Source organism: Dermacentor silvarum, chromosome 2 (genome assembly GCF_013339745.2).
Source record: "Dermacentor silvarum isolate Dsil-2018 chromosome 2, BIME_Dsil_1.4, whole genome shotgun sequence".
NCBI lineage: Eukaryota > Metazoa > Arthropoda > Arachnida > Ixodida > Ixodidae > Dermacentor > Dermacentor silvarum.
This window is the reverse complement of record NC_051155.1, coordinates 188,544,066-188,616,154: the sequence shown is the minus strand read 5'-3', so window position 1 is coordinate 188,616,154 and position 72,089 is coordinate 188,544,066. Positions and strand designations below refer to the sequence as shown.

At 46.0% G+C, this 72,089-nt stretch overlaps 2 protein-coding genes across 4 annotated transcripts; one reads left to right on the top strand and one right to left on the bottom strand.

Moving 5' to 3' along the window:
• Positions 1 to 38,170: 38,170 nt before the first annotated feature.
• On the bottom strand, positions 38,171 to 43,575 carry LOC119442299 (sepiapterin reductase). The gene is made up of 3 exons (XM_037707118.2): positions 42,626 to 43,575; positions 41,113 to 41,259; positions 38,171 to 38,957 (listed from the first exon to the last, which is right to left on the bottom strand). The coding sequence occupies exons 1-3, from the start codon at positions 43,179 to 43,181 to the stop codon at positions 38,839 to 38,841; spliced, it is 822 nt and encodes a 273-aa protein (XP_037563046.1). The 5' UTR covers positions 43,182 to 43,575; the 3' UTR covers positions 38,171 to 38,838.
• Positions 43,576 to 44,208: 633 nt separating this feature from the next.
• On the top strand, positions 44,209 to 53,841 carry LOC119442298 (transcription initiation factor TFIID subunit 9B). Of its 3 annotated transcripts, none has more exons than XM_049662042.1 (7): positions 44,209 to 44,474; positions 44,567 to 44,703; positions 44,773 to 44,904; positions 48,973 to 49,036; positions 51,574 to 51,588; positions 51,767 to 51,925; positions 53,530 to 53,841. In XM_049662042.1, the coding sequence occupies exons 1-7, from the start codon at positions 44,357 to 44,359 to the stop codon at positions 53,817 to 53,819; spliced, it is 915 nt and encodes a 304-aa protein (XP_049517999.1). In that variant the 5' UTR covers positions 44,209 to 44,356; the 3' UTR covers positions 53,820 to 53,841. The 3 variants fall into 3 exon arrangements, with proteins under 3 accessions (XP_049517999.1, XP_049517998.1, XP_037563045.1); XM_049662041.1 differs by having other exon boundaries at positions 51,565 to 51,588; XM_037707117.2 differs by lacking the exon at positions 51,574 to 51,588 and having other exon boundaries at positions 44,210 to 44,474.
• The last annotated feature ends 18,248 nt before the right edge of the window (positions 53,842 to 72,089 follow it).

Genomic DNA, 72,089 nt, shown 5'->3' with positions numbered 1-72,089 from the left:
TCTGGCGGTCGTGTGGGCTATCCAGAAGTTCCGGCCATACTTGTACGGACGCGCCTTCCGAGTCGTCAGCGATCACCACTCTCTCTGTTGGCTGGCGAATCTCAAGGATCCTTCGGGACGTCTCGCAAGATGGAGCCTTCGGCTACAGGAATTTGACATGACAATTGTCTATAAGTCTGGTCAGAAACACACCGACGCCGATTGTCTCTCCCGCGCCCCCGTCGAACCCACACCAACAGATACTGACGAGAACTGCGGTTTTCTTTGTAGTCTTCCATCTCTAAACCTAGCTCAACAGCAACGCCAGGATTCAGAGCTGCAACCCCTGATTGAATACCTTGAACGACGCCGCCAACAACCCCCGCGACAGTTCGCGCGTGTCCTCTTTCTGCCTACGCAGCGACATCCTCTACAAGCGGAACTTTCATCCCACGGAAACCGTTTTTCTACTCATTGTTCCCGCTTCTCTCCGCGACGACATTTTACATGCATGCCACGACGAACCCACGTCCGGGCATCTTGGTTTCACGCGTACTCTGGCAAGGATCAAGAAGAAGTACTACTGGCGAAAACTCACAAAAAGCGTGAAGCAGTACGTCCGAACTTGTCGTGATTGCCAACGTCGCAAAGTTCCACCAATGAAACCAGGCGGTCTGCTTCAGCCTGTACGACCTCCTTGCTCACCTTTTGAACAGGTCGGGATGGATTTACTCGGCCCGTTTCCCAAGTCTTCAGCTGATAACCGCTGGATTGTTGTCGCCACCGATTACTTGACCAGATATTGCGAAACCCAAGCCGTTCAGCGAGCTACTGCTTCGGATGTGGCCAACTTCTTCGTCAAAAATATCGTCCTGCGACATGGTGCTCCAGCTGTCGTCATCACAGACCGTGGTACGGCCTTCACTGCGCAGTTGGTCAGAGATATCCTGCAGCTGAGTGGTACAACGCACCGTACGGCAACTGCGTATCACCCACGGACCAATGGGTTAACTGAGCGTCTCAACAAAACGATTGCAGATATGCTTTCCATGTATGTCACCACGGACCACAAGAATTGGGACGAACTGCTCCCGTATGTGACATTTGCGTATAACACTGCGCTTCAAGAAACCACCGGGTTTCCTCCTTTTCGTCTGGTCTACGGACGCGACGTCATCACTATGCTCGACGTGATGCTTCTACCAACTTCGTCTGATACGACCGCCCCAGATACAGACGCTTTTGTTCAGCGTGCCGAAGCAGCGCGGCAGCTTGCACGGCAACGAATTCTATCTCGGCAAAGTCAAGACGCTCGTCGATACAACATACGCCACCGAGTCGTAACATACAAGCCAGGAGATCTCGTGTGTATTTGGACCCCTATACGTCTACGAGGCCGCTCAGAAAAATTATTACGCCGTTACTTTGGGCCCTACATAGTTCTTCATCGCATAAGTCAAGTCAACTACGAAGTTGTTCCAGCAGAATCATCGCACCAATCGCTTAGACCACGCTCCTCCGACATTGTTCACGTCTCCAGGATGAAGCCCTACCACTCGCGCTGACGCCAGTTCACAAACTTTGTGGTGCGGTGCCTGTCCTCACGTCCGTTGTCTTTTTCATTTCTTTTATTTTCTCCCTGTGCTATTTAACCCGTCACCCACTTCCGTGGCTTCACTTTCACTGTTCTTTCGTGCAGTGGCATCGAGACGATGCCTTTTTTTTTTTTTTTCTTTTTTTTTTTTTTTTTTTGGAGGGAGGGGTAATGCCACGCGTTAGTAACGCTAGAGGACGAGGACGAAGAAGTGTTGTTGGCTGCTGCGGCCGAAACAGTAAACGGCCGGTCGCTCGGAACTGACTGCCTGCCTTTTCCTCTCGCGACAATATTGTTGTGCTCAGAAAAATCGTTTCTTGTATCTCACAGTCGGGTCGCCACAGTTTCGTAGGTGCTCTTGTCTCTTTCGATGAGCGAGAGACAAGACATCCGGATTTAGCGGTTTATGCTCGACTGTGGTCTTTCATTATACTTCACGACGTCACCGCGCCTGTCACGAACAGCTGTAACTGACCAAACAGGTATAAGGCAATTCTATAGTCCTTGTGCGGGATTTCTCGGAAGGGTGGACATTACTTGCAGAGTAACTCGACATGCGTAATTGAATAAATAAACATTTACAAGCTCTTAACTAATTAGTTTATGGCACATTGCAATTTACGAATTGTAGCGGGTGAGTTTGCAAGGTATAATATATCCACTTGGGAACGAATTCTGAGGATAGTATAGTTTCGAGGTACGCGCCGTCGAACTTGCGATGAAAATGTACTGTTGTTCCGCTTAAATTTTTAGCAAATCACCGTTTCATGCATTGAAGCAGAAAATTTGCCGAAACTTAACGTCAAAGTGTTTCGTCGCACACTTTGGGAATTAATGTATTGAAACTGGTGTCATCCTGAGAATTCGCACCAAGTGGATACGCCTTGCCATTGAGCTCACTGGATACAATTCGTAAATTGCAATCTGTGCCGTAAATTAAGTTAATAAATCTCGGTGAAATCTTGTTAATTAGACGATTATATATATATATATATATATATATATATATATATATATATTGATGCGACTTTCTTTTGAAGCGCAACTCAACCAGCATGCCGCGAAGAGCAGTGACACATTTTAAGCGCGCCTCAGAAATGTACACTGGAGGCTGCTCAATATGAGATCGCGAAACAGCACGAACAAGGTGGATGGAGCGTCGGTCACTAAATGTTAACATAAAACAACTCCACGCTAGCGATGCAGTAGCGCCGTCATCTGAACTTCTTGTTTTCCAGCTTTACGGCTGCGCGGCGGTGAAGGGGCACCGGTGCGGGTCGAATTAACCGAAGCGGCATGCTTTCGTGTTCGAAATTAATCAGTACTTCTTCCATAACAATGTATGTTTTTTTTCTGAGACTTTTCAATGAGTTCGAATTAAACGAAAAGTCAAATTAATGCATATGAAAATAACGAGAGGCAACCATATATAGTCTGCGTACTGCAGCCCGGAAAATACGGCACTTTCAGCCTACTGCGAGCGCGCATTTGATGAGGACCATTTAATTATGGCTCCATTTATCCCGCATAAAGCACACGAGCCCTTTACAGCTCACGAACCAACTGTTTCTACCAGGGGAAAGAAGTCTGAATTCACTTTCGTTGCATGCGAACTGTTGATTTTTTTTTTCTTTGTAATTATTGGTCTGCGCATGGCTATTGACTACGAAATGAGCGATCACCAGACTTCATTGCCTCGAGCGAGTAGCGTCGTGCTTTGTATCAAGGCACATGCGCGGCTGCATGTACAAAATATTTTTATTCCAACAACACGTAACCCGTGTTCCGTTTTGCACGCACACAACCTTGCACTCGTCCGCTACAGTTTACGACCTCCAAAATACGAGTATGCATGCATAGGAGCCACCCCTTCGTGTGAGGTATACAAAACCCAGCACAAATTGACAACGACAAAGCTACAGGCACCCGATTGGGTACCTAGCTGCCTTGGGCTATGTACAGGGTGTTCAAAATTCAGCTTTACGGAATTTTTAAACATTGCCTGTGGCAGGTAGCATGATTCTTATCGTTGAGCTGGGTTATTCGATGAGGCAGACATTAGTAGCATGAGAAATCGAAGTACATATTCAACTAACAAAAATTCACTAATTAAATTCTTAGTTAATTACTTTACGACACATATTGCAATTTACGAATTGTAGCCGGTGAGCTTGTCAGGCGTATCCATTCGGAATGAATTTCCAGAATGACACCAGCTTCATCAAACTCGCCGTAAAAATGCACTGTTGTTCCGCTTACTTTTTTACCAAAATGCTGTTCTATACAGTGAAGCACAAAAGTAACTGGAAGGCCCATGTATTTCGCCCCAAACTTCGGGAAATACTATCTCGAAACTGGTGTCATTCTGTAAATTCATTTCAAGTGGATGCGTCTTGCAAACTCACCGGCTACAATTCCCAAATTGCAAACTAAGAAGTTCATTAGTTAATTTTTGTTAATTAGATGAATATTTGTTTCGATTTCTCGTGCTACTAATGTCCGCCTATTCGAATAACCCAGCTCAACGATAAGAATTATGCTACCTGGCACAGGCGATTTCTTAAAATTTCGTAAAGCTTATAATTTTGAACACTCGGTATGTTGGAAGACGTCGTCAGTTTGAAACGCTTTTAATGCGTGCGTGATGGTGGCGGGTGTTACTCTTGTTAATATTGCTTAGCAGGCAATAAGGAAATGCTGTCGCAATAAACGAGCTGTTGACCAGGGGGAGTGAGCCCGTGACAGCTTTCGCTGTAACATTGCAGTTTCTACCCGCAATGCTATAAGCAATTACATGATAGATGGAGAAATATAATGCTCAATAGATCATTCACTTTTTCACGCTGTGTCGCTTGGACGTAAACATTCGCAGATGCACGTGAGCAATCTCTTTCCAGAAGAAAAAGAAGAACAAAAACTGCTGAGTCCTCTTTCTTTTGTGGAAGTTGCGCTCCGGTGGTGATCGAAGTGGACGATCGACACGGCCTATTTCTTCCTCCAACGTCCGCGCTCGGTTGTCTAGTGGACTTCGTGTATGCTGCCGGCTTACCTACCCTATACTGTATTCCCTCCAACTGTTTCCGTAGGCCTTGCAACTACTTCCTATAAGAATTCAATTATTAAAAATTCCACGTACAGATGCAACGCAGTGTTGGAATCTAAATGACGCGAAGATTGTTCCGAGTTAACGAGGTATGCAACTCTATAGCGGATATGACACGTGGACGGCCTCGTGTTCTGTGTATAGCTGTCCATATAGTCTGTGACACGAGGACGAAGGCAACGCGTGATGCATGGCTCTATTTCCTTATTAAAATTGTACGACCCGCTACCCCGCGGTTCACCCGTGTAGGGTAGCAAATGGGTTCTTCTTCTTCTGGTTAGGCTCCCTGCCTTTCTTTCATTTCTCTCTCTCCCTCTTCTCTTGTCGAGGAAAGAATGTTGACGCGAGGTGGATGACTAGAGAACACTATAAACGAAATTTTTTTCCTGAATTTACTCAGGAACCTGCTGGTAAATGCTGCCATCCTCATTTCCGTAATGATAAAACTGGAAAACCTGGTAAAACGGACAAATCCGTTATCACGTGTGGCATCCGTATTGAGCAACGCTTACTTTTTTTCTTAATTTACAGGACAGACCAATAAAAGAGAAGTACGACCTGTATATCTATATAAATACATCTAAGGCGTCTATGCTTCCTTATGTCACAACGGCCGGCACATAGCTAGCTATTACGGTGGATTGGCCAAGAATGGGCACACACTCTGTGGCATACCCAGTTGCGTACATACCCAATGGCGCAAGAGTGGGTAAGGTCATATTAAATTCAAAGAAGTTTTTTTTTTTGAAAATCACCCGCTATTCCACTAAGAGATCTGTGCTCACTGGCTCTGTACGTTGTCGGTCAACATGCAGTACCGGTTTGCTTGAGGTTGCATCCGGCGCTCGTATATACAACGTTTGCGTATATAACCGCAATTTTGTTCGTCGAGGTACTGACCGACAGACCAACCGAAAAGGGCGCGAAAGTGAAACCATGGCGGGCTCGACAACGGAATTTAAGGCGTCACTTAAAAAAATCATCGTCCCTTCCACTCCGTGAAGATGGTCGAACAGCGAAGCTGTGTTAGTTACACCTCGTGTTACGCCATGCAAGTCAAACTTCGCAAGCAGTCTGTATTCTAAATCTTTTGTTTCACCATTCTTTCACCTCATTTTCGCTTTCGCGTGCTTCGCGTGGTGACCCATGCTTTAGGAGTGCTTTTTTTTGCATCTCAAAGTTTAAACTCGGCATCTCTGGCCCGCAGCTCGAGATCGGCCCTACGACGACGATCCCGTTCACGAGCCAACTCTCGCTGACGCTCGCGGTAGGCAGCTTCTTCCTCAGGAATACGCTCTACTCGTGGTTTTCCCAACCACTAATCCAAAGCTCCGCATATACAACCAATGCAAACGCGAACTCCTCTCACATCCCTCTCCTCCGTTGACCTACTTTTTTCCTACACCGCCAGCGGTTGAACGCGCCTCACGCTCTCCCCCTCCAACGCGGGTATTGGACGGTGCGAATTACGTCAACCCCCCTCCCCGTTCTCCTTTTCACCTGCACCTTCTCACAGCATTCTCATAAGGGGAAAGGGGTGCACTCCAACCCCTTTCCCCCTGTTGAGCTCTTCCTCTCCTGTCCCGCTAGGTCAAGTGGCCCATCTTTAGCGAAGTCCGACAACGATGGCGCAGGGTCTGCATAAACAGCTTCGCTGTAAAACCTTGGAGGACGCTTAAGCTTCGCCTTTAAGAGTGGAACACGATAGCATTCAAAGATTCCTGACTGCTTCTCCCGTTTCTCGGCTACTGCAGCTTATGTAACCGTAATCTTTACCGGGAAGCGCTGGCGGCGAACGATATATGTACGAAAGCGAGCTTTCTGGTAGAAACGCGGCCTCTTGCGTGGGCCAATCCCGGAGGTAGGTGCACAACCGCGCGCAAAAAAAAATTACATCATTTTCAGGTTTCTGCTATTGTTTCGCACTTCTAATATTTAAGTCTGAGAAGATTTAACATAAAAGTCATGCGTTGTCGGTTTTTGTTTCATGACATTTGTTTGTGGGCTGTCATTCTCAAAATTACGAGGAATAACCTTGTCAAGAATGTAAGACAATTAGGTGTGAGCAACTTTAGTGATATAAAGGTGTGGCAATATAACCCGCATGTACCGCATGTCATATAGCAAGGCGTGGTATAAACATATGCCTAAATATATACGGAAATTTCGGCTCACAGACAACTCCGCCGACGCCGGCACCGGATTTTCTGCGACACGGGACCCTTAACGCTGTCGCGTTAAAACATGAGGTGATATTGCAGCGCTGTCGCATTTTAAAGTGAAGCTTTCTTTGCCTACTTTCCGGAGTTTGTCGTGGCTGCCTGCAGGCGGTTGGGTCGGTCGCTATCTCGCCGGATATATTTGTAGATATAAGTACAAAGGTTATGTGAAAGTAGCTGCGAAGTGGCTTATATAACCCTTGTAGGCTGACCAAGTATTTCCCACCCTGATTCTGCGTAACCAAAAAGTAACTTTCTGCATAAAATCTGAACATAGAATGTCGGCTCACATGTTAGCACATATGAAAACGATAGAAAGAAACGCATAGTAATAGGTATAAAGCGCTTGGAAAAGACGAGGACGAAGGAGGGAGACACAGCACGAGTCTTGGCCTATCCCCCTTAGTGGGTGCGAGCCATGACAGAGGATCATCATCATCATCATCATCATCATCATCATCATCATCATCATCATCCTCGATACAGAGCTGATCTGGCACCCTCACCGAATTTCGTTTTGTGGGCAAGACGAGAATCGATCGTTTTTTTTTTTTTTTTTTTCGTTGCTTGTCAGAGATTTTTAATTAACTTGCGAAAAAGAACCTTAGGAAACTCCGTTCCGCCTTCTCATATCGGATTTAAGTGTTCCAAATTTACTATCCTTGGGTCTCTCAACTATATAAAGCACAGCAACGGGAAGCTTCGCGCTGCCATATTCGGGATTTTCTTGTAGGGTCAATGAGATAGGGTCTGACTGTCATCAACGATGGGTCTCCCACCTACGTCCGCGGCACTTCCTACGGCAGTTGCTTTGACCTCACTATTGTATCTCAGAGCATCCTGCCCTCTGTCAGCTGGTGCTCGGACGTAGAAATGTATGGGAGCGATCGTACCGGGTGGCCAAAATTAAGCTTTACGTAATTTTTAAAAATCGCCTGTGCCAGGTAGCACAATTCTTATCGTTGAGCTCGGGTTATTCGAAGAGGCGGACATTAGTAGCACGAGAAATCAAAACACATATTCAACTAATTAACAAAAATTCACTAATGAACTTCTTAGTTAATTACTTTACGACACATTTTGCAATTTAGGAATTGTAGCCGGTGAGTTTGCAAGACGCATCCACTTGAAATGAATTTCCAGAATGACACCAGTTTCGAGATAGTATTTCCCGAAGTTTGGGGCGAAATACATGGGCGTTCCAGTTACTTTTGTGCTTCACTGTATAAAACAGCATTTTGGTAAAAAAGTAAGCGGAACAACAGTGCATTTTTACGGCGAGTTTGATGGCGCATATCTCCAAACTGGGGTCATTCTGGAAATTCATTCCAACTGGATACGCCCGACAAGCTCACCGGCTATAATTCGTAAATTGCGATATGTGTCGTAAAGTAATTAACTAAGAAATTAATTAGTGAATGTTTGTTAATTAGTTGAATATGTGTTTCGATTTCTCGTGCTACTGATGTCTTCCTCATCGAATAACCCAGCTCAATGGTAAGAATAATGCTACCTGCCGCAGGCGATTTCCAAAATTTCCGTAAAACTTAAAAATGAACACCCTGTATACCAACATATATGTGCAGATGAAGTGGTTTCTGCAATCAACTGCGCCTGCTGTACGCTGCACTGATTGGTCCACATTTTCTACATGTGTTGAAAAGTATTATGGAGACAACACTTCACCATCTGATATAGAATAAATTATTGTATCGTCAGTGCAGAAGATAAAGTTTATCAGTGCACCTACATCCAGAACGATAATTGATATTGAGTATGAACGGCTCCGCGCAATCCGTCGTCGAGTGGAAAGCAAGTGTAGGCGAACTAAACCTTTATTAGACCTTATCTCATGTCGACGAGCTCAACGAAAAATACGGCGTCACCTTCATAAAGTGGAAAAGCAACGGTGGAGGACCTTCTGTTCATCGCTGGTTCCTCGAAAGCCACTTTCTAGGATCTGGCAGGTAGTGCGAAGTCTTCGTGCCCCTGCTCAGCAAAAACATCCTTTCTGTGCTCCAACACTTCACCAATCTCTGAAGGAAGTGCAGGTCGCCGAAGACTTTTGTAAGAAATTCACTAGTACAGATATTTCAACATGTCTTACATTGGATCGACCCGCACCACCTCCTAAAGATGCTCGCCTTGACCTTCCTTTCACGATTCCGGAATTGGACGCTGCACTTGTGGCTTCGAGACGATCCTCTGCACCTGGACCTGACGGTATTTCATATACTGCTATGTGCCACCTTGACGTGGAAGGTCGGAAAGTCCTGCTGTCGTACTATAACGCCACGTGGTTGTCCAGTACAGTCCCGTAAGCAGTGGAAAACCAGCCGTTTGGTGGCCCTTTTAAAGCCAGGAAAAGCGCCTGACGAACTTCCATCTTATTGGCCAATAGCTTTAGCTATCTGTGTCGATAAGGTGATGGAACGGATGGTGCTCACTAGATTAGAATGGTTCATGGAAAAGAATGAGCTTTATCCTGAAATGATGACCGGATTTAGGCGTGGACGGTCTGCTATAGATGGGGTCATTGATATCGTGTCCATGATCGAACACGAAAAAAGGATGCGCCGACTTGTAGGAGCAGTTTTCTTAGACATAAAAGGTGCCTATGACAATGTACTGCACGAAGCCATTCATGATGCCTTCAGTAATTTGGGCATCGGCGGCCAACTGTACATGTGATGTGGATTGTAAATTACCTAGATGGTCGCACAGTCTTCATGTCCACGAATGATGGATAAACGAGAAGACACGTTGTGGTCTGTGGAGTGCCTCAAGGAGTAGTCCTCAGCCCGACTCTTTTCAATGTTGCCCTTATTGGCCTTGCGGAAATAATTCCTGATACAGTACGCATCAGTACCTACGCCGACGACATCTGCATATGGGCGTCCGCAGTCACGCGACCGCAAATTCGTGCAAGATTGCAGCGAGATGTTTCTTCAGCGTCTCAGTACCTGCAGAGCCAAGGACTGCAACTGGCCACAAATAGGTGCACTGAGATAAGTGCACTGCATTCACAGGGAAGCTTATGTGTCGGTATCCGATTAAATTATCAATAGCAATGTCATCCCATATGTGACCCATCGCAGATACCTCGGCGTTGTCATTGACCGCGGTGTTTCATGGTTGAAGGATGTGGCAATGTTAAAGGGACACTAAAGAGAAACAGGAAGTTCAGCTCGAATAAAAGAGGGGCCTTCAGGAATGCGTGCAGTTTTTGTTGGGTGCAAAAATATGAGTTATTAGCGGAGAAATTCGTAAACAAAGACCAAGTAACTCTTCCTCAATTTCTCTCACCCCAGATTTGGCGCTGAAGCAGTGTCGTCACAGATTACATTGCTCTCAGCGAATCAGAATGCGCCATGATACGTCACCGCTTGCGTAAACGGCCGAGGCGCTGGCTGCATCATGGCTGCATGGCCGCTGCGTTTGCGTTCGCCGCGATGGATACCGTTGCTGCCGCTGAACTTTGCAACGAAGAGCTCGCCAGGGAAGCAGGACTGCATTTCAGCGATATTCAGTAAAACGGAGCGCGAAATGATCCTCCGTGCTGGAGCGGTAGGTGTTTCCGCGTGGGATGGCGGTGAGCCGCCGGCCACGCCGGCGGAAAGCAGAGCTTCGTTTTCATCGACTGAAGGCGTGTGTCCGGTCCGCCAGGAGACGATGTTCCCGACAGAACAAGCGTAGAAAGTTGCGCACGTACTCGGTATGGTTTTTTTTTTCGTGGCTTTATTTAATGACATTCAGCACTCACCGAGCCGCCGGTTTGCTGCTGCAGGGGCACCTGTAGGGGGTTTGATGAAGGCCGCATTGAGGGAACAGCTGCTCGAGAAAGGACTGGCCTCTGGGGCACGCCAACATACTTTCCGAGAGCAGCATTATACACATAATCCGAGGGCGAGAAATGCAGAGAGCACACCATTGATTTCTCTGGCTCTTTTGCCGTTTTATCATCGGCAGAGCACTGAGCCATTGCGAACGCCGGGGAGCCGGGGCTCAACGTGCGGCACCACATTGAAAGGACACAATCGAGTCAATACTGCCCCTAAGCAAGCGCCTTGGGCCATTTATACAGCCCTCACATACACAAGGTATTTTCTGGCTGTTTCCCGCGAAGTGAACGTTTTTTCGAGCCACGCAACACGCAACCAAACACTGTTGAGCGGAACAGGCGCGCGCGATTATGCATGGACCAAAAACGAAACTACGAAGCTATCACGAATTTATGTATCGCCATGCCATTTTTTTCTTATTTAATTTTGCGCTAAACTTGTACTTCCTCGCTTGAAACGGTTTAAAAAGTTGGCAAATGCTGTTTATGTAATTTTAATGTGTATTCCATTTTGCGTTTTAATAACAGCAATAAATCGCTCTCGACCAATCGCGACCGGCCTGCGTTTGTAATCTCCGACATCACTAACATGTAGTGCGGGAAATTCGAAGGTGCGTCAGCACCTATCCTTCAGTTTTTCGCTATTTTCTCGCTTATTAAACATCTGTTCGCCGTAAGAATGGTATGACTGTGATTGCGATAGGATAATCTACCGTTAAAGCTCAACTTCCGGTTTCTCTTTAGTGCCCCTTTAAAGAATAATTCGTCGGCCCTTCCACTCCCTGAAGATGGTTAACCAGCGAAGCTGAAACGTGCGGCCCCGGTGTTTATCATTGGGTTAATCCCGACAGCTCATTAAAGTATTTCTAAATTATGAGGTTACACACACGTTCGGTTGCGACGGAGAGAACGACGTCACTGACAATATAACCGCAGTCCGCCGCCGTCGTTTGCGTTCGATGTCTCGAGTTTGCTCGGCGGCGTGGTTAGCAGCATTCTCCCGCCATTGCCGCTTGCGATTATTCGAAATTAAATTGCTTCAAAATTTAAACTGTCCGTTATGTAAGACAATGAATGGCTCATACCCCTTAAAGAAATTCTACGCTTGAATGATGAGCGGCAACGGAGCCAGCTGTGGAAGAAGCGTTAGTGTTGTCAGTGGTGTTAGTGGTGCCACCGTGGATTAAATTTAACAAAACACAGCACACTACCAAAACATGTCTAGGCGTTCCACGTTGCACCTCAACTTATGATACAGATGAGGAAGCTTGCGTCACCCCTTTGCCTGTCTATCTATGATGCGAACCTCTTCGAGTTTTCCTGCAGCTGCTGTGCCGTCACCGACGCCATCCCCTTATCGACAATTCCCGACATACGGCCGGACTCCTCTTTTTATTGCGATGGCAATTATTTGGACACTCCAAGCGGATATATCGACACTTCGTCGCCTTCGCCGTGAGGTTCCGTATAAAGTCCAAGGGCGATAAAATCGTCGCCGCACGCCGTATCCTGTATGTGCGAGTGAAATCGCACGAGGGAGGCGCGCTTTCTCGGAGAGCGAACGCACGGCGAAGAGCAAACGCGACGTCTTCAGTTGCGCGAAAGGGCGTGGGGGGATGGGAGGGAGGGGGGGGGGGGGGGCGACGTTGGGCTGCGCTGCACCAACTGCGTATCTTTTGACCGGGCGCAAGGGGAACTGGCGACTCAATCTGGCACGCGAAAGGAGGAAAGCGGAAAGGCAGCGCGGGAGGAAGGGGGTGCAGCTTCTACTCCGTCAGCAACTGCGTACTTGTACTTTGCGCGGCTGCGAGCTGTCGCGCGCACCATATCGTCAAAGCGATCTGCACACGGCTCTTTGTATGCGCTGCGCTGTGCTTTCGCCGTTTAGTTTCCGTTGAAGCGATAGACCGCACGAACCTTCGCTCGCTGCTGCACCACGCTTGCGCACGCCAGCGTTTTGACAGTGGTTGTCGGCTGTCATCGAGTGTGATCTATTCATGCTTTCTTGAAGGCGCTGACACCAAGCTTGTTAATTCAGTTAGCGAATCTGTCCAAGTTTATACAGCCAATAAATCTACTATCCTTATTCCGTATAGCTCTCTACTAATTTGCTATTATAATCGATGCCTCGCCTTTCGGGCGAAACTGCGACTTCTTTCAACAGACATTAAATGCCAAGAATCCGCCATACCATCAGACTTTGTCCCTGCTGACCTTCCACGTATGCCCCCATGGGTAATGTCCAAAATACGGGCACGTCTCTCTATTCCTGGAACGTCTAAAAAATCGTGAATGCCTACCGTGGGCCACAGACATTTGACACTTGAATATATGTCGAAATAATATGGCTCCTCGGTGAATGTGTATACAGACGGATCGGTCTCGTCGTATGCGTCTGGTGCGGCGTTCGTCGTACCTGCGCATCAAGTCATTCGATGGTTTCGTCTGCGTAACACGACGACACCAACATCTAAGGAACTAGTGGCAATCAAAGACGCAGTTCACTATATTTCGCGACAGCCTGCTCAAGTATGGACAGTCTTCAATGACACAAAATCGACTCTGCAGATAATTAGAGTTGTGATGAAAGACAGCTCTTACAGAGTGTTGGCTCTTCAGACGGTCGAGCTATACACTCTAGCGGAAGAGAACGGCCACCACATTACACTTCAATTGATTCCGAGTCACTGTGGTGTACACGGCAACGAACTAGCTGATGCCGAAGTGAAGAAAGCACTTGAAGAACCAGGGTCACTGCTTGAAGTTACTTCTTCAAGAGCGGACGCCAACTGCCCTCTCTCAAGTGTCATCCGAAAAGCGACAGAAATGCGCCGGTACAATCCGAATAATCGCCATATGCGGCTCCAAAGATTGGACCCCACCGTGAAATTTAGGCTACCACCAAAAATTCAACGCACCTCTGCCAGTCTTCTGCACAGACTTAGGCTGGAGGTGGCGTTTATGCGCGGGTACCTGCACCTAATGCGACGCACCGAGTCTCCAGACTGTGAGCTGTGCAATGTGAATGAGACTATACGTCATGTGCTGTGTAACTGTCCTGAGTACGCCGAAGAGCGACAAAAGTTGAGCAATGACCTTCCGCGCCTCGACAGCCCACCGTTGTCGGACGACGTTATTTTAGGCCCTTGGCCAGCCGTTCGATCGAGCTTTAAGGCCATCCAGGCGTTACTGAACTTTTAAAAAAATCAGAGCCCTTCCCCTGTCTAAAATATGTGGGTAAGCAAAGCTTGTGGCAAGATGACACTGTCGCAGGCGTTCCGCTTCGTTCGCCCTAAACTGAGGGTCGGCGGCTCTTCGCTGACGTTTCGCCAGGACTTCGGAAGCCCTCACGCTAGAATTGGACGACAAGCTTCGCTTACCCCCATTTTCTCGACAGGGGAAGGGCTGGTGATTTTGTCTCTTTGGGTCCCACGTGTGACAAGGGTAGTTCAAGGGTGCGTTACAGGTCCCTGAGCCCACAGGGGTATGTGCCGTTGAGCTTGGACCCTTTCTGCACAATCACCAGGATCGGTTCACACGACAGGCGTATGTGCCATTGAGCTTGGACCCTTTCTGCACTATCACCAGGATCGGCCCACTTTTCAGCGTGATACCACCACCACCGCCGCCGAAACTTGTGAGCCTATAAATCTTAGCTTTTATTAGAAGTACGGGTCTGGACTGTAGGCTTTGAGTAGATCAAATTGCTTGCTAAATGTTGTGCATCCTCCTTCTCTCGTCATCGCTACCCATCATATGCGCCTCTTTCTTCCCTCTTTCTTTCCCTCTTCCCCCCAACGCAGAGTAGCTGGCTAGAGGAATGTACCTCAGGCCGACCTCTCTGCATTTCGTATCATTGAACTTTCTCTCTCTCTCCAGACTATATTTCAGACCTCAATGTTCCATTTTCTTTCCGCCAAATTAAGTTCTATTAGTTGTATTTTCGCTTTAATTTAGTCCTTCATTTTCATAAAATCGTACTCTACGCCACCTTTTGATTATAATAACCTATTCTCAAATTTTGTTTGAATTGTTCCACACTTTCTTTTATTTTAAACTAGCCTATTCTTGCACAATCCCCGAGAGTGAGTATGTGCCACAGATCTGCTTCTTCGTCCCCGGTTTCAAGCGTTTTATACGTATTACCAGAGACCAAAGCACTCTTGTGTTACTATGCCATACTTTAACAAAGCCGAACGTCAGCCCCGGTAAAAAATAACACAATATCAGAGTTGTTTGCGCGTCCAGCTCCGAACAGCACATTGTCACAGGCCGTGAGTTTTTTTTTTTTTTTTTTTCCCCGCTAAACCGAAAGAGCACAACTGCATGGATCGCCTCATACGCAAAGTGTACAAGACGGCGCTGGGGCTCATCCGTACCGCCCCTACCGAGCACCTCCTAAGCCAGCGGTTACACAATACCCTGGAAGAGCTTCTAGAAGCACACCGCACGGCGCACATTCACCGACTGCAAGGAAGCAAGACGCTGGAATGTCAGGATCCTGGACCGAATCGGGCACAGAGTATCCCCAACGCGCAACGATCCTGCCACCATTCTCCCCGACATCAAAAAGAGATTCCTCATCAAGCCGCTGCCAAAGAACATGCTGGCAGGTCATCACGACGGCAGACGAAAAGCAAGAGCTCAAGCCCTGCACAAAACCCACGGGTCCAACTCCGAAGCACCATACGTCGACGCTGTTCAATATTACTTGGCAAATAAAACGCATGCAGTCAATGTAATTACCCTTCCCAAGATCAACAACAACGACAACAATCGTCGTCTTCTTCCATAGCTCGTTGGTGCACCTCGGCGTAACCGCGTGAACGCGCTCGTGCCACCGCTTGCGCGTTCGTCGTCGTTGTCTTGCATAGCCGGCTCCGTTCCACACCTGCTCGAACGCATTTCCCAGTATAGCACACGCGTGCATGCGCGTAATGTCGAGCAGATGAAGTTGCAGCTCACAATGTCAGGTCGCTGAGTCAGCACACGCCGGAAGAGGTCCACGACCCCCTACTCATACTGGTATCCCTCTTGCGTCTCTCCGAGACGTAGTCCGATTTCTTCGTTCAAGTCGACGGATACAACGGCGTCGCGTGCGACCGTCGAGTCGACTCGCGAGCCGGCGGAGTTGCCATATACGCGAATAATGACGTAGCCGCCGCCGTCGCGCCGTACGACGCTTCGTCCATGCACCACCCAAGAACTACAAAGCGCGGCGTGTTGTGCCGACGTGTGCGCAGTAAAGACCGCCGACGGGACGGTCGTTTCCACCGCGTTCGTTCAACTTGCCTCTTCCAAGCGCTACGTAGAGGACTTTATGAACGACCACTTTGGATGGCTTCTCGATCCGGCCGACGACGATCAAACTCCAGTCCTCGTCGTTGGCGACTTCAACGTGGACGTCTCGTGGCAATTAAGATAGCAATTGGCTGCCCTCGTTTATGCCCGAACGGTTAGGGCTACTGTGCTACATCGATCCTAAGGTGCCAACGACCACGAGGTGCTCGTGTTTGAACTTAACCTTCACCAAAAACCTGTCCATCGTCGTCACCGAACCCTTGGCCCTCTACCATAGCGACCACCAAGCAATAGTAACTTGGTGGTCGCTGAAAGAAAATCACAGCATATCCACGAAGTGAATGATGATGAGTGGGCGAAGCACCGGGGGATCATTCGGGTAAACCACAGCTACGGACGAGAGATAAAGAGAGCGCGCGTCGGGAACGAGAGAGAAAGAGAGCGCGCGTCGGGAACGAACACCCTTGTGCAATGCAGCGCCCCTAGCTACGGACGAGAAAGAGAGCGCGCGTCGGGATCGAACGCCCTTGTGCACCGCAGCTACCGCAGCGCCCCTAGCTACGGACGAGAAAGAAAGAGAGCGCGCGTCGGGAACGAACGCCCTTGTGCACCGCAGCGCACCTAGCTACGGACGAGAGAGAAAAACGCCGGAAGCTGGCTTCCGGAACTGGAAGCGGAACCGGAAGTGGAATCGGAAGTCGGCTTCCGGTTATACTATACATATACATAATATGTATATATGCGTATACATACATGCATAGCGGTCTTCATGCCAACCAGAGCTACGGACTTCTAGTGAACACTTCATAAAACTACATGCGGCGTCTCTCACGTACGGACACACAACGCCATCTATTGAGCAATTCATAAACTAGAGGTGGCTACATACTACTACTACTACTACTACTACTACTACTACAGAGGAGGGAACGACCCACACCCTGAGGAGCTTCGCCCCTAAAATAAACACCACCAAAACATTTATGTATATTTTTTGCAGACCACTGCACTGTTCTAATAAAGAAACCATATTACCACGGGTTTATACGAGAACGTACACGTTTTATAGAGGATTCCAGTAGACCATTTCGGATTATAGGTACTACGCACAGTGCTCATGCAGCGATTGAAACGCGGGAGTGCGTGGCTGACGGTGCTTTTTGGGCCACCGATGGGCGCTGGGGACACCGAGCTGGTGCACTATGGTATACGAAGAAAGTGAGAGCTTTTGTGACCACGTGATTACGACTGCGTTTGGTCCCCCAGCGACTCATGCAGCGTTCTCCAGTGGCGCAAAAAGCGGCGGCCGCAATGCGGTTCGATTACCGCAATTCTCGCACTTTCAATCGCCGAGCACTGTGCACACGAGGCATAGGGCTCTTTTACGGCGAAGCTGTTATAGTCTAGGTTCCAGGAGTCACGTCCAGCAACAACCGGAAGTAGATCAACAATTTCAGACTCGTCGCGCCACCTCGTGGCGTCGTATGCAAAGGCTGCGTTTTTAAACTTCGGGATCGTAAAAAACAGGACGGACGGACAGAAAAAACTGTATTGATAAAAGCACCTGCGAGGTTGCCGGCCCGGGCTCAGGCCACCCTGGTACAGTGTACTAGTACACTGTAACACGGGCATTATGTGCGGTGAGGCCTTTCCGCCGCTGCCCGGGCCCGCTGGATTGCCCATAGTTGGTCGACTAGATCCGACCTAGTCGGAGCGCTTAGCCATCGCTACTCGAGAAGGTCCGATTTTATGTTGTCCACTCTGTATATTGCTCTGATCTCTGTGCATTTCCATAAGACGTGTTCCATGTCTGCGTGTTCGTGCTTGCAGAGCTTGCAGCTCGCTGCTGGGTATTGTCTGGAATTTACTCTGTCTAAGTGTACTGGGTTTCTGAATGTTCTGGTTTGCAACCTTCTCCAATCTGTTTCTTGAGATCTGTCTAGTTGTTTGCGCGGTTGTGGGTATGCTTCTATTTGTTTCTTATAGTGTGTCAGTATGTCGTGGTACGTGACTAGTCTGTCCCTGTCGACCTGTATCGCTACTTCGTTGTCGTCGCCTCCTCCGTTTTCCTCATCGCTTCCGCCGCAGTCCTCACCCCCTCCGCGGGAGATGCGGGGTGTCGGGCCGTCACTGTCCAAGCCGCGGCGGGTTAGTTCTCGCCCGGCTCGGTGTACCTTCTCGTTGAGGTTGGGAGGGGTGCTAAAACTGCTAGTAGCTTGCTTACTGGCGTTGCTTGCTTGACCCGTGCACCATTAAAATTGTTGCGTGAGCGTTGCTTGCTTACTCACAGAAGACAATGACGACGCTGACCTGCACACCATTAGAATTGTTCAGTGAGCCTTTGCATATATAGGTAAGACACGATGTCTGGTCGGTGTACTAAGTGAATAGTGAAGCAAGTTCGTAGTAAGTGTACGATTTTGCTTCGACGACACCGTTTTCGCTCAAGGCCTGACCTTGAAGGTCGACTGAACGACGAGACATACAAGACTTTCGCATTAATAAAATCACTTGTGCGCATACCCGCATTGGCTATGCGTGGCAAGACAGGGACAAGAAAGCAAGAAATAGAAGAAGAAAGAAATCACGTGTGGCTCATACCGGGGCCGCACATTTCAGCTTCGCTGGTTTACCATCTGTACGGGGTGCATGGACGGTAATCTTTTTTAAGAGGGAGGTCTATTCGAGCCACATTTGCACTTTTTCCAAGTTCACGTCTCACCCTCTGCCCACCTGAGTACTTATTTATACGATGAAGTCAGAAACGCGACAATAAAGTACGGCGATGCTTTTATAGACATTAGTTATATAAACGTCATGGGACGTCCAGCGGCCCAAACTTCAAGAGCACAGAGTCGAATTCAGGTAATACTGCAGCTAGCACTTGTGGTCTGGGTTCATTGGTTCGTCCTTGGAACAGTTGTACGAAGCAGAAAAATCGTCATTGTTGCGCAAGGCCACGAGCCACCCGTATCCGGCCTCCGCACGCAGCTTTTGGTCGGCGCTCTTCCGACACGTCTGCAGCATGGCGAAGATGAAAAAGAGCTGGTCGTCCGTCAGCATACGTCCGTTCTTAAGGCGCAGCGACAGCGTCTTGCTCGTGTTAACCTCGCTCTCCCGGAAGTGACCGTGCGCGGCACGAAGAACCAGCACATCGCGGAACCGGTCGAATCCGGTGGCGACCGATGTCTCCACACCCTCCAGGCACGACTCGACGTCCTGGAGCTTGGCGCGCGTCGGAGCTGTTAGCCAGTTATCGCCTTGCTTTTCTGGTGCTTCGTCAGGGGATAGATGCACCATGAGCATATCGAAGAGACATTTTCCCACGCGAGGACCGGCCCGCGGGATCTGCAGGGGGCTCGTGCCGCCAGCGAAATCCTGCAACACGTTGAACGCCAGCAGGGGCACATACACGGTGTTCGGGTGCGGCTCGTACCAGCAGTCGAACGCGAAGGCTGACCTGCGCCAGCGCTGCGCGGAGCCGCGGGCAAGGGAGTCCAGGAAGGTGTACTCATGGAGGGCCATGAACGTCTCAAGCCCATTTTGATCTTTCTTTATGGCCGGCAGGCTTCGTTCGTAGGAGTCTATGAGGCTAGGCTCGCTCAACCACTGCGGGCCGAACACGCGCATTTGGGTGCCGGCCAGAAGACTGCGGACGGCGCTCTTGGAACTGGCGTCTAAGTATGGCGACGCGTCGGTGCTCCGCTCGAACGCGGTCGTTATGTCGCGAGCGAGGTCGGCATACTTGGCCACCGGCGCTCTTAGCTGGGCCAGTAGGGACGCGGAGACGAGCGGAAAGAGCGCCTTGTCCACCACGCGAACGCAGAGCTCCCAGCGACGCATCGCGTCCCGGCGCTTGCCGTAGACCATCGTCGCGTAGAAACTGGTGAGTTCCGATTCTGGAATGAACGCTGACGTCTGGATCATAAGTCGTACGCAGAGATAGTTGAGAACTGTGTGCGCCTCTTCGCTCGTCACAAGCTTTATAACCTTGTCAACGATGCGTGGCGACTCTGTCAACACGTCCGATCCCTCTCCGGAGAATAGCGAAGTCTTGGTGTCGGCGAACACTTCGGTCAAAAACTCGAGAAACGGCGATTGCCCGTTGACGACGTCCATCTTAGCTTCGCCGCCCATCTGGGGCCTCACCTCGCCGAGCTTCTCGATATTAGTCGCGAACTTGACCACATTCGTGGCATACACTGGCGGCACGAACTGCTTGCTCAGCGCTTTTTTCGCCGCGAACACGGACATGGTGTAGAGACTTATCGCATGGTTGATGTCAACGTGGACAGCGTCGAACGTGAGCATCTCGGGCGGCCCCACGGACACTACGTCCTTGCCAGCTTCCGATGGATGCGAGGCGACGCCAACGCCAAGCAGCGCCGAGGCGCCCGTCATTCGAACGAGTTTTGCCGCTGTTCTCCAGATGGATATTTTGCGTATCGGCGGGGTAAGCGGGAACCCTTCGAGAGACACCTGGTGCAGCAGCTGCAGTAGTGGCTCCCAGCCTTCGTCGTTGATGAGTTGAATGTTCATGCACTTAGCGTGCAGGTCGCTCATTGGCCCCCGCCTATCCTGGATCAACGCGAGCAGCCTTCGTTCCAGGTACACAGCGTAGTCGTCATCGGTAGAAACATCCTCGGTCAAAAACGAGCCGGCGGCGAATCGGCTGGTCCAGTTGCTGCACACGAAGCTGTAGAAATCATTGCAGGGTTTCTCTTGTTCCCACGACAACAGATTGTCTAGGTACAGGACATCTCGAAGGCAGCTGGCCGAAGAGCACGTGGATAGCAGTCCTGGCGGCCTTTTCTCCGAGACCGGCCACAGCACGACGGTGAACAACAGCAAGAACGCCGCCATGAATACGCAGAGCGCCACTGGATAAAAACAACGCTGATTGTACGACACTCTGTCCTCTTGCCGCTCTTCGACCGCTTGCGGCTGTTGCTGGCTGTCGTAGACATGACAGACTGCTGGAATTTTAGCGTGAAACTGTGTGCTTTCTGCCTGCCTCATCCAGTTTTTACCATTGAAAGACTCCGCCATGTCTGACAGCGTGATATTTCCGTGTAGAAACTGTTTTGGGAGGCTTACCATAGGCACCTGTTTGTTTAGCGACTCTACGGCACTCTGGGAAGGCTTTAACGTACTGATCGTGGCCATGGTGGTGATTGGCTTGCGTACGTACGCCGACTCTTGTTCAGGGTGTTCTGCCCGCTGGCGTCTGCTGACCGTGAATTCCTTCGAAGGACGCGATTGAGCGATCGAAGACGATACGCTTTTACTTGCTGCGCTCGCGGTCGTGACATGATCCATCTGCTGTCGACGGTGCACTGTCCGTTGGTTTTCACTGGCAGTAACCTTCGCCAGTGACTGACGTGAGCGAACGACCGACGACAGCGCATCTTCACTGGTCGAATCCTTGATCGGAACTTGGCCCGTTCCCTGGCGGCGTTGGACTGCCAGTTCATGGTTTTCGGCAATGACTTGCTCCTCTAGCAAGGGGTGAGAACGAACGATAGACAGAGGCGTGCTTTCGATGGTCGGTCTCCTCACCGGAACTTCGTCCGATTGCTGCTGTGCAATGATGTCTTGCGCGGGCGGCGGTTGAGCTCGACGTTCGCTGGTTGAAGTCCTTCTCGGAGCCTGCACCGTGGTCGGTGCGATGTTCGGGCGCCGCGTTGTAGCAGAAAAGTTCATGGAAAAGACGCACGACCGAGCGACGCTCCCGGTGGAGCGTAACAGCGGTCTCTCCGTCACGTCGGCCGATGATCCAACCTCCAGAGGCCCTTCCTTCCGACAGTAGGATTCCGACAGTAGGTTGGGTAGTACTGCTAACGGCAACGGTTCTATTTCCGGAGTTTCAATCAGTGGCGGATGCGTGGCTTGTTTGCACACGGTAAATGCCCTGGTTTCAGGTATGTAGTAGTCGGCCGAAGAGTCGCTGCTCGGGGCATTGGCGACAGTTGGTCGAAGCTCCCCACTAGGCTGAGGGGAATATTTCTCCGGCGGTACATCACTCGAAAGCTGGTTCCCGCTGCCGGCCAATGAAAGCGCTGGTGCCGAGGATGGTTTCTGTGCCTCCGTATTGACCACAAGCGGCCGTGTGAAAGCGTGAGACGGGGCAGGCGATACAAGGAAAGCAGGCGGTGCACTTTCCACGCTCCGAGTCCAACTGGCGTCGTACGTGACATCGGGCGAGTGACCGCAATGAGTGGTGCTGACTGCGAACTGTTTGCTTTCCGGGGAGCTCAAGGGACGCCGGACGTCAGAGTCTGCGAGCTTCTTGCTAGAACCATACATCTTGGTGACGACGACTGTCCCGCTCCACTGAGACCTTTGTAAAAACGGTCGGCTGCTTGGTCTCGGGATCGGAACGCGCAAGTGCGCGAGGCACGTTCACAGCTCGCGCTTCTTCTTCGTTGATTTCATACGTCCTGTATTCCTTCGAACTACCATGACAGCCGCAGGAAGGCTTGAAAAGAGGTGAAAATGTATAACTGTTATTACTATCGTTTTCTCAACCTTCCAACAATTTTTCAAGTTTGATTGTTATTCCACGATTGTGTTCAGGTAAGGACAGACTAAGGGGGATTCCGACTGTTCTTAGTTTTCAGCGAAATTTTTATATAAGGTGACCAGACTCTGACGTCCGGCGTCCCTTGAGCTCCCCGGAAAGCAAACAGTTCGCAGTCGGCACAACTCATTGAGTTCAGGATAGGATAGGAATAAACTTTATTTGTCCAGCGGTTAAGGCTGTTGGTGCCCGGGGCTAGGCTGCCAGGGGTCCATCGCCGGAGAAAAATCTTTCGAGATCCTCGGCAATGGCCCTGGCCCGCTGGACGGCCCACTCCTGGTCCTCGGGTGCCTCGCTGAGGAGGGCGGCTTGCCATCTCTCAGCGAGGCGCCCCGCTTCAGAAGGTCCTGCTGTTATCTTCCCCCTTCCTCTTGGTCCTTCTTCTTCTTCAGGGCGTTGACATTCCCAAAGTATATGGGCCATATCAGCCCGTTCGTGCTCGCACCACGGGCAGCCGGGCGACGGGTGCAGCGCGGGCCACAGGCGGTGCAGGTGATAGGGGTTGGTGAAAGTGCCCGTCTGCAACCGCCTCAGGTCGACTGCCTGGGACCTGTCACAGCTCGCGCTTCTTCTTCATTGATTTCATACGTCCTGTATTCCTTCGAACTACCGTGACAGCCGCAGGAAGGCTTGCAAAGCGGTGAAAATGTATAACTGTTATTACTATCATTTTCTCAACCTGACGCCCCAACAATTTTTCAAGTTTGTTTGCTATTCCACGATTGTGTTCAGGTAAGGACAGACTAAGGGGGATTGCGACTATTCTTAGTTTTCTGCGAAATTTTTATATAAGGTGGGAAAATGTCTCTGTAAAAAGGGATAAATCTTCGTTTTGCGATACTAAGCAAGTATTTCTTGAAAAAAAAAATCGTATTTCGCTAAAGGTGGAAAAGAGCGTTTTAGCGACTTGCAGATTATACAAATTCGAAAGCCTATCACTCTCAATTAGCACATTGTACCCCGCCAATTTTTTTTCAGTATGTCTGCACCACTAGTTGCTATTGACCCAAGGGAAGTTACATTTATGTCGCCTACAGTATGTTTTTGAAAAATTGCCAAACTTTGGTTTTTGAGCAACTGCCTCTGACTGACCCCGAAATTATGTAATTTTTTTGCGTAATTTGGCTGAAGCGATGGAACTGAAAAATATTTTGATGAATCTTCAAAAGGTTTCTCGCAAACTGAAAGAATAATTATGCAACTACACTACGTATTTATTTTGTTATACTATAAATTCAAGAATTGAAAAAAAATGGCGAGAATTGGAATATTTTAATACGTTTTAATAAAAATAATCATCGCCGATTTTTATCAAAATTTCATAGAATGCGCACCCAGGATGGTAAATCTATTACTGCAAAAACATGTTGCATATTTTATCTTAAGTAAGAAAAGTGAGCTTATTTTAGGACCCATGTATGGTAATCCTAACGGTGTGTCTCGTTCTAATAACAAAATATAAATCACACTCATATTGAATCCTGGAGCGCTATAACGTAAAATGATTCCAAACTGTTTTGATTCCAATTTCTGCAATCAGCCTCAACGGTTGGTCAAAACATTTTCGGGCCACTCCCAACTTCGCCTGTCTGTCACGCGACGTCACGAAAACCGTAATGGCTCCCCATCTGATATAACGTGTACACACTGATTATGCATGATTAAACCCCACAAAAGAAAAATATTTATTCCTGATTCGACGCCTTTTCATCATTATCCCTCTGCTATTGGTCCAATGTTTTCTGGCTACGCCCACTTCGCCTGTGTGTCACGCGACCTCACAAAACCGCAAGAACTCACCACGTCAAAATGACGTGTACGCGAAAAAAAATGCATTAATATGCCGAACAAAACTGAAAATTTTCCTTAATAGCCACAGACTGCCCCGTTCCGAAAGGAATAGAAGATGGCTGCCCGCCGATCGCTCAGGCACTCGCTACTCACACCTACCGGTGAGCATGTATTTATTTGCGCATGATAAACCTTTTTGCATGGCAGTAGAACGTTATCGAGCCCTTTCGGCATGCATACGACATCGCTATGCCAACTCTTCCTTGCTGAGGATCCGTTTTAGCGGCATTCTTATCCTTCCGTTGTATGCCGCCGCGATTTTCAACCAGCCACCGCAAGCTAAGTAAGGCGAAGTGGACCAATCGGAGAAGCCGGCACCACCCTCTTCATGCCGTTATCTATTTTCACTGTGCTGGCTTGGCCCCATCGAAACTCTCTCCACTAGACCGTGCTCCTTGCCTCTTGTCAGCCAATTAGATAAGAAAAACCGCTAAGTGTAGACAATGTTATTGGTTTTGAAAGCGAACAAAGGTGGCCTCCTATAAACGAGGAGAGTGTTTGATTGGGTTGTTCAGACAACGCTGCGGGTCACTGCCCGATGCTTGCGTCGGTGGTTACGTAAATTTGACGTCAGGAGTTTGGAATCAAAACAGTTTGGAATCATTTTACGTTATAGCTCCCCTGAACTCATTCTTTTTGTTGTAGTAAAGAGAGGTGACTCAGATTGTGCCTCCTTTGCCTCTCTTTATCCATGAAGTAAGTTGAGCTTGAGTTTGCAGGGCTCCTGCATCGGTATTCGATCGTACTACGGTGCACTGAGGTAGCAAGCACGGTAGAGCGCGTACGTACAGCAAGCGTTTTAAGACTAGTCGGAGGAAACTATTTCTGGCATAGATCGCTGATTACAACTGCTATCAGAAATGCTCCCTGTGCACATTAACGATGCACCAACCCAGTGGGAAAGCGCAATGACGCGACTGCAGTGGATGAGTCAGCTGAGTATATTCAGATGAGGAATGTCGCAAAACGGGTCCCGAATATCTTTTTCACTCTCACTTATTTTATTTTTTTTATTAGGCATAGAAAGTCTTAGACATCGTGGAAATGCGACTACTTTTCCAACAAACATTTTTTTTTTCTCCACCACAAGAAATCTTAACTGAGACAAGGTGTAAACATCTCGTTATCGAGTGGCAAAACGTTGCAAACTTCAAAAGCACGTGGTATAGAGAACACAGTCTTCTGCTTCTCATCGTTAACCCTTTTCCTCCACTTCTATACCAGCCCCTGGAAAGTAAAGCTAGTTTAGGTGATGATGATGATGATGATGATGATGATGATGATTTATTGGCATCCCCTTTGAAACGGGGTGGCGACAAATAGTCACCTAGCCTGCTTGATTTAATCAGGTATACTACACATGTTCTTTATCTCGCATTTTTGTATACCTTTTTCAAAAATTTAGCTTGTACCGCTGCCTATGATTTTAAGAGATCAGGTCGTATCCATCTTTTCCCTGCTTTTTTTCCACCAGTACTCTAATCGTCTCTTGCTGATCTCTACGGCTGATCTGTTTATGTTTCCTTCCACTTTAAACCCAAGCGCTTCTGGGAGTTGCACGTTACCTACGGTTCTCGCTGGGTGGATCCCGTCGCATTCCATTAGGATGTGCTGAGTGGTCTCTGGATCTTTACTGCAGCATACACATGTCTCATCTAGTTCCGAATATTTGTTCCGATATGTTTTCGTCCTTAGGCAACCGGCTCGAGCCTCAAATAGCAAGGCACTGCCCTTTGTGTTATCGTACAGATTTTCCCTTCTAATTTCCTTCTTCTCATTCTTGTAAATCTCCATTGTCCTTTTCGTTTCCATTCTTTGCATCCAATTCACGGTCTCTATTTCTCTCACTTTCTTTCTGATGACCCCTGGTTGTCTATTTACAGTTTCGATTATCCTGTACTTGGTTGCCAACTTCCTTGACCTCTTCCTCCATTCTGTGTCCACGCTTTTCATGTAGAGATACTTGTGCACTTTAGCCGCCCATTTATTTTCATCCATGTTCCTGAGCCTTTCTTCAAAACTAATTTTGCTTTGTGCTTCTCTGACTTCAAAAGAGGCCCAACCCATGTCTCCATGCACTGCCTCATTTGTCGTATTACCGTGTGCTCCCAAAGCCAACCGGCCTACTGATCTTTGGTTAACTTCTAAACCCGCCAATATATCCGATTTTAAGCATATAATGGCATTTGCGAATGTTAGTGCTGGCACCATTACTCCTTTCCAGATTCCACGCACCACCTCATACTTATTGTGGCCCCACAGTGCTCTGTGTTTCATTAATGCTGCATTCCGCTTCCCCTTTATTTTCAGATTATCTTGGTGGTTGCTTGAGTAATTCTTTCCTTCGTTTATGTGTACGCCGAGGTACTTATATTGCTTCACTATGGGTATTACTTGCTGTTGAATTGACACCACGAAGTTACTCGTGTGTTCATTAAAGATCATAATCCCTGATTTCTCTGTGCTAAACTTAAGGCCTAGATTTGTCGCTGCGTTCCCACAAATATTCGCAAGTATCTGTAAATCTTTTTTATTGTCCGCTAGTAGCACAATGTCGTCTGCGTACATCAATCCAGGGACCTTCTGTTGCACCATTTGTCCATTACGCATGTAGGATAAATCAAAACCTAATTCGCTGTTTTCCAGTCGTCTTTCTATGCCCTTGACGTAAAGCGTGAACAACAATGGTGACAGAGGGCATCCTTGCTTCAATCCTTGGTGAATTCCCACCATTTCATTTCCTTTTCGGCCTTCCCATGCCACTTGTACTTGGTTGTCTCGATATATCTCCCTCAGCAGCTCCACGAAATCGTCATCTATGCCTTCGTATTGAAGAATATCCCACAACAATTCCCTGTCTACGTTGTCATAAGCTCCTTTAATATCTAGAAATGCTAGCCATAAAGGTCTTTTCTGAGCTACTGAAATCTCTATGCACTGAGTTAGTACAAACATATTGTCTTCTAAGCGTCTGCCTGGCCTGAACCCATTCTGTAGTTCCCCCAATACACCGTTTTCCTCCACCCACTTCGACAGTTCTAATTTTATGGCTTGCATTGCCATTCTATATATCACCGACGTTACTGTAACTGGCCTGTACGAGCTCGTCTTATCCTTATCTCCTTTGCCTTTGTAGATGAGATTCATCTTGCTTTCACGCCATCCAACGGGAATATTCTTTGTTCTAATCACTTGCTCTATGGCATTAGTCAGCAGTGCCTTGCTTTTTGGACCGAGGTTTTTGATTAGCTGTATTGGGATTTCATCGGGTCCTGCTGCCGTGTTGTTGGGGACATTTTCTGCTGCCTTTTTCCAATAGAAGCTTTCTATGCTGAATTTTGATCTCTCAAGCCTCTCGGTTTCAAGGAACATGCGCGCTCCTAGCGGTTGCCGGACATCCTAAGTTATTTTTCTTATTTCTCTTTTTGTGAATTTTAAATCGGGCGAAGCGCGGGAAGGTAGTCGCCCCCCCCCCCCCCCCCCCCCCTCGAAAAAAAAATTTTTTTTTTTTCGTGCTGGCATGCACCGCCGACCAAAACAACCACCGGCGCCGGGAATCATTCTGGATTTTGTCTACAATGTTTTTTTCGCGCTCGAAAAGACATTTTGGCACGAACATTGCCAACTCGGGCTGGATTTCGTGGCAACGCCCAAGCACCTGGAGTCACATAACCCAAGAAGCCCGCACCATCCGAGCACAAACTTTCAAGGGCTTTTCGAAAGCGAGCGGGCGCGTTGCGGCAACTCGCAGCGGCCGCGAAATCTACGGTGCGCATGGATTTCAATTCCGAAACTTCATGGGTATAAAGTTCTCATAAACTTTTGACTCAAAAGGGTGCGCTGACATTTCCAAAGACGTGCTTTAGATTTTCAATTCTGGTACGTATAGGTTTAATGTTCTTATAAACTTGGGCCAACATGCGCGCACTGGAGCCCTCGTGTCCAAGCCGTTCCTGAAATGGAAGCGCGCGCTCGCAATCTTCCACACACACGAAAATACTAAATATCACCGTGACTGTCAGCTGGCAGCTGATAATTTTCTCCAAACATTTTCAGGAAGCGCGCCCTATGTGATCGATCAGCTCGACCAGGGCAGGCAAAGTAAAATAAGAGAAAACGGAAGAAAGTTAACGGCCTATTATTGAGGCAGTTCTTTTTTGCGGGCGACAAGGTGTGGCTCTCCGTGGCCATAGGGACAGTGGTCCTATGGATTTAAACAAAGCCCCCGCTGAAAATACTGGTATTTTCAGAGCGCTTCTTCGCATGCGAGCTGATTGTGGCGATACATATCTGAAGAACCATTTGGAAAGTTGTCCCAGTAATGCCTCGTATTTAAGCCGAGATGTACAAAACCAAATTATAGAAATTTGTGGTGAAATTATCAAAGAAAGCCTAGATGCAAAAGTAAACGCTGCAGGCTGCTTCTCCATATTTGCTGACGAAACGACGGATATTGCTGGAATCGAATAGCTTACTGTTTGTGCAAGGTACCTAAACAAGGACGCCAACGACACCAAAGGAGTGCTTTGAGTAGCACATGTATAGATGTTCTCTCTCATTGCGACGGAAGCTTCTATGTAAATGTGTACGAACTGCTGCAGATTCTAGTCACCCTTCCAGTGACCACTGCGAGCGCAGAGAGAATATTTTTTAACATGAAATTACTAAAAAACTACTTGCACTCTACAATGTCTGAGGAACGCATGGTTAGGCTGGCGCTTCTATACGCCCACAGAGACGTCGGCTCAACCTGTCCGAAGTCATTGACCGCTTCGCTGAACTTCCCCGCCGAGTGAAGTAATTGTCCTTTAGATAGCGAAGCAGCAAGAAAAATGCAAGTAAATATCTTTGTTCCTTCAGGTTCATAAACTCGTAATTATGAAAACGTATGACTGGTCATTAGCTTTTAAAAAATGCTGAAATTTTCGCCGTTTATTCTAACAGTTAGCATCATGATCAAAATTACGAGGACATCAAAAACCAATTTTGACCGACCTTGCTGATTGAAAGCCCGGCCCACGTGGTGTTTCCCAACAAACACACTCGGATATTGGGTAGTTCAACTTGCCGCATCATCTGTGGCTTTCGTTTGGCCTTTTCTTTCCTTTATAGCTACCTGCTTTTACTTCTTTTTTGAACCGAAGCAATACCCTCCTTTAATTTTGGGTGCAGAATATTTGTTGCCGCTCTGCAGGCAGTTAAATTACACATAGATTTCTGCATTATTCCTCTATTATTCTACCCATATGATGCTGTCGCGACCGCAGCATTGCCCAAATACATATCACGATTTCTGCGATCGTAGTTTTGTTCTTGCCTGGATCGTCTGTCTTACTATGCGTAAAGTTTACTATCTGTGACTGCGCAACATGGTTATTTCTCTTGCTTGACGCATTATATACAGTGAAGTTTGCTTAAATACGTAGATTTATTGGAGACATATATACGCATATTTAAATATCTTGTTGCGAGGTTTTTGGCATATATACCAGCAGTGAACTTTGTTTCCAGCGGCACTTTTTGCCCTTTATCAAGTTTTATCTTCGCATTTGTATATGCCATTCTATCTTCGCATTTATAATGTATATTTTGCAGGACTCCTGCTTTTTATATGTACTCACTGTTGCAACTAACATTTCAGTGTAATTACAATAGACGACCGGCAACAGCTGCTCCTGCGCAATCTATTGCAACGAAGGACAGCGTTATTGAGGGTTTTTTTTTCCCTGGCCGTTGCACGTGTACAAAAATGTAAACAAGGTCCTTGAATGACAAAGATTCGATCATCAAAATAATTGTCCTCAACTTGTTCTTTTCATGGCCTTTACGTTTTTCATATCAGCATGCATGCACTCTTTGATCGTTTCGAACTGATATAGTTCTAAATTTCGTGTGATATGTTCTTTACTTATTAAATAGACAAAAAAACGCGGAAGCATTGATATCAGTTATTTCTGCCACAATTTTTGGGACATACGAATATATTTTTAATGAAAAAATACATACTTTACTTGACAGTGCGCAGCATTTAATAATTCGTTTGGAGCATCTAATATACAGTGGCATTGGCAATGACAATGCAGTTAATATTCATGTATTTCATTCCTCGAACAATTCGATAAGGAGGAGGCCGCGCTGCAAAATGAGACCCCCGCCCCCCTCGAACAAAATTTCTGGCTACGCCACTGCCAAGCATTCGACGAAGATGGCTAAATCGGGGCATCACATGTGTTGAGCGGCTCTGTGGTGTTCGAACATCGGGAATTCCATTTCTGCGAAGTTTTTAAGGTTTCCTAATGACCACGGGTAAGCGCAAGTATTTCACTCTATTTTCCGAGCAGGTATTCATTTTGCATGAGTAAACCAGTTCTGTGCAAGCCTGAGTGGGCTGACATAAGAGCAGTGTCGCTCGACTCATTCGTCATGACGGCAGCCTATCTGTTGCCGGTGCAATACTTGTAATTAAGGGCATGAGTGCGTGTTTTTGGGCTAGACATTTTGTTCACTCTTCGTCGACATGCACAGCCAAGGTTAAAAAAACAATGAAAGAAAGAAAGACGCAGCCGTGGGTTAATAATTTTCGCATTGGTTTGGATCTTCTGGAATCTATTTTCACTCATGATGTATACAAATTTCCGTTGTGAATGAAAATTGCTTCTGTAGATTGTCAATTTCGCACTGCGTTGAGATCAGTCTTTTTCCAGTACCGAATGTGTGAATAAAAACAAAAGTGTTCAACTTTTACTTGTGTTGAGTTTTGGCTGGCCAAGAAATCGGCTAGCTTTAGTTGATACACTTTACAACACACGAACAAAATTAACGATTGATGGCGCCAAGAAGTTATTTTCTATATGCTACCCCCCACTCTAACTGTGGATTAGTTGACGTGTAGCCCTAAACGTAACCGCAAGTTAGGATTTTTAAAGCGACTACTTTCACGAAATGACGAAATGTAATATATTAATCGTGAATATTGGTAGTTAACACCGGTTCGCTATATAAATATTCTTCATTATAATTGCTTGGCACTGGTGTGTACGAGCAATGCTCCAGTGGTTTAGAAATTGAATAGCAGCTTGCGAGGTAAACCTGGTAGGAAGAAAACGCTTCCTAATACACGGCACACTTCAGCGGGTTCTGCTCCGCGATTTCGCCAATGTCGCCGCACGGCCAGTGGACCTGGAAGAGAGCACGAACACAGTCCGCTTGCGTGCCAAGTGGGAAAGGAGGGCTTTCACGGCAACCCTCCTCCACCCGGCTGCGCGCCCTCTCCCTTCTGACCCCATCAGTGACGTCACGGAGGCATTGTTTTGTTTGTGAATTATTTCCAGTAGGATATCCGGCAGCCGCCAGTGGTTGAAGCGGTGCTGCCGCCGTATATCGGCATGGGACCGAGCGTCCCATGGGAGGTATAGGGAGTTTCCGGGCCCTGTCTATACCACCTCTCACATGGAATTAAGGCAGACTGAATTTAATTATTCTTCGCCCGACAATAACCCGGAGGCTCATATGGACGTTTTCAGGCGCCTTGGAATAAGGGTCTAACTTTTTAAAAAATTTAAAAAATTTTGATCCGTTGTTTGTTAAGTGCTACACAATTTACAAAATAATTTGTTCACCAATTTCTTGCTTTTACTTACAAACATGTCCTCAAAACAGGGTCAAAACAAGTGCAGAATTGATCAAAACCGGTTCGAAATAAACTAACACGATTCAGAATAACTTAAAAGACAGGAATAATCAAGCATTAAGCGCCATTAATTAGCGGAAAATCGTTAAATCGGTTCCGAAATGCCAAACTGGTACCAGCGCAGCACAAGAGTGGGCGCCACCACCAGAATTTCCAGAATGACACCCAGTTTTGGATAATATCGCCATCAACTCCGCAGTAAAATTAAATGCACGTTGTTGTCCACGTACTTTTTTTTACCAAAATGCTGTTTATAATACATTGAAGCACAACAGTAACTGGAATGTTTCATGGTTATTTCGATGGTTCCCGCCACTTTGGGAAATAATATCTCGAAACTGCTGCAGATGATCACTTTGCTGGAGACACTACCATGTTAGACAATCGTTGGACGTGCCGCGTTCCAAGACCAACGTGAAGAGTATATTTTTCTCCGGTCGACATGAATACAACCGGAAAAGCAAGTGTGCATGCGTTTCGGGCCTAATAGTTGATTCTTTTTATGCAAGCATTGAAGCTGACGGATTTCAGAATAATTAGATAATGAGTTATACGCTAATTAATTTTTTTACTGAAACTCGCACAAAACAGCACATTGCTTCGTCTTCTTTCTTGGAATGTAATAGTGAGCGTCTTGAAATGATGCCATGCGCATTTGACGCATTTGCAGACAGTGCATCATAATTCGTGTCTGAAGGGGATGAATTTATTCACAAGACATTTACAGAAGTGTCATGAAACATAGGTCTCTCAATGATCTAGTAGGGAGTGAAATGTCCGCCGTTTTCTAGCACCTTATTGATGCGTGTGGGCATCGACTCGTACAAAGATTCAGTAATCTCCGGTCGACCGCGCAGGCTTTCCCATTCTTGTGCGATCTCTTGCCACAGCGTATCGGCCGTGCGGCCGCGGTTGGCTCGTGTGGACAGCCGTTTCTTCAACATGCCCCAGACATTTTCTATGGGATTCAAGTCGGCGCCACATGGAGGCCACTCAAGCTGGCAAACAGCATGTTCTTCTAGCAATGACTGGACGATACGTGCTTTATGGATCGGGCTGCGGTCGTGTTGAAAAAAATAGCAGCCGTCGCTGAAGGAACCGTCCAGCGCATACGGAACGAGGTGTCTAGTGATGACGTCGCAGTACCGTGACGCAGTGAAGGGCCCTTCCAGACGCACAAGGGGACCAAGGCCATCTTTGCTGATTGCTCCCCACACGCTCACGGAACACCGTCCACTGGATAGAACACTCTGTGTGTAATTAGGCAGATATCTGCAAGAAATAGCATACAATTGGGTTCCAGCGGCGCGTCTAAAAATGTTGCGATTCCTCTTGCGTATGAACTATATAATGATGTTATAGAGTTGCAATAGAAAACGTGCAAACATCATTAGATAGTACTGAAAGACCCACTGGCAGCTTTTAATTAGCTTCAGAGTAAGTAGTACTATGAAACAATCGTTAATGTTTTCAACATAATACCACTACAGAAAAATCTCGTAATGTCCAAAAGCTCATTTTACGTGAAACATGTTGTGATGCAGAATTAGCTTCGTGAATTAACTGCCAATACACTGTAAACACACCTGCAGTTTAGTGGACGCCAAACCCGCTTCTGTTGGTCCCAGCGCATGGAAAAAGTTGACTCGTCGCTAAAGATGACATCGCCCCATTTCTCTGTTGTCCAATCTTTCATTGCTGTAGCGAACATGAGTCGTTCTTGTAGCTGGCTGTCTGAGAGGCAGGGCTTCTGTGCTGCTACGAAAGACTGCAGGCCAAGCTCACTCAGCCTTCTTCTTACAGTCTCAGACGATACCGTGAGCGAGAGCGCTTCTCGGATATCCTCTGCACTTTGAAAAGGATCAGCCACGATGGCGGCCGTAATCAGGCGGTCCTCTTCCTCAGTCGTGGCCCTTGGACGCTTACTGCGCTCCATATCTGTGAATCTGTCATCGTCGCGGAAAGCTTGAATAATCCTATTCACGGCAGTCCGGCTCCTGTTGGTTCGGCGGCAGATTTCGCCAGGTTTTAGCTTGTGTTTTTTCTAAAACGGTGAATTAGTTTCTGTACGTGCAGGCTCCTGTTGAAAGCTTCCTCACGTCACAGTAGAGTAAGAAAGTCCTCGTTCGGGATTGACCATGGATTTGGGCAAACGGAAAAAGCCAGAGTTGTTATTACTTTGTGAAGAGCTGGGAATTGAGGTCGGGAAAAGTCAGAGAAAGCCGCAGCTTATTGAGGCGATTGAGAAGTGCGGGGCACTCGCCGTAAAATTAATGCACTGTTGTTCCACGTACTTTTTTTTTACCAAAATGCTGTTTTATATACATTGAAGCACAACAGTAACTGGAATGTTCATGTATTTCGATCGTCTGACACTTTGGGAAATAATATCTCGAAACTGGTTACATCCTGGAAATTCATTTCAAGTGGATGCGTCTTGCAAACTTACCGGCTACAATTCGTAAATTGCCATATGTGTCGTAAAATAACTGAGAAGTTCATTAGTCAATTTTTGTTAATTAGTTGAATATGTGTTTCGATTTCTCGTGCTACTAATGTCTGCCTCTCCGAATAACCCAGCTCAACGATAAGGATTATGCTACGTTCCACAGGCGATTTTTAAAAATCCCGTAAAGCTTAATTTTGAACACCGGTATATTTGGCATACATACAAGGAAGCAATTTGTCACTTCAATTTAGCGCTATTTTTTTACGTTTGCTTGATACTTTTTTTTTTGTAATGTATATATAGACATTACGAATGGAAAGATAGGGCAACCATATATGTCCGGCTAACGGAGATGTGTACCTTTCAGGACAGGAAAATGACAGACCAAATGAAAATAAGTGCATGCATGTGTTATTATTGCGATAGCAATTATATGGACACTCCAAAGTAGATTTCTGCCGTCAGCGTCGCCGTCGCCGTGAGGTTCCGTATGACGTCAATGGAGATGAAATCGTCGCCGCGCGCAGAACGCTGTATGTGCGAGTGAAAGGACGCGAGGGACGCGCGCTTTCACGGGGAGGGTACCCACGGCGGAGAACAATTCAATTCAATTCATTTTTATTGATAAGTAAATTAGTACATAAACTAGTATACAGGAAGGGGTCCCAAAGTAAAAACTGCAGGCGGGACCGGAACAAACGCGCGTTCTGCGCCGTGCTCCCTTAAGGGCTGCAGAAGTAGGCGTCTCTTTCCTCCTTTACAATCACCATATATGTAGAGCAAACGCGCCTTCTTCCGACGCGCGAAAAGCCGTGGGGGGGGGGGGGGGGGGGGGGGTAAGGAGAGGGAAGGGAAATACGCACCAAGTGCGTATTTATGTAAAAAAGTTGTAGCAGTTTCACCTGAAAGGCGAAGCATCAATTGCGATAGCAAATTTGAAGAGAGCTATGCGGAGTAATGATAGCAGCTTTATCAGCTGTATAAACTTGGACATACAGCAGCACCGGCAACACGCAGAACTGTTGTCGACGCCGTCGGCGTTTTGCCCGCGTTCGCTCAAAATGCGTGCGGCGTTGGTGACTGTTGACAGCTTCACTGGTGTTCCATCTCCAACCCAGTGGAAGGGCTGACAGTTTCTGCTTTTTCGGACAAGCCAATTGGCCCCTATCTGTTTATTCATCGCGAAAATCGGCGTCAGCACGTAAGATGGGGTTGATATATATGTGCCGAACAAGCGCTTTCAAGAAAAGCTATTGGGCCTGGCTGGGCCAAAATATTATGGGGCTATAGTCTTCCCTGTTTTTTTTTTTTTTTTTCCTTTCTTGGGGGGGGGGGGGGGGGGGGCATGCCAATCGGCGCTTATCTGTTTATTTATCGCGCAAAGCGACATCAGCATGTTCATGGGGAGCGATGTATGGGTCGAACCAGCTCATCAGAGCATTGTTTCGCCTTGCTGGGCCAACATTTGTATGGGCTATAGGCTTACCTTTTTTTTTTTTTCTTTTCCTCGGGCAAGCTAATCGTCGCCTACCTGCTTATTCATCGCGAAAATCAGCGTCAGTATGTGCATGGGGAGTGATGTATTGGCTGAACCAGCTCATTAGCGAGAAGTTTCACCTTGCTGGACTAACATTTCAATGGACCAGATGGAAAGAAAACTAGTCTTGACAATGCCAAGGATTAAATCGCATTAAATCCTAAAGCGCGCTATCACCATCATCCTGGAGGTCAACGGAGCGGCCATTGCCGCAGACATAGCCAAAGCTAATTTAGGAACGTTGGATACAGCCGATGCTGTCGGTCCTCAATTCCTGTCCTGCTGATGTTTCACTGTACTGCCGCTGTGCGGTCTTTTTTTTGTGGCACTTGTCCTGCAGTTCTGTATTATTGCGATAGCAATTATATGGACACTTCAACCGGATTTCTGCCGTCGCCGTCGTCGTGAGGTTCCGTATAGATAAAATCTTCGCCGCGCGCCGTATGCCCGAGCGGAAGCGTGCGGGGACGCGCGCTATCACGGAGAGCGAACGCACTCAATCTCCCACGCGCAAGCAAGGTAGCGGGAAGCCAGCGCCGGAGAAAGCGGGGGGGGGGGGGGGGGGGGGGCGCTTCTTCTATGCCAACAAGCGGGAAGCCAGCGCCGGAGGGAGCGAGGGGGGGGAGGGGGGGGGCGCACTTCTACTCTGCCAACAACCGCGCTCGTCACTCGTCGCTCGCGCGCACCGTCTCTTATCTCCACACGGCTCAGACCTTTATGCGCTGTGCATTCGCCGCTCAGTTTCCGTTGAAGCGATAGACCGCGCGTACCTTCGCCCGCTGCGGCGTATCTGCTTGCTGCCAGCGTTTTGACAGTCGTTGTATGCAGTCATTCAGTGTGATCTATTCATGTTTGTTTGTGCGCGCTCACACCACGCTTGTTCATTCAGTTAGTAATAGTCGGGCCACATTTTCCAACGCACGCTACACATGCAATGCTGCCCGGATCGGCAGTGCAGCGCTCCAGGTGTGTCCCTTCGCACACGCAGCCCACGGGAAGCCTTTCTCATCAACACTACCGTTTCACACGCGCCTTCTCGTGGTCATCGAGTCTATCTTCATGTCGGTCTACTTACGCCGCAGCACACCTGCTTACTTAATCAGCTCATGTTTACTACAATTCATATTGCTACCAAAGCCGCTCACCTTACTTCGTATGACATTGCTGTGTTGCTATCGCATTCATTGCTTCGCCCTTAGGGCGAAACTGTGACATTTTTCCTCACACTAGCCAGTGCAGTGTGGTACGGAGCTCGCTCAAGGATGCGGTTGGATCAAAAGGAGCCTTGGGAATGTCCAGTCGCACATTGCTTAAGATACCTAGTTCTTGACGGTGCCACTTTCGAAATACTATACCACGCACGTGTTCTGCCGCTGGCGCATAATTTGCTTATTAGTGGGAACCTTCCTTGCAATCCTGCACGATCGGAAGAGCAGATTTTGCGGTTGTAATTTAAACAGCTTGCACATGATCCAAGGCACAGTTATGTTGCAGATATTTGGCATGGTAAGAGTTTAGGGACCTCTGGACCGCTTTGCTGTGATTTCGGTTTAGTCGAAGAGAGTCCTAGGGCGTCTTACATGGCCACGATATTAATATATCTATATATTTATAAGAAATTTACAGCATATTATAAACCACTTCACGTAGATTCAAAAATGTGTGCTGGATCTGCACAATTTTTTTTTCTTGCTTGCTTGAAGTGTGCCAAATGCACAAACTCCTGTTGCAAGTCAAAATGACAGAAGCTGCGAAATATGGAGAGGGAAAGCCACTCTTTTAAAAATTAGACTAGTTTGGTAGTTTTTATCTCGAGTGCACATGAAGCCGGCTCCGCTATATTGTCTATTTCTGTTAAAATTAAGGCCATATGGTTTATAGATGTACGTTCAACATTGCACCAAGAGCGATTGTCAGTGCACCAAATGACCTTTTTTGTCTGCGCCTAGATCTGTGCTAGAAGGTCAAATGGCTGTTCCACACCGAACTGTAAATTGGTACAATTTATTGGCACAGCAACACAAGAATGTATTGGCACAATTTATTGGCACAGTAATTCAATTATGTATTGGCAGTTTTTATTGGCACGATCAACAAGCACACTGGAAGTAAATGCGAAGCATACTGCGCTGCCAGTACAACCATGAATAAGCTGGGAAAATGTAGCCACAGCAATTTGAAAGCCGCTAAGTAGCATTACGAAAGGTGGCCTAAAGTTGCTAAATACATATTGTACTAAGTAGCAAGATTAAATCAAGCAAGACTACAGCAGAAAAATCAGTACCCTTAAGTATTCTCTCCACATAAAAATAGAACAGTGTGACCTTGGTTCATGCACAAAGTGCATGCCCTTGAAGACTTTAAACAAAAGCAACAACAACAAAGTTACACCTGCTTGTGACACACTGCTTGTGACACACTGCTTATCATCACTGCATTGTAATGTTAAGAATAATAATAAGGGATGGCAAATTAAGCAAGATAATGCTACTTCATGTTTCCTGAAAAGGACAAAAGCTGGTTTTGCTTTTTGATTGGGCCCACATCTTTGCATACGCTTCTAATGCTTTGTCTTACATCAACCATCAATATCCTTAATACACTTCTAGTTCAGTTTGAAAAAAAAGTTATAAACTGTAACCTTGGAATAAATGCCAAGAATGGCCATAGAACAAGCACGACGTTCACAACGCACTACGTTCGATCGAAGTAGTCAACATGATCCCCAGACTGAAATTCTTGAGCCCCAAGAATTTGAACCAGACGAAGAGCTGTGGCATCCGGAGTCAGAAGCATACCAGATTCCACCGCACCTGAAAGATCAAAGGCACTCAAAAAAATCCAACTCATGCCATTCATTACTTCATCACCATCTTTTAACAAGTCCACATCAAGACAAATGAATCTTACACGTGTCCTGATAGCTCCAATTACCCCACTTTTATATTGACCAAACCCATCCTATGGCTGTAATTTTCTCATCACTCTCTGTCTAATCATCTATTGCTCTCAACTATGTTTCCTTTCCCTTGGCAGCCATTATACTACTCTTACAGACCACCAATTATGCATTGCAAAATCTTTCCAGCCCCTTTATTCTTAATTTCAACTAGAATATTGCATCTTCATTTGAACATTCTGCCTATCATTTATCATTCCATTGCTTACTGCACCAACTTTAGGTTCTTCTCAAGCATCTTTGTTATCCTCGTAATATTGCCCTGATAGGTCAGTACTATCTGATACCAGACTTAGTGGTGTTGAACCAGTCCTATGTATTCTTTAAAAAAAAATATATCACTAAGTTGTTGTTTGTGACTTGGGAGTGGCTGCCAAACAAAGTACAAAAGTGAGTTGGAGCGCACTTACCGGGCACTCCGAAGTCATTATTGTAACAGCCCTCGGAATGAACATTCGTTCCATACAGCCAAAAACGACACCAAGTGCTTCAAACTATTGCTCGGAGAATAGATTTTGAAAGCTTCAGAACACTTAAAGCACTGCGTTTTCAGTAGTGAACACGAACAAGCATGTTCATGTGCATAGGGGTCTGTGTGTGCATTTGTGCGTCTGTGTGAAACATTCTGCCTTTCTCTCTACTACACATTATGTGTGGGAGAGCAAGTGATGTTTGACTCAGAAAGGCGCCAACGCAGCAGCTCCCCAGAAAGCCCAGAGATGACAAATGAGCACCAGTGGCACATGCTTTGGCTAACAGTTCCCTCCCTCTCATGAGTGAGAGTGTTGCCGGGAGGGCATAAAAGCAGTCCAAATCACTGAAGGAGAACCGTAGCCTTCTTCCAAGCAGATTTTGGAAACTGGAGCAGGCTGCCCTTTCCATAACAATGTAAATAAATGTTCTGTTCTTGCATTCTATGCCACTTTTGTCACTGCCCAGGCCCTCCTTGCTAATCTACCAGATCAAGCTACAGGCTGCTGGGCTAATGCAATAATTAAGACTGAGGAGCCCCATGAAATGCTATATACATTCCCACAAATGCTCATATTCAAGCTACAGCATGTTCTACAAGGAATGTTGAAGGCCAATAAATGTTAAGATACAGGAATCGCCACTGAAAGATGTATAGGATGCAAGCATCAGAACTATTTTATGTGTGAATTGACATGCCACACATACAGGCAGCGAAAACAAAAAATAGTATATTGTTAAACATTAAGTGCACTCTTCATTCATACAAGCATACTGTTACTCAGGGTGCTAGCTGTGAGAACCTCTAGCATTCAGCCATGTGTTCTGTCAGCTACTTCATGTATAAAGGATATTATCTGGAAATGTTAACAGCTTTAGGCATCTGCTCTACTTCTCATTCACAAAAAGAAAATTTAGGGAATTGTGCTGAAAACCATTAGCAGCATCCTTCATCTAACATACAATTTTGCTATGCAACCAAGAAGGCAATATCAATAATATAACTGTCAAATGGTGTCGAGAAACTAGGCTGTACTTGTGGCATAACACAGAAATAAACAGTATTGGCGGCAAATATGTCGGCATATAAGGCTGAAACACAAGTGCAGAGCAGACTACTAACATGCCATGCATAGCACTTAATATGCATTGAGAGGGCATATAAGACACACACTAAATCAGTACAGAATTCAATTCAAGTAGCATTTGATGTCTAGAAAGGAGGACAATTACAACAAACTATTATTAGGGCAGAGACAACAATGTTAGCTCCTACGTGTGCTCTGTGTTGAAAGGAATAAGTTGGCTAATCCTGTCAAAGTCAAACAAATGAAACACCTGTAGACAAAGCACCAGAAACAAAATAAGCTCAACTCTTTCGTACTATACAAGAATTAGCGCAGATTTTGCAATAGGCATAAATTTCAAACAAAATGAAGCTGCCTTCATAACATGGAAAACTGACGCTTGCTGATATCTTTCAGTGCACATGTGTGCAAGCATATGTGTTTGTATGTGGATGCATTTTTTAATGTTACCTTTTGCCACAGCAGCAATCTCATTTACTCCATGGTGCAATGCTTGCTGCATGGCTGTGTCTACAGGGCCAGGTGAGTAGTTGAGAACTGTCACCGTTGGATTTTCTGCTGCGATAATTTTCATGTACATTTGTCTAGCAGCTTTCCCTGGAAGAATTTATACAAGAAAAAATGTTATAAAAGACACACAGAAGTTTTGCACCTGCTTGCTTAAATGCACTTGGGCAAGGACTAGGGCTAGGTGCATTATCAAAGCAAAATTATATATTCAGTGTCTTCGAACAGTCATGATCACTAATATTGGTTGCAAGACCACTTTAGGCGTTAACCTCCTGAACACACATATAACGAATTATTGTGTATAACGAACAGCAGTAAAATCCTCTTGAAAATTTTTGTATAAAATTGGTATTTTATATATTGAATTATTGATATATCGAACTTTTTTTGTGATTTCCTTCAGATTTGATATATCCAAGTTTGACTGTATTATGCTTTAAAATGGCTGGCCTCATTATGTAATTAGCTACAAGCTACAATAATTTATGTGTGTAGCAAATAAGGTGAAATAGATTAAAAGTATTGCTTCGGTGGAAAAAAGATGCCAATGTCGGACACTTTACTCCTGTGACAGCACAGTTTCTTTACAATTATTCATTCTTCATTCACATACTGAATTGCTTCACTCTTCGAACTTTGAGAATAGCAACTGCTATGTTGCTGCCTGTAGCAGTCAATAATCCTAAACTCATCACTAATGTAACACCTAAAGAAAGAACCGTTTTTGTACACAGGAAATTACACCATTGAAAAATGTTACAACAGAGGTAAGAGCAGTCTGAAAATAGGATAAGTTATGGGGAACGGACTTGACAGTTTTCTACACCATGCAGCCTAAAGTGAATAAAAGTGTACCATAAATCATGATAGAAAGATTTGGGCAAAGCTGCATGGAATGACCCATCATTGGCTGCCAATTTTTTTGGGTGAACATATGGGATGCACTTATAAACATTATAGCTACATATGTAGCAGCATCAGCTCCCATATGATAATAAGATGGGAAGGAACGTTGCAGCAGCAAAGTGATTTTGGATAAGCTCCTTCGTTGAGTGTTTAACCAGTACAATCTAATTAAGTTACATTAAAGAGAATGCTATACAGTTTAATAATGAATACACAGAATTTATGTAGTTTTTCTGTTTGCTCTGGCACGATTGTAAGACCTTGGACTGGCAAGAAGAGGGTGAATTTGAGCACATAGAGAAAGGCTATTTTAATTTTCATAGCTGAACGGCGTAAATTAAATGTATGGAGAAAAGCAGGATAAACTATCGATATTGCCCACAAACGTGATTTTGATTCACGGTGTGACTAAATTTAACTGACTGCTTCATTAAGACTGCTATAATGAGATGGCCTTAACTAAAAGAATAACACGTTCAGAATTACTTAGTCTTATGCTCACTCTTACTTAATTTTCTATACAATTGGTACAAACACATTTTCTTACCAGTGCAATAAATGCTTGCCCCAGCCATTGGCTTGACAGCGGCAAGAGACGAAATGTTGATAATGGTCCGAGAAAGGGTGGAACTGTTTGGAAACTGTTCAAGAAAGGCCGAAGTCAGTGTCATAACAGAGGTTAAGTTGAGGTGGAAGTAGTCGTCAATTTCCTTCTCGTCAGTGAAGGCGCTTGCATACTTGTGCACATCACCGATCGTGCCTACATTGTGAACCAGAACAACGCCGTCTGCCTCAGATATTTTGGCCCATGTGTCCGTTATCAGCTTTCGGTAATCATCAAAACTGGCCTTGGAATGATCCATAACTTCTGCAATGACTTCAACGCCAGGAGCAACTTGGCCGACAAGGCGCTTGGTTTCATTGAGATTCTCGGCGTTGCGACCGGTGATGACAAACACGGACTTCTCAGCGACTTCTTGGCTGAACGCTTGAGCTATAGCTCTTCCTATTCCAACGCTTGCTCCAGTTATTATCACATAATATTTCCTCTTCCAGAATGCGCCAGTACGGCGGCTCGCTGTGTCACCTGTTGATTCCGCCATCACGTAGAGATACTATGGCCGCAGTGAAGAAATGCTGCGCCGCCCCACTGGTTCGACCCTTCAACCTCTCAACGCGCTTTGTTTCACTGTAAGCGACCGCAAAGTAATCCAATGCCACGCTAATCTCCAACTGACAAGGGCCCTTGAACTTTTGTCGGCTGCCGCAGCACTGGGGCTGGAGGGGTGCCGTTATCATTTGTTACGGTCTTTACAGACCGAACAGAAACTGCGCCTTCATAGGTTGCATTTTTCTTCTCACCAGTGCTGTAAATGAACGTTCGTGTTTTGTTTTATTTTTAATTTAAGCATTCCGTTTTGTTATGAATGAGAGGGGGCTTGAGGAGAAGAAAAACAGGAAGCAAACACATACGCACACAGCGCAAGTGTGTCCCAACCGAAATTCACGTGATCTGACGTATATTTATTGGCGCGGGTGTTTCGAAAACAAGTAATGCGCGGAGGAGCGCGAGCATACCCATGCTACAGTGTTATAGATGGAAACCTTCTAGAACACTATACCCATGCTTTGTGCATGACGCTCTGCCTGCGAAGCGAGCAAAACAACAAAACTGTATGTTGCTGATCTGTTGCACAGAATTAACTAAACAGCATAACAAGGCGTATATGTTGATGTTAGTGAGAGTGCTCGCATGATATTGTACTAGACAGCACACCGGTGCGCGAGACACGGCGCAGACAGCGGTAACAAAACAAAAGTTTATTCGGTATTTTTTCGCTTACGAGGTGGCTGATTTTGTCGCGGGGCAAGCAGGCAAGAAGCTGAGGTACTCGCCGCGTACTCGTGTAGCGACCGATTCGACTATCTTGAGCGCAACCGACTCTAGTAGTCACTCCTGTCGTAGTCTCATGGAAACATGCGTTTTCATCGAGCGGCCGTAGAGATAGCAGGCTGTCCGCCTGCTTTCCGCGCTCCGAACTCGACCCGCACCCACTCGACCCGCTCCCGCTGTGCGGCAGCAGCAGCAGCAGCGTCATCATTTCTCGTCTCTTATTTTCCGGTGTGTGCTTCCGGTCGTTTGTCGGCTTGTTAGCATGGCCGCCAGTGGTCGGTGCCAGTTTGTGCTCTGTTCACACTTGGCTTGTTGAACCAATGTTTTAGCTCGCATGGTGCTTCATTCTAGGCTCTCGTTTGTTCTCCATTTAACTGCCATACAATGGCGGCTCCAAAAAGCACTCCGAAGGATGCCCAAGTCATGAGTGCAATACTGAAGGACATGGGGATAGTCGATTATGAACCGCGAGTCATAAATCAGATGCTGGAGTTCACTTACCGTGAGTAGTTCGTTTGGCAGTCTGCTTGACGTTGGGATGTTAGGTGTGTCAGAACGTGTGGCTTATCCTTGTTTTGTCCTAATCTCACTCAGGTTATGTTACGAATATCCTCGAGGACGCCAGATTGTTTTCGAACCACGCGAAGAAGAGAGCTGTTGACGTCGATGACGTGCGTTTGGCTATTCAGATGCAAGCAGAAAAAACGTTCACGTCGCCGCCACCAAGAGACGTATGTTGCTACGTGGTCTAGCGCGACGTAGATACTATTTAAGCGTTACTCTTTCTGTTCCTTTTGCAGCTGCTGATGGAAATCGCGCGTCAGAAGAACAGTACGCCGCTACCACTTATAAAAGCGAATGCTGGACCCCGTCTTCCGCCCGATAGGTACAGCCTCACTGCTTGCAACTATAGATTGAAGTCTGCGAAAAAGGTGAGCTGAAATTGAGTTGCCTTCAAAAGCTTTTTCTTTTTTTCTCTCTCTTTCCTCCCCGGCGTGTGCAAATATCGGTGGTTAACTTGTAGTGCGAATGCACGAAGTGACTAAATTCATCAATCGTTATCCAAAACTCATTTCTTAGGTCTCTCCGAAGCTGCATGAACATAAAAGAGCTTGTATAAAGCGCTGGACCTCAAATTGGCTGCAAGCTTTGTTCACGGCATTCAGTTTGACCTGCGCAATGGTATCATGACTCTTGAGCATTGTTTTTTATGAACTGGAAATATGGTAAAAAAATAGATAAATTGAAGCACTGATACTGCATACAGTGGCAGCTTTCATTTGTCAACTGGGGACATTTATTATTATTATTATTATTATTATTATTATTATTATTATTATTATTATTATTATTATTATTATTATTGTATTATCATTATTGTTGCCAATTTCTCATCCTTGAAAAGCTCATCAGTCAATGCCTTAAGTGCTTGAAGCCTTCTGTATTCTGCAGCCCTGATGGCATCCCCGCCGCAATTCTAAAAGCTTACAGCTGTATATTTGCCCCAGTATTGACACCTATATTTAATAAGTCTGAATACTTCCACTTCCCCTCACATGCTGGCTTACTGCACATGCTTTTCCTGTATTTAGGTCTGACTGTAAAACTGATGTGTCAAATTATCGTCCGATTTCTCTTCTCTGTGCCACGTCCAAGGTTTTTGAGCTTGCTCTTCACAATATATTGTCTTTTACTGTGAAGAACTCATTGATTCCGAATCAGCGTGAATTTCTCACCGGCCTGCTCTGCTATCACAAAGTTTCATGACACAGATCTTAGCGCGCTTACTTCGAAGCGGGCAAGTTGACACCATTTACTGTGACTTCAGCAAAGCTTTTGATGTAGTCAGCCACTCAATGCTTCTGATCAAGCTTACGTACTTTGGTGTTGATTCGTCAATGTGCAGTTTCTTCTTGATAGATCATGTTACGTTAACGTCAGTGGCCAAACTTCTTTTTACATGGCAACTAGTGGCGTCCCTCAAGGATCAGTATTGAAACCACTCCTTTTTAAATTTTTTATTAAGGACCTTCTTTCTATTATTCGGAATTCTTCATTCCTTCTATATGATAATGATATCAAGATTTTAAAGGAAATTTATACTGTTGATGACTGTAGCATCCTGCAGTCTGACCTTTTTTCTTTTTCTGAAAGGTGCAAAGATATTAACCTCGCCTTGAATGCTGCTAAGACCAAAGTCATGACTTTCACCCGCAAAACAGCAAGCATTTCTTTTTCTTATTCTGTAGATTCTGTACGATTGTGTAAGGTCTGTGAGATCAATGATCTCGATGTACCTTTTGATACAACCTTACACTTTTCTGCTCACACTAAATTCATTGCAATGCAGGTTATGCGCTCTCTTGGTTCTGTTTGCAGACTATCGAGGGAATTCAATTCTCCTACACCATTCCGCAAGTTGTACACAACAATCTGTCTTCCTCAACTCGAATATGTGTCAGTCATCTGGAATGACATGTTTAGATCCAACATTAACATTATAGATCGGGTCTAGAAAAAGTTTTAAGCATATATCACCGCTTTGCTAACACAGACACTGGACCTTGTTCTATTACTGTTGGATTATTGTCATTGTCTTTACTTCGCTGCCGATGTAATCGTCCTGACCTTCTGTTTCTTTTCAAACTCTTTCACAGTATCCTCACCTGCCCCGAACTCCTCAGTTGTATCATGTTTTGTTTTCTGCACAAAGTCACCAGAGAACATAGACCTTTCCATGTTCCTGCCTATCATCACCAACACTCAACCATCCACAGATTACCGAGTCTTTAAAATGCTTATGTTCATGATCTTGATGTTTTTCATAAGTCGCTGTCATTTTTCTTTTTCGAGCTTTGCGTTGTTGTGACATCGTTTCACACATTGTTCAACTGCCCTTCTCCTCCTTTTTCTTTTGTATTCACCTTGCGCCTTGTTTTATGTACACTCCTTTCAAAATTGTTCTTTTTATTGATTGTTTGTTTACTTTATTGCCCTGCAGTTTTCTTACTTTTTTTAGTGTATGCGCACTCAGATCTTATGGTTGTTCCTGGGCATAGTAAAGAAATGATTGATTGATTCATTTATTGATTATATGGAAACACGCCTCTGAATAACTGTACACTGGCTTTATCACTGTAAAGCATCAGAAGCAAAAAGCAGTTAATTAAGTGTACACCAAGCAAGAAATACTTTTTGTTCTCATAACGCTTCTATTTAACATGCCTTTATTTGTAAGTGCCATGACATTGAAGCACTGTAATATACGGTGTATGCACTGAAACTCAGCTGCGACACGGTGCTGCGGTGCCTCGGTGTTATTTGTCAGATTTGTGGCTGCCTTGCAAAGTGCACCATGCTACTACCCCTCCGCTGGTAATCTAACCGCACCTCATTGTTCTTGTAACAAATCAGATCAATCGCAGCAGATGACAGTGCATTTTGCCCTGGTGTTGCTATGCAAAAGTCTTTTGTTTTAGTGCACGTGGTTCCGCATGTGCAAGAGAACTGGTGTTAAATGATTTGCTTGATGTTCTGTGCGGACATGCAATAGTGAGCTTGGTGCTTTAGGTGTGAGCTTCACCTAAATGTGTCGGTCAATCTCCAAAATGCACTTGCATGTCGGAAGACATTACCGGTGGTGTGGTTCGCATGCTTGTTCTAACTGGTGAAGGAACAATCACAACTATGCCAGCATTTGAGGGTGGGTTTCTATGGTGTGCCTAAGTAGCCGTATGTGTGAACAAACGTCTAGCTGCGATTCTGGCTGTGCAGGTACTGTGCGCTTACCTTGAATAATAATAATATATGGTATCTTACGTGCCAAAACCACCATCTGATTATGAGGCACACCGTAGTGGGAGACTCCGGATTAATTTAGATAACCTGGGGATCTTTAACGTGCACCTAAATCTAAGTATGCAGCATTGAACTCCATCGGGCTTCATTCCATATGCCTGCAGTGCCTTCTTCCGAAATGCACGAAGGTAGAGCAGAAGATCAACAGCGTATCTGTACAGCTGTATACAGTCTGTGTAAAAGCCTGCATATGTTAGTGATGTTTCTGGCAATTGCTGTGATGCACTTGTCTGAAACTGCAATGATCAAGCTGCATGAGTATCTCACTTATTGCTATTTGTTGCCCCCGTCGATTGCTCGATACAAGACTAGAAAAAGTTGCTGGCAAAATGGTGTACTAGTTATCATTACTAACATAGTTAATATTACTAACTTCTTAACATTTTAAACGACGATAACGTTGCCATCACGGAGAAGTTTCACCTTCTGTAATTCGTGGGAAAATCTAATTCACACAGTTACGCACTTGAATGGTTGTGATTGCAATGTTATGATTAGACTGCGGCTCAGCGTTGTGCTCTGTTCATGCTTCATGCACAGATATATGCACAGCTTGCGGATATAAAGGCATTCTTTTGCACTTGATGGCTGTTTCTGTTTTGCACAACAAGGCCACGAACTTCTCCCTGGCGTAGCAAATGGTGCGAAACTAATTTTGAATGTTGAGACGTCGCCAACAAGTACTTTTGGTGCAACGCAGGTGTTTTTCTGCAGCAAAAAAGAATAATTAAAAAATCAAGCAATGAGAGGTTATGTAATGTCATTGTGACAGTCCTGCACTTGCTCAGGTGCATTTAAATTAATACTTAAAATATAATAACTCCCTGTAACAAACCAACAATTAAATGTCAAATGTATCTGTTAATGACTATTGTCATTAATAGATTTAGCTTGGATGGACTTACCAAGTGGCAAAAGGTGTGTGATGTTAAAATCTCAGAACCTGTACCTGAAATAAATTACATAACCTAAACAGTATTAATCCAATTTTGGAAACTCGCCATTCATATCACGTTACAGAGCAGCTGCTGGAGTGATGCAGCAGCATCTGCTGATAGCAATACCAGATTCAAGTAATGTTTTGGTATTATAGCTTGCTCACTAAAACAATTTTTTTTTTTCTTTTTCTGCCCTTCCAATAGCCAAGGATCCAGGTTGGTCTTCCACCACAGCTAGGGCTAACTATGCAAGCAAACAGTGCAGCAGGTGAGTGGGCCTCCTTGCTGACATCAACCTCCGGTGAAAAAAAAGTAAAGTGGACACATTGAAAAGACAGCCAATAAAATGGCGGCTTTCTGTACTTCTTGCTTACTTTTTCATGCTACTAAATGTGCACATTAAGCTTCACCAATCTTCTCTTTCTTATTCAATGAAATGCAGGATATCAATAGCAATTTATTTTTACATACTGCAGCCCTGTTAGGGCTATGGCAGAAGTGGGGAATTGTACAGTTGTATAGCGGTACACAAAGTGCATAGATAAGCAGCACGAGAGCAAAAAACAAACAAAACAAAAGATAAATCAATAACATTCAAGTTTAAGCAAGAAATCGTCTAACAGAAGGGAACGAATGGCACGAGGCAGTGTGTTCCAATATTCAATGGCTAAAGGGAAAAAAATATATTTCAACGCATCAGTTCGTTACCGATATGGTACAATATTAAGATGTTGATACCTCCTAGATGAGGAAGGTTCCACAAATTTTTATGTATGTACTAAGGGAAGAAGTGTTCAATGAGTTAATGAGTGCAAGAGCTTAGGGATTCTGTGTTGCAACGGATGCTGAGAGTAGTTAGATTTAATTCTGAAAGTTTAGAAGACCGAGAAAAGTTGCTATCATATCAACGGTAGATGAACCGGATAGCTTTTTTATGGACCATTTCCAACTTCATGGTGTCTAATTTCTTATGTGGATTCCAGCGGCTACCATTTTGTGTTGCGAAATGTAAATGAAAACTTTGCGCCTTTGTTGATGTTGGTAGGAAAAGCTTCTCTGCGGTTTTAAATTCGCAAGCCGAGCAGCACTTTCTCATTTAATGCCTGTGAACAATAGTAGTTCGATAGCTTTTTACCTGAATGTGAACTTACAAGTGACATGCTTTGCATTGCAATAGAATGTTTGCCAAAATCACAAAGTAATGTGCTACCCACCGTGGTTGCTCAGTGGTTATGGTGTTGGGCTGCTGAGCACAAGGTCACGGGATCGTATCCCGGCCACGGTGGCCGCATTTCGATGGGGGCGAAATGCGAAAACACCCGTGTACTTAGATTTAGGTGCACGTTAAAGAACCCCAGGTGGTCCAAATTTCCGGAGTCCCCCACTACGGCGTGCCTCATAATCAGATTGTGGTTTTGGCACGTAAAACCCCATAATTTAAAACAAAGTAATGTGCCATGTACACAGAGCAACTTGAACATTCACCTCTGTTGTTTTAACACTCTAACTATGTTTATCAATCTGATGGCAACATTTGTATACATAAATGCTGCAATTGAGCCACTCTTTGTTGAAGTATTCTCGTGCTTCACAAAAAATGTATTGTAAGTTGATCATGTAAAATAATTAACAGAAAAAATTATCCATGTTGAGCATAGCCTGAATGCTTCCACTTCAATCACAAGAGGCCGCAGTTATACCAGGCCAAATTGCACAATATGTGCAAATGATACATTAACTCTATTGAGAGCTGCCACACTGTTTCCAAAGAAGGCCACAGGTCGTGGCAGCAGTCGAAGCTGCATTGTAACCGTATTGTCAAAAGGCTTATACATAGGGATAATAGAGGAGAGAAGGTGAGAATGTTGAGAAAAGTGACAGCAGAGGACCAAACTTATTATCCCATTTTAAATGCAAAGTGAAAGAGGAAGGAATGTCTGATGCAACAAGTGTGCCGTTTTGACGACACTGTCTTTGTGTTGTTTGCGACGACTGCACCAGGCTGTCTGATTAATGCGTCAGTGGTGTATGATGTGTGACAGCTACCTCGGATTCTTGTGTGGATAGAGGATCCCTTGTCAACCTAATCTACACCAAAAGGCCATGCTGCATTTGGCGCACGTTTTGAATTGTTCATATTTGCAGAGGGCATAATGTTTCTGCACTCAACAAATTCTGGCACCGTAATGTAGTTAAAGAATGAGCAGCTATCTAATAGTAAAACAAGAAAGTGGGATACAGTTCTTTTGTGTCAATGACCCTTTAATGTATGGATATTAACAGCTATCCCAGACTTATTTCATAAAAACCTGAGCCATGTTATTGAGACTTTAGTGGGCGTTGACCACTCAACTGAGCATAATGTAATGAGAAATAAATGAAGAAAGAAGCATGAGAGATAAGGTTAACTTGTTTGCAGAAACAAAGTATGTCATTGGCACTAAAGATGACTACTGATTGTCAATGATTTGTGCACTTTTTTTTTTTTTTGCAAAAGATATTTCAGTTCCAGAAGTGCTGCCTTCAGAACTGCGATTAAATTTGACAAAGCAAGCTGAAGTGTTGAAGCAACAAACATGTGACTGAGATAACTGTTTTTTGTAAACACAGACATATGGCTATACATGAAATGCATCACACGTTGTGCCTGCTTACACATAAATGTAAGATGTAAGTGAGATGTGTTAATAAGCACGAATCAAGTCCTTGTTGTGTGCTTTGACATAATAACTAATGCTTCTTGCCTCTGCTGCTGCTGTGATGTCCTCTGCTGGCGGTCTGTCTTCACACCATGAGGCATTAAAGGTGGCAAACTAAAAGGTGATTAAAAACTATAATGCCTAATTCATTCCTTGTGCTAATTCATGCCTATGCAATCTCTTGGATTGGTGTTCTCCAGTCTCTTATTAAAATTAACACCTCTCTCTCTCTCTCTTTATTTTGGTGGTGCTGAACTATGTGCCCGTGAAAAGCACCTTATGAAGTTGCTCTCTTACAGGTTTGTCAAAAGTCACACCTGCATTGAGCCTTAACAGCAAGACAGGTGCTACACTTGCTGTCGTCAGCAAATCAGCATCTGCACCAACAGTGACAATTGTGTCTCGTCCCGCCACAACCAACAAAACGCATCCAACTCCCATCATCAAACTCTCTCAACGTGAGTGACCCCTTCTTTATGAGATTCGTCATTTGAAGCAATAAAGGTATCTAAATAGAGATATCAAGTTAAGCTGTATTAGTAAATTGCACTTCTGCAGTAGTACACCAGCTTTTTACCCTGAGAGGAGCATTGTAAATTGTAAAAAGAAAGAAAAGATATAAAAACTAAACAAAGATGGCAACATTACCTTGAAGTCCCCCACCAGCTTGTTGGGACATGATGCATTTTCAACAGTACCTACTTCGGTCTAGCTTATTGTTTATCTGGTAAAGAAGGACAACGTTGCAATTTAAGAAAGGCAAAGACATACATTAGCAAGCTTTAAGAAGCTTTCCTGCATCTAAATGGCCCAAGTATGAGCAAGCACTTCAATGTTCATGACGTCCCACTGACACAGCGGCACTGAGGTGTTTGTGTAAAACTTACAAGAAGTTCAGCCTTCATTTTCTCCAGTAATAATCAAGCTTCTTCTGTAAAGTTAATATAGTTTTTGAAAGGATACATAATCTAAACTGGCTTGAGCATCCCTTTATAGGCCAACTACAATGAAATGTTCAGCCGCATAAACAGCGTAGTTTCAGATAGCACAGATATGGAGCAGCCTTTATGCAAAATTTTACATTCCAAATACCAGAGGATGTGTAGCAAAAAATTTGCTTGCAAAATATACATTCTTTATACCGAAACTGAGGGAATGTCACCATTGCTGCTCGATAGGACTGGCGCAGAACCTAATACATTGAGAATTAGTGCAGCTCCTCTGCATGACCTTACGAGATTAAGTGGCACCAGCAGCGTGCTGATAAGCTTGGAGGTGGCGTGTTGGGATTTGTGCCACATTTACTAACCATCAGGTGCACCATCCTTGCACCTTTGTCAAGATTGCTTCTATAGTGCATAATGCTAATTTATACCCAATTTAGCCGAAGTTTTGCAGATGGTTTTTAATTGGGCCCTGCAACACTTTTTGAACATGGTAAATAAATCATACCAGACACAAGACAGTGCTGCCGTGAGCACCCGAGCGAAATACTGCTCACTTACGCATAGTAGAGAATGGATAATGTTGCTATAAAGATTGCACTTGCTTTCCTGCGGCTTGTCGAACCCCCTTCTGAACTGCGCATGAAGGTGCAATGGCGCCTTGATACATCTATTGGCTGGATTTGTAAAACATTACAATCGACATTACTTTATGAAATGCTAGAAAAGCATCTGCGATGCTAGCGCTTTTCATAATATTTCACATATTTGAATATTGCAAAATTTAATTGCACTCAAAGTCTTGACAAAAATTCTGTTTTGCACTTCCTCTAATTGGCAGCCATCGTCTGCTCAAGTTCTGCCAGCTCCTCTGTGGTGTTCGTCTACATACTGCAGTGCGTCCTTGTCTTGCGTAGCATTTATGCAATTTTAGACTCACCTGATATCTTACTGCGAGTGCAACCTGCTCATAGTTATGTATCATGTATTTGACTGAGGACTCGACTTGAGTTAGACACCCCCAGTTAAGGTGGTGTCAACATTTGCATTTCTACGTTAATTGTGTGTGCAGTGACCTCAGAAGTTTGTAATTGTAGATTATCCTTTAATTACTGCAGGGCCACCCCTCAATGTGAGTACAACAGTGTCATCAGCAGCACCCACACCAATTGTGCAAGTAACAGCTGCACCGCAGCCTGCACCGCCGGCTCCCACCACAGCTGCAACAGTGCCTGCAACTACTGAAGCTGTCACCACTGCACCAGTCATCACCACAGCTACCACAGAACCTGCAACTCAGCCATCGGTGCCACTGCCAATCATCAACATCAAGAGTGAAACACCCTCTGAAATCAACGACAAAAAGAGGAAGCGTGAAGACGATGATGACTATGATGCTACTGAATGAATAAATGGTGGGCGTTTGTTCACTGTTGAAAATGTTGATTACAAAAGACAATTGTTACAGAAGCAGGGGCTACAGCTGATACTTTTTTTTTTTTTCAAACTGAACCAGTTTGCAAACTGACTTGAATCAGTGCCTGTGCAAACTGTCTGTGAGCTATCATTTTAATTAGTAAAAGTGAGAAATATTATATCAGTTCATGAATGCATTTGCGAAATTTTATCATTCAAATACTGAGCACACAAAAAGATGGGCACCATTGATTTTAGTCGTTCGCAGAGCATTGAACACAATGGATAACTTGCAAATGCATAAGAGGCCCCAAAGTGCCTCTTAAACTTGGTGCTCAAACACATTTCTTGCATAAGACACAGGGCTTTAGACACTTCAGTCCAGATTTTAATTAAATTTTTGCAGTTGTACGGTGGTGCTTGGAGCGCAGATGTGGAATGTAAAGGTCCCTCTCTTCTCAAATAGAATATTTTTGGAACTGCTGTTTGGCTGTCAGCTGACATTGGGCAACAGCAGCACATATACACCAGTCGTTGGGGGACCATATTTAGTGGCTATGATTAGGCATGTGTGCACACTGCAGCTCTTCCAGCAATTTAGTATGCAAACAGCAATGTGGAAGTTGATGCATTGCGAGTGGCACCAGTCACTGGCAATACCAGATGCAGGAATAACACACAGGTGAAGTGACATGAACAAGAGCTAATGTCATTTCATCTTGCTTGCACTGGACAAATCATCACTGTTGTTTGGCTTTCCCAGTGGAATGTGCTTTGTCTCCCTTTCTTGTGTCTGTGTTTCTTATTGCGCTAAGTTTTTGTTCAGTCATGGAAAACCAACTAGCCCAACAATTCATTATTCTAGAATGTGCAGGCTTTCGTAATTATTTAAGATCAATGTCTGCAAGAAATCGGGCTGGGGAATCCACCTCTGATCAGGGCTGCTCCCTTTGTATGACTGGCCATCACGCCAACGTTATGAGATGCATGGACAAAGAACACCTGTGCCTGCCAGTGTCTATCGATACTTCACGATGGAAGCCAAAAACCAGTGATGTCTTACAGGAATACAGCATTGCCAGCGTTATGAAAGTCCTTGAGTCAGTCAAGAATGCATATGGAAGTTATGAACATGTTTCATATACAGTGTAGACCGCTTATAACCTAAGTCCCCGGAGTCGCGAATATCCGCACTATAAGTGGTACCGCACTATAACTAAAGCAACAATTTTCAAGGCCCGCACATATGCAAAACACGTGCACCGAGCCACCATGCGTATGCGACAGTCGAGGAATGCGGCTAGAACGTTTGCATTCAGTTTACCGTCGAATCTCGTTAATTCGAACACGCTTAATTCGAACTGACGCCGTGGTCCCGTCAAAGTTATGTGTATTCCAATGGGCAAAAACGCCCGGTAATTCGAACACGAAATCACTTGCGACGGTTAATTTGAACATACAACGCACCGACAATGCTCTCGGCAGCGCGCCATATCACGCGGCGGTGCCTGCGACCGGCATTGCTCCGGCACCGCCATAGAGTAAAAGCTTAGGAGAGACCCCTCAATGTCGCGCGCGAACAAAACAAAAAAAGGAACGAAAAAAAATGTGGCGGAGATTTCACCCTCTCTCAAATGACGAGGTCGCCGATTCTGCGTTGCGCCGGAACATGCATGTACGTGCCGACGTCTCAGCCACACTACCGTAGCCATGCGTAGAAAATGGCAGTGAACCCTTCTCCTTTATGATTCCTCTACTTTCTAGTCACGTGTTGAACTTGCACGCTGCGGCTGCGGCGCAAAGGGAAGCAGCGGCGCTGGTCGAGTCCGGCCAACGAAACTGCCCACGCTGGCAAACGCCCGCTTCCCGATAAGGCACAAAACGAAACTTCAGGGAGCTGGCGCTGGGCCGGTTGGAGCGGCGGCGCACGGTGACAGTCGAAGGTGAGGGAGCTACGAGGGAGTTGAGAGGGAGAGCGAGGGGAGCCACCGAATCGGCGCAATTGTCGAGGCCAAATCCGCTTCCCTGCCACCCTCCTCCCTCACCTTCCATGGTCTCCGCGTGCCCCCGTCGCCCACCGCTGGCGCCGCCCGCTCCCTGAAGTTTCGTTTACTGCCGTTATCGGGAAGCGAGCGTTGGCTGGCGTGGGCAGTTTCGTGGCCCTCGCTCGCTATGTGCTTGCCCGCCGCGATATTTTAAGACTTGCACCGTTCATGCATCGTGCTATGGTGCACGAATAATTCCGGTGCCCATTTGAGGGGAGCGTTCGCCGTCTCAGCTGACTTCCGTACTCCCAGGCAGCCACACTGTAACAGGTATTTCGTCCCCTGCAACTTCACTATAAGCAATACACGCATACATAGAGTGCTATGGGAAAATTAACGGGACTCTGAAAAGACCGTATTATATCCGGTTCTGCACTATAAGCGGTTATGTTATAAGTGGTCTATACTGTATTATAATGCGTGGACGAAGCAAATATTCTGTTGCAGTTTTCAGGATTGATTGATTCATGGGGTTCAAAGTACCAAAGCAACTTTGGGGATATGAGAGATGCCGTAGTGCAGCACTCCAAATTAATTTTGATCTTTGGGTTCTTTAATATGCACCTAAATATAAGTAGGACTCATTGCATTCTACCGGTGCTAACATAAGGGGCAGAAACTTAGAGGTTAACAAAGAAGCTCGAGAACAAGGACCGCACAAAGAGCGATGGAACGAAAAATCTTAGGACTAACGTTAAGAGACAGGAAGAGAGCGGTGTGGATCAGAGAACAAACGGGGATAGCCGATATTCTAGTTGACATTAAGCGGAAGAAATGGAGCTGGGCAGGCCATGTAATGCGTAGGATGGATAACCGGTGGACCATTAGGGTTACAGAATGGTTACCAAGAGAAGGGAAGCGCAGTCGAGGTCGGCAGAAAACCAGATGGGATGATGAAGTTAGGAAATTTGCAGGCGCAAGTTGGAATACGCTAGCGCAAGACAGGGGTAATTGGAGATCGCAGGGAGAGGCCTTCGTCCTGCAGTGGACATAAAATATAGGCTGATGATGATGATAAGTACACAAGCATTTTTGCATTTCGCCCTCATTGAAAAGCAGCCATCACCACTGGGAGTCGAACATGCAACCTCGTGCTAAGCATCAGAACGCCATAGCCACTGAGCTACCACGGTGCATTTTTGCAGTAGTCAGTCGGAAGGATATGCACAGAGAGAATTAGCTAGCACTTTCAATTGACATGCATCCTTCTGCAGGTTTGGACATTGCAAACACAACCGCGGAGCATACCGTGTTTTTCCACATATTTTATATGAAAGAAATATCAGCGCGTATAACCTGCGGAAATAACTGCTTGCAACAACGCTCAAATCTTTGCAAAAACAGTCCATTCATGGATGCACAACTCGTCCATGTCATATATTCGGCCATCGGTCCTGTTCCCCCTCTTCGGCGATGCTGATAAAGCTGGATTCACACGGCGGACGTAATCACGGACGAATCAGTGACGTGACATCTAACGTGAAACGGATCACTTAGCTGGCACAGCTAGCATTCAGGTGACAGAGGATGACAGTGCGGCCGCTGCAGCCCTTGCATTGGCAATGACGATTTCGCTTTGCGTGGACCGAGGGAGCACTGCGGGAACGGTTGACGTACAAGTTTGCCGTCGTCGTTTGCACTATTTGATATACGCAAAATGCTAACCCATAAAGAGGAAGATAATGGATGACCATGAAGGAAGGGAGAAGGAAGCTTCAACACGCAGTGGTGGTTAGAGAATGTGATTCCTGTAAAGGCGAGAGCCTTTTCGGAAGAAAGAGCAGGCTTCGTCGTCAGGGACTGACAAGCCTTGAGAAAGACAATGCTTCAGCTCGTCTTCAGATTTCTTCTTTTTTTTTTTTTTTCGTGCCCATGCACTGTCTTCTGCGTGGCACATGCACTCCTCCAAAGCTCTTTCTCGTTGGCATCTATGCACTGCACAGTGTAGCAGACGACGTGACCACCATACTTGAAACAGGTGTTTCAACACTCCTGGCGCAAGATGTGCTCCTCCGAACCTCTTTCTCGTTGGCGTCTATGCGCTGCACAGTGTAGCAGACAACGCGAACACCATACTTGAAACGCGTTTCGACACTCCTGGCACAAGATGTGCTAGGGGCATATACTTCTAGAGGGTACAAACGCTGCACTGGTTGCAAGACTACCTGGCCGTTAGACAATCTCAAGCAACAGGCACCAACAACCCCGTCGGCACCAGGAAAAGTCTCCATTACTTTCCCAGCTTCCAGCATACTCTTGGCACATTTTCATCTTGTATAATAACCATGCGCATCATTTGTCCTTATTTGTGTTAGAACAATAGTGGGCCTATTATGGGCGTTTTTGAGCAAAACCAGATACCCTTTATACCACCGCTTCGAAAGCCGTTGAATCCACGTTTCAAGCAGCTGAGTATGCACCGCAGGTTCAACCTCGAGTGTTTTTAAATTGGGAAGGACAGTGAGTCTCCGACCGTGCAAGAAATGAGTGGGAGTTAACACTTCTGGTTCATGCGGTGTAGCATACAGATATGTTAATGGGTGACTGTTTATGGTGGCTTGGACTTCCGTTCAAAGAGTGGCTTCCTGATCGTAACTGATGAACGATGTGCCAAAAGCCTTTCTGAGACTGTCCTTGACAGATCGAACCATGCGCTCCCAGAACTCATCCCGCCAAGGAGTGTGTTCTAGCAAAAACTTCCATGAGATGCCATGCAAGCAAAAATAGTCTCGAACTGCACTGCCCTGTAAGAATTCATATAACACACGAAGCTCTCGCGAAGCGCGCTTAAAACATGACGCATTGTCAGAGTAAACAACACGAGTAGCCGTGGCGAGAAGTGAATCGGCGAAAAGCTTCTAGAAAGGATTCAGTGTTAGCACACGTAACAAGCTCTAGGTGAATGGCTCATACTACGGCACACATAAAAATGACATGGGCTTTCACAGCAGGTTCACCTTTCACATATATCGGCCCTGCAAAATCTACTTCTATTGTGTCAAAAGGCTGAACCATTTGCACGCGCTCTGCAGGCTGTGCTGCCATTGGTACACAGGCGAGTTTCGCGTGGAAACGAGCACACCATGAGCACTTCGCAATCACTTTCTTCACGCACTGCCTGGCAGGCACAATCCAGAATCTCTCCCGTAGCTCTGCCTCTTAACTGCAATTCCAGTGTGGAAGAGACGCTTGTGGGCACTGTGGGCGATCAGCTGCGTCACTCGGTGATCACATGGAAGCTGTAGAGGGTTCTTGACGCTAGGCTGAGTAACTGCGTTCTGTAGTCTCGTTCTTATGCGTAGAAGTCCGTCGTCCTCCCCAAGAAATGGGTGGAGCTCTTTTATCTGCGATGATGTTTCGATAGCATGCCCAGCTTTCAGTGATGCTATTTCCATTGAGAAAGCTTGGGTTCGGGTGTAGGAAAGCCAACAAACTTCCGCTAGGGCAATTTCATCAGTCAACACATTTTCCTTCAGACATGTTAGTCGTATGGAACCATTGGCAACCTTAGGATCCAGGCGGTCACTCTAAGGACCCGAGTCCAGGAGCTATATCTGCTCAAGTCGAAGAGTGAAGGGTGGGGCACTGTTGATGCATGTAGTGCAATGGTATCGTGCGCACATTGTTCTATCACAAATTGTAGGCAGGTCTCTGCAGTTGTTGTCGGAGGCCATTCGATCCGCATCGCTAGGCAAGCTGACCCTCTCCACCCGAGGTCGTTAGTGCAGAGTGAACACACTGACGTTCCCCTGGAAAGCAAGTCTGCAGGGTTGTCCCTTCCAGAGCAGTGGTTCCATTGTGAAGGGTCTGTTAGTTCTTGTATTTCAGAGACTTGATTACGGACGAACGGCTTCGACTTCGTGACGGATCCTTTGATCCAACTTAGAGCCACCATGGAGTCTGTCCAACAAAAAAAAGGCGGCAGATCCCACGCCCTGTGGGAATCAATGCTATGCGAAGCAGTGTGCGGGGAGCCTGCCAAGTTAACGAAACGACCATGAGAGCACCAAGACGTAGGTGGCTTTTTCATGACCTACATGACACGCATGTCATGACATTCATGTCATGAGTCCTCAGGAGTCCCTTTAGCTACACCTGAGAGACCTTAAGATGAAAGCCTTAATCATGCTCATGACTATGAATTCTACCATCATCCTTTAATGTTTCCTTCACTTAGTGCTCACGTCAGAACTTGTTTCAGTGGATTTTGAGTGTTCATCTTTTTTTCGCTGAGTCATTGACATTTTTGCCGAGTCATGCTCATGACTATAATTTCTACCATCATCCTTTGTGTTTCCTTCACTTAGTACCCACGTCAGAACCCATTTCAGTGGCCTTTGAGTGCTAATCTTTTCACTGAGTCATTGACGTTTTTTCTGAGTCATGCTCATCATTATGACTTCTACCAGCATCCTTTAGTGTTTCCTTCACTTAGTACCCACGTCCGAATCCATTTCAGTGGTTTTCGAGTGTTAATCTTTTTATCTGGGTCATTGTGATGACCTACATGACCTATCACTGATGTTCGTCATACACTCCTGTCATACTATGCCAATTTGGTGCCTACCAAGTTAACGAAACAACCATGAGAGCACTAAGACATAGGCTGCTGTTTCATCACCTATATGACACGCATGTCATGACATTCATGCCATGACATATCACTTATGTTAGTCATATACTCTTGTCATAGCATGTCAATTTTGGAATATACCAAGTTAACGAAATGACCATGAGAGCACAAAGATGTAGGCGGCTAGATAGATAGATACTGTCAAAGTAGCAAATGTTCGCCAAGAAATGCTTCGCATTTAAAATATTGCAGGGAGACAATATTTAACGTATTCCTGATGAACTTTGAACGCCTTGCCCCGACTAAAGCTGCTGTGAGCTCGAGTCTAGGCAGTGAACGTTCTTTCAAGTGGAGCAGCTCGGTCCTTAGCCACTAGGAAGTGCCTGCCGGCGCCTATAGTCTGTGTTGGGAAGCATAAGTAGGTGACTGCTCCATAAGCTGCATTACTCGCATCGGGGAAAACGTGCAGTTGTGTGCCTGGCAAGGAGCTCGAGAGAGGGCACAGTCTTGGGACAGCCAACGATGCAATATCAGGCACGTCATGCAACCAGTTCTTCTAGTGTTGTGCTAAGACGTCCCTATTAGCCATATGTGTTGAAAAAGCATTTTTACTCAGATCAGAAACGGTGCTACAAAGCCGAGTGGGTCATACATTCGAGCTGAAGTCTGCAAAATGAATCGTTTGGTGGGGCTCCTCTTTCTTCAACCAGTCCAATACCGCTTGTACATTCACGCTTAGAGTGTCCTCTTTGGTGTCTCACCAAATATTTTTTGTCTTGTCAGGAGTACTGGACTGTCCTTTCTTCTCAATGCAGCCACGCATTTTAGCGCTGTTGGTTGCTCACTTTTGCAGTTTCATGCCTGCGCCAGCAAATATGTGCGTGGCATCGTCATACAGCTGGCGAGCGGCCTTGTTGTCCTCAACTCCAGTTAGCATGTAGTCTACATAAAAGCATTTAGACAACTTTAGCGCAGTAGTCTTATAAGGCTCACAGCTGTGCTGGAAATAGTGTTGTAGAGTCGCGCTGAGTAAAAACGGACTCGATGTAGTACCGAAAGGAACACAAGTCATTCGATACTCTTTGACTTGACTTAGGTCTTCTACACCCTTAGGCGTGTTCTAAAACCACAGGAATCTCGGAGAATCCCTCTCGGCGCACTTGACTGAAGTCTGCAGAAACGCCTTCCGAACGTCTGCGGTGATCCCATTCTTATGCGTGCGAAAAGATAACACTTTCAACAGGTAATTGTTGAGGTTGGGGCCTTTTTCCAGATGATCATTCAAGGATCTCGCTCTGACCGCATGTGATGATGCATCAAAAATGACCCGTAGCTTTGTAGTTGTGGAAGACTCCCTGATGACTTTGTGATGTGGCATGTAATATGTCTTGTCCTTGACTGTCGTGTGAAGGCACGGGTTCTGCATGACCATCCTTGAGATACTGCGTGACCGCCGTATCGTACTGAAGTAGGTCTTCACTCTTGGACAGTCGGCGGAGAAGGCACTGTAACCTTTTCATCACTACCGTCCAGTTGTCTTTAAGTTCCACATCAAGCGCCTTCCAGGGGAGGCTTACTTTGTAGCCATGGTCGCGCAGCTTAACATTGTTGTTAAATTATTTCAAAACAGTATTGCCGCACTTGAACTCCGATGAAGAAGAGGACAATGTGAGTACGCATGAGCGTTTTTATCCAGGCGCAGTGAAGAAGTCGCGGTAGCGTGCAGTATTAGAAAGGCGACCTGCTGCTGTTCTTTATCAGTGCTGTGCAACCTCTGTTTTTGACGTTGCGACACTGGTGGAGGTGCTGGAATCCTGCAACACCATGCGGGCAACCCGTATTAGGACCTGTACTCCCAGTCCGGAAGCTCGTCCTCTGTAACGACTCCAGTCCACCGATTAAGTCAGCGCTTGCTCGGCCTGAGCCTGAAATTCCCTTCTGTTACGACTCCCACCAGCATGGCAGCTCTTACACCGTCGGCGAATCTCTCTTCACAGACGGCGACGAATCTTTCCCAGGTGACTCTTGAACAGCTGCGCGTTCCCGCAATCTTGCATGGCGATGCTTTTGAAAATGTCGTGGACTGGCTCGATCAGTACGAGCGCGTTGCTATGGTCAATCGCTGGAACCAACAACAAAAGCCCGCCGATGCTTATTTCATGCTAGAAAACAGCGCTCGCACATGGTACGAGACATAGGCGGAAAGTTTTCATTTCTCCGGGGGGGGGGGGGGGGGGGCTGACCAGTTTTCGGAGCCCCACCCATGTATGCATATATATATATATATATATATATATATATATATATATATATACATAACCTTTACTAACAGTTACACTGGAAACTTCCTGTGACCTCGAAAGATTGTTCACTGGAGTGACGAGCTTATATGAGTGTTTGCAAGACCTCAGAGTAGGAGACAACTCAGTTTTACAGCCTGAGTCCCCTCGCACCGCCAAGAGACTGGCTTCTCTTGGTTGAGCCATGCGACAAGCGGTTTCAGTTAAACACGTTAAGGAGATACATGTGTTTTGTGCGTATTAAGTCGCACAAGTACACATCTATGAAAAAGCAATGTAACACCTTGTAAAAGATTTAATAGAAAAGATACAATCAAGAAATCTTTTCCTGACGAAAGGTCAGTTATTGAGAAGATAAGACTTAACATACATAAACATTAAACGATATATAACAATTTCTGACCACAACTTATGGCTAGAATTATTAGCGTAAGTATAATGTGATTCCATAACGCCATAGTTTCATTACATGTCAAAGCATGCCTTATGCCACTGGTTTCGTTTATTTTCCGGAGGCAGAACAAAGGATTATAGAGTAAAAATTATCAGGTGCCCAAATAAATAAACATAATAACAAATAAATAAATAAGACAGCGGTATCTCGAAAGCGCGAAAGGACTCGATAGCAAATATAGGAACAACGTGGATTGTGTTATTGAGAGGCAAATGCAGCATACGATAAATAAAAATTAATAAGGAATATGCACAGATAGACTAGGGAGTTTTACAAATAGCGCAACCACGCGTCTTTTCTTACCCAAATGCCCTCACTCTGCTTGCGCTGTTCTGGACCCCATTTTCGTTCCTTTGTATAACTTTTTGCGTTGTTTTCTAAGCCAGGTGGTTTGCTTTGACTTGTAAGTTGGTGCCTTTTTCTCTCCTATTAAAGACATCAGTTCGTTGTCTGATGCGATGATTTCAACATCATTGAAAAAAGGGCATTTGATCTGGAAATGAAGTCGTCGGAAATCTTATTCAAATTTAATTTGGCGGGACAGTTCTTTGTCTGCGTGAAAAGATTGCCAGATGGTTCAAACGGGCGTGTCCAGTCGTCGACCGCAAGTACATTTTCAGTCACTGAAGGCAAGAAAAGGACCTCTCAAAAAAAATTAAATTATGCGGTTTTACGTGCCAAAACCACGATCTGATTATGAGGCACGCCGTAGTGGAGGACTCCGGAAATTTGGACCACCGGGGGTTCTTTAACGTGCACCTAAATCTAAGTACACGGGTGTTTTCGCATTCCCATCGAAATGCGGCCGCCATGGCAAAAGGACCTCTCAGATGTGGTCGACGAGACCGGTATGGACAACGCAATTTTTTTAGCTTGGCCATTTCCGGCAAAAGGTTTCGCAGGTGTTCGCCCTTGCCCCCCGTAAACATGTGCACGACGTCCCCAAATGTGTGCAATGATGCCGACCTTTGCTGGCTTAAAATTTCAATCAGCATATCTCTGTCAAAAATCAGGAGTCCTGGTTCAAGGTTGTCACCGTAGAACTATGTTATATATGCTTCGTCTTCCTTCCCTATGGCAAGCTGCTTAATGTGGGACTTATGCTGCCATATATCAGGTGGATACCTGTTGTTTAACGGAGACAGCACTGTGTCAAGTACTTCATAGAACCTCTGGCGGTACATGTCACTCGCTGATGGAAACACGTGAGCTGATGAACCTTCATAATAGCGGCGTGGGGTCTTCTTTCGCCTAGCGGCTAGAACACATGGGTCCTCAACTTCTACTTTTCCTGCCTCTGCCATACATATGTGGGTCACGCGCTTCATTTTGAAGTTAATCTCCGCCGAGTTCAAGCTTGGGCCATCCGAGATGGCTGGGGTCCCTTCGCGTGCGCTGTCTCCCCGCGCGCCTAGTGTTATGTTTCCGCTGGTGCTTATACGGTGGAAAATACGCTTCCTTTTCAGCGTCAGACGGGTTCTGGCGAAGTACCGATAAGCGAGGTGCTCACTATTGGTTTTGTCGTTGGTGCTCATGCTGTGTTTGTAGCCGGTGCACATTGCCACATCCGCAGCCGCGGTAGAAGCGAGCTCGACGCCTGTTTTATATTTCTCCTTTTATTGCGACTGCAATTGCATGTATCGACACCCCAGGCAAGTTTTCGCTGTCGTCGTCGCTGTGATATTCCGTATAAAGTCCAAAAGTCTTAAGAGTGAGCAACCTATACGCTGTGGATGGGAGAAAAAGGCGTAACACTGAGCCAAAAAGGATGACGGCTTGATCGACATTATCTTCCCACGCCGTCAATATTCGGGTTAGTTGGAGGTCACGTGATAAAATGCGCGCATAGGGAGGAGAGCACGCGCCTTCTCATCTAGCCCTGCCGCAGCTGCAAATTACTGTGTGCGGTTGACGCTTACGCGGCCCGCGTGCCGTATTCAATGGTTGGTAATCATTGGAGGGTGCAATGATCGTTTTTTTTCTGAGTCCTAGTAGAAGCTCTGATGCGCATGACTGCTATTGATACTGATTTCGAGTGAATCCGGCTTGGCCTCACCTTCGGTTACTAAGTTATATATATATATATATATATATATATATATATATATATATATATATGGCCTCTGCATGCACGTTGCGATGTTTCCATCCCCAATAAATGTTGTAAATTGTCATGAGTTTTGTTTTCATGAGTCGCTAGCATTTCCTACAGGAAAGAGAAGCAATGCTGAGACACATATCATTCACGTGTATTTCACACACCGTTGATAAAAGACTCTGCCGAAGGGGTCACTGAAGTCTGCAGGTCTTTTTCAGTGTCAAAAAGTGTGCAAAGCATTTTGTAGCGAGTTGAACATACAGCAACATATTGATTCTCTAGACATAGACTATCCATATCATTAGAAATAATTATTAGTTGGCTAGCTCTTTCTCTTTAAAAATATAATAAACTTTGTCCTGTGTACACATTGAAATATAATGTGTCTGTGAATGGTGTTCACACTGGAAATTTAATAACATGTTGGAGTTAAAAAATACGGATGAGGGAGCCGCCGTTGGAGCTTCTAATGCGCTTGTTTTCCTATTGCCAGGATTTTCAGAAATAAAGCGAAATTATGAATAAAAGCCGTGCACGTCCGCGTCAACAATGATGCAGTGAGCTTTTAGCCACAATAACATTGTAAGGGAAAATGTAGAGGCAACTCAAAAGAAACCTTAAACGGTTTTGGTAACAGGACTCTGGTACTGACATTTTACGGACCGGGGGGGGGGGGGGGAGGGCTTCGGCATCGCCGGGGGGGGGGGCTCTGCCCCCCCCCCCCACCGGAAAATTCCGGAGAGGGCTCGAGCCCCGCAGCCCCCCCGTAGTCGGCGGCTATGGCCACCGGCACCTCTGCTTTTCTCCGGGATCTCTTGTGCTTCTCTGGACTCCTTCCCTCCGAAAAGCTTTTATCGCGTTACACCGGGCCTTACAAGGTTATACGACAACTTAGTGACGTGAACTATGAAGTCACCCCACTCAACAGTACTTCACCATCTACTCTGCCATCTCGTGACGTCGTTCACGTATCCCGACTGAAGCCGTACTTTTCCCTCGCCTCCTCGTCTAATTAGTCTGCGCCGAGATGGCGCTCAGCCCGCCGGGGCGGTTAGATGTTACGGGCCGCCTCCTTGCATTAAGGAAGAAGACGACGGTCGCCGGGGAAAGCTGCGCGTGTTCAGCCATCTTGGCCATCTCTGTTAGCAGTACCTGTTTGTAAATCCTGACCCGCTTTTCTCTATCTGACGCCCCGTCACAATATAATTGCACCACACACGTCGCGATGGATGAACCATGCTAGCACTAAGATTGAAGTTCTTAACACAAATTCTAACGTTTAGTAATCACACACACAAATTATTTGCGGCTTTCTACATGTGCACATGTGGTCATTAGGGTTAGTGCTTGTTGCCGCTGCGCTTTCTGCAAGAATATGGAATATGCAGGCGCCGCTATGCATGATTACGAGAAACATGCACACATAATTTCTTCAGAAGCTGACGCTAAGCACGGGTAGCGCAAGAATCACACTGCACTCACACTTTGCTGCAACCGAATTCCGAATACTGCATATACAACGACGATAGCTACATGGGCTTGTCGATAGGTCATCATCTAATTAGTTTTAGCGCGGGCTAAACGACATCGACATAGACAAGTCGCAGTTTCGCACGAAAGGCGAAGCATCAATTGCGATAGCAAATTGACTAGTAGAGAGCTATATGGAGTAAGGATAGTATTTTTATCGGCTCCATACAGTTGTACACATTCGCTTACTAACTGAATTAACAAGCATGGTGTGAGCTCGCACAAGCACACATGAATACATCACACTCGATGACAGACAACCGCTGTCAAAACGCTGGCGTGAGCAAGCGCGGGACAGCAGCGACCGAAGGTTCATGCGGTCTATCGCTTCAACGGAAACTGAAAGGTGAAAGCACAGCGCATACAAAGGTAGCAGCCATGTGGAGATCGCTTTCAAGATACGGTGCGCGCGACAGCCCTCAGCTCGCAAAATACAAGTACGCCGTTGGTCGCATAGTAGAAACCATGCCCCCTTCCTCCCGCGCTGCCTTCCTACTTTCCTGCTTTCGCGTGGGAGATTGAGTCACCAGTTCCCCCTGCGCCCGGTCTCAAGATACGCAGTTGGTGGCGCAGCTAGTTGGCGCAGTTGGTGGCGCAGCTCTCCCTCCCTCCCATCCCCCCACGGGCTTTCGCACGACGGAAGACTTCGTGTTTGCTCTCCGCCATGAGTTTGCTCTCCGTGAAAGCGGGCGTCTCCCGGACGCTTTCACTCTCACATACAGCATACGGCATTCGGCGACGGTTTTATCCCCGTTGGATTTTATATGGAAGTTTACGGGGACGACGTCGGTGACGGCAGAATTGCGCTTGGAGTGTCCATATAATTGCTATCGCAATAATACCAATCAGACAATCCACAGCGCTAAACACCCAGCTGCGAACAGTTGTGAACATGCGCCATGTCTTCGTGCACTGAACTTCATGAACCACTGTTAGTCACTCCAAAACAATTAAAATTTCGAATGGCTTTTAAATTAAAGAACACGCATATTATGTGCTCCTATTACAGACAGCTAAATAATACACTAATGCATAGGATTTTTTCGGGTTATTTTAACAAATCATATGGCTTGTGCCAAATATCTTAGCAGAAAGCATCCTTAGGCGTCAGCACCAGCCGCAGCGTTTAAAACGCCTGAGACTGAACCAATTTCTTTTTGAGCTCCAGTCACAGCATGTGAAACAGCCTTCCCTTGGGGATGCAGACCGAATATTGTTGTAACCCCCGCTACTGCAATGCCCTAGGTCGAAGCGTAGGAGCGAATAAATAAACAGGCGCAAATCTTTTGCAGTGATGAGCCAGGTTCAAGCCTTCTCCAAGTCTGCTGTTGCAGCCTATTGTTGAGCCAGTTGCACGTTTGTCCCACGTAACTACGAGCGCATGAGGCATGTTGATATTCGTACTTCGCCATGATCCGTACTTCGCCTTGTTCCTTAGCTTTGAATGACACCTTTACGCTGTTGTGCCAACTTCCATGGAACTGAAAAGACAAGGTCTATTGCATCATTTCCCGCCACTTACGTTATTCGACCAATTAGGTTACATAAGGCAGAAGTGAAACCCAGTGCTTCTTATGAAAGGCACATGCAACGTCTACAGTGGACTCTTTCCGCAACTGGTTAAGCAGCGTTTCTTCGAGAGCTTGAAGCAATGAAGCTTAAAATCTCGCGTGCTGGTTAGCACCTGGTTTTCAGAAGTCTTCACTTTTTCCTCTATTTATAACGTAATGAATCAACGGTAAAATGGCCTTTTTGAATATGGCATCTAAGCCCAACAGATAGGATTAAGTTATTTAGCAGCTAAAACGTCATCTTCAGGGAGCACCAACGCTTTCTAAATACATCAGCGTCAGACGTAGCCACAAAAGTTACAAGTGTCAGCGAACCTAAATTTAAAATTAATATTTAAACAGCTTTATATTTATATATCTCTAAGTGCTCCCAAATGACCGTAACAAAAAAGAAGAGTCCACTATCGCATGCATACAAAGTTAACGACGTTGGGATTACGCTTGTCGATAGGTTTAAATATCTGGGGATTGAAATATCTCGCGATTTAAGATGGAGTGCGCACATTCAAAACATAGTTTCGTCAGCCTCAAAAAGACTATGGTTACTTCGGCAACGTCTGAAGCACTGTACGAGCAAAACAAAACTAGTTGGTTATACTTCACTGGTGCGTCCACTGCTTGAATATGGTGATATCGTTTGGGACCCGCACACTAAGACTGATACAGATAAGCTGGAAAAAGTCCAAAAAAGAGCACTCAGGTTCATTTTTAATGCCTACGGAAGAGAGGTGTCACTATCCGATCTCCGTTCAAGGTCTGGTCTTCCAACACTGGAGGAACGCCGTAAGTTACACCGTCTCAAGATGCTTTACACGATAGTCAACGGCCAAACTAAAATGAATTTTGACAATTACTTACAGTTTAACACGTGTAGAAGTACCCGTGGAAAGCACGAACTTACCCTTATTGTACCCCAGGCTAGAACTGTCGCTTATCAATTTTCTTTTTTTCCTAGAACGATAAGAGACTGGAACAGGCTTCCACAAGAGGTAACGAACAAGCGTACCATCGACTCTTTCTTATCAGCTATTTCTCAGATATGAGCGAAGCACGCAATTCCTTTCGTACCGAATTTTTATTTAACTCGTGTCTTTAGTTTCGCAGAGATTGTTGTGCGCAGTAGCGTACTAGTATGATCTGTGTTGCACTGTGTTTGACCTTGCTGTGTTCGAATTTTATTTCGACATTTTCTTTGCTTGTACGTCCCTTTGTGTCCCTTTTCTTTTTTCTATACCACTCCTGCTTTGGCTGCCAAAAAGCAGCTGGCAGTATTGTCAAATAAATAAATAAATAAATCATTTCACAAAACAGAGTTTGCTTCCGTCTAACTGACGTTCGAGTTAGTGGTCAAAGTTTGCCAGAAAATATCGTAGAGGAGCTAATCCTCCTCTGTGACGCAGGAAGCTGCACAGATCTTCGAAGCTGTTAGTGGCGCAGGGTCAACATTCGAAAAAGTCAAAAGTACACATGCGCCTGTATCGGCGATATGTAAAGCGATCGCGCACCTCTCGTCCAAAAAAAAATTTAGGTTTAACGTCCCTCACTAGCGCTTAGGCGATTAGCGACACCACACAGGGCTTACAACTAGGCCTGTTAATGCGAACACTCAAAGAGCAAAAAGGCGTGTTTAATATCGCTTTCTTTTGAAATTCGACAGGTTTACGACGGAAAGGGGAGAGCGTTGAGTAGTCTAACACTGCAGAACCATTGCACAACCACCCCGTAGCAATGAGCCTGATCCTTGCACGCCAGCATCAATTTAGGTACATGCGCAAGAAACGCAACTGTTGCCGGTCGGAGATATAGACAGACGCAAAGCCACTTCCAACGAGAAAATTAAGTCTAGTTTATATTGCAATTACCCGTGCTCACTGCAAATTAAATGGCCTATTTGTAGATACATAAATAAAAAAAATAATCGTCTCATGTGTACTCGTCTCACATGCACGCACTTGTCGAGTACTCGTACACACGCAGCCGGCTTCGTATAGTGTGGCTGATAGCGGCTGCGCGGGACCGATCTTAAAAGCGATCTGCGGTGGGCACATAGTCTAGATGTGCCGACAACTTATAGCCATATGTCCACTGTGTGCTCGCCGCCACGCGGTGAAGGGAAAGGCCGCACGAATGTCAATTCGCTCGCTGCGGCTGCCGCTCTAAAAGCACGGATATCGTACGACGTAGCGTCAGCGCGCGCTCGCACACACGCGGTACGTCGCGTTCGCGAGAATAACAGCGCCTATTTGCCGCGAGATCGAGCAGAGTCACCGCTTCGCGCGTCGTGGCTGAACCAAGGATAATGTGCACTGCGCCCCGCATCGCGTGCTAAGCACTACGTCTTTACATGTGCGTGTACGGCGTGAATATCTTTAAAGGCCGCTTCTTCTGCGACTGTAGTAGTCATAAATCTGCATGGTCTTCATTTTTGGACAGTGTACAAAAAAATGTGGTTGATCCCTCTTGTATAGGAATCGGTATAGAACACGAAAGTGAAACGTGTCTTCACAGAAGTAGTGTAATGTTTATTGCACATTGATATATAATGTCTATTGGTGTTTTGTGGCTAAAGCGCCCTTAGGCGTTGATGCACCCACGCTGACGCCTGGTGGCACGTCTCCTCCATCACGACTACCAACGTCGATGACCATGAGCAACCGTCGTGCATATGGAAGCTGCACTACGCTGCACACGCTAGCACAACGCGAAAGACGAAGCACGTAACTGACACACTAATACAACGCGCAAGACAAAGCACGTAACTGAATCGTCACCGAGTCAAATCAGCGCGTACAGCGCGTCGTAATTGCAGCCTCCGCGATCAACTTCAGAAACATTTTCAGAGCTAATTGCGGAGGCCACGCTCCGCTGTGCTGAGTACGGTGAACGCCACCTAGTAGTGCTTCTGCGAGAACGCGTTGGTAGTGCTTCTTGATGCCAGCGTCCCTTCGAATGCTGGCATCGAGGCGTCGTAGTGCTGAGAACACCGAAGCGTTCACTGTCGGTGCGCGTTAGTGTCATAATGCAGTACTTCTCTTTTCTGCTCGTAGGCGGCGGCACCGCCCCGAGCAAAAGCGCGGGTACACGGAGGAGTGTTAGATATATAAGGCGCGTCTGTGTAGCTCTCTGCAAATGCGTTTGTGGCGCAATGGGTTAAACGCTCGGCGATCTATCGTCGCGGACCGAGAGGTCGTGGGTTCGATTTCCAAATTTTGCATGTTTGTGGAACTTTTTCTTCTGGTTTCTTTCTTTGTATTATGTTCGTGTGACGTATTTCCGTGACGGAAATACGTCAGTGAAGTCTTGGTGGACCCCGGCATTAAACACTTTCGTGTTAAAACATTTAGCTTTGCGTTACACTCTTTCACGGGATCAATAAATACCCGTGTCGAGCGCGCGATGTGATTGTCGCACCTTCCGCTCCCCACAATCATATCTATTTTGTTATCGCTTCGTGCTTCGAGAACATCACAAAGAGCATTTTACCTTGTTCTAAATAAATAAAGTGGTAGCAGTGATACGTGAATACCGCGCTACGGTGGCTAGATGGGTAGGTTTGCCGACCGAGTGTAGATCACCATTTCTCCGCATCATGACGCAGAAGTGGCGTTGCGGACAGTATAACGGCTGAGCTGTGTAGACGAGCAGCGTCTCTGATAGCACCGCTGCCTCTGCTCTAGTTTTGAAGTACACG

What these genes read in the sequence shown, in the direction of transcription:
- LOC119442298 (XM_049662041.1), top strand. Translation starts at nt 44,357, where the DNA reads ATGGCGGCTCCAAAAAGCACTCCGAAGGATGCCCAAGTCATGAGTGCA. An exon ending in CGTCGCCGCCACCAAGAGAC is followed by an intron (nt 44,704 to 44,772) that starts GTATGTTGCTAC and finishes TTCCTTTTGCAG; the next exon opens with CTGCTGATGGAAATCGCGCG. An exon ending in GCAAGCAAACAGTGCAGCAG is followed by an intron (nt 49,037 to 51,564) that starts GTGAGTGGGCCT and finishes TCACACCATGAG; the next exon opens with GCATTAAAGGTGGCAAACTA.
- LOC119442299 (XM_037707118.2), bottom strand. Translation starts at nt 43,181, where the DNA reads ATGGCGGAATCAACAGGTGACACAGCGAGCCGCCGTACTGGCGCATTC. An exon ending in GGCAAGCATTTATTGCACTG is followed by an intron (nt 41,260 to 42,625) that starts GTAAGAAAATGT and finishes AAATTCTTCCAG; the next exon opens with GGAAAGCTGCTAGACAAATG. An exon ending in GATTGCTGCTGTGGCAAAAG is followed by an intron (nt 38,958 to 41,112) that starts GTAACATTAAAA and finishes TTGATCTTTCAG; the next exon opens with GTGCGGTGGAATCTGGTATG.